The sequence below is a fragment of the Gracilinanus agilis genome, chromosome 2 (genome assembly GCF_016433145.1).
Source record: "Gracilinanus agilis isolate LMUSP501 chromosome 2, AgileGrace, whole genome shotgun sequence".
Classification (NCBI taxonomy): Eukaryota; Metazoa; Chordata; class Mammalia; order Didelphimorphia; family Didelphidae; genus Gracilinanus; species Gracilinanus agilis.
The window spans coordinates 272,421,133-272,493,221 of NC_058131.1; the positions used below are offsets into that span (position 1 = coordinate 272,421,133).

The 72,089-nt window shown below is 40.2% G+C and overlaps 1 protein-coding gene across 1 annotated transcript; it reads right to left on the reverse strand.

Annotated features, from left to right (window-relative positions):
* Window positions 1-9,765: 9,765 nt before the first annotated feature.
* Window positions 9,766-44,846, reverse strand: NACC2 (NACC family member 2). The gene is made up of 5 exons (XM_044663933.1): window positions 43,973-44,846; window positions 18,043-18,207; window positions 13,912-14,017; window positions 12,950-13,047; window positions 9,766-10,272 (listed from the first exon to the last, which is right to left on the reverse strand). The coding sequence occupies exons 1-5, from the start codon at window positions 44,844-44,846 to the stop codon at window positions 9,773-9,775; spliced, it is 1,743 nt and encodes a 580-aa protein (XP_044519868.1). The 3' UTR covers window positions 9,766-9,772.
* Window positions 44,847-72,089: the final 27,243 nt, after the last annotated feature.

The following is a 72,089-nucleotide window of genomic DNA, read 5'->3' on the forward strand; positions in this document are numbered from 1 at the left end:
TTTAGAACACTAGGAGTGAGGGAATAGGGGCTACCTTGGGATCTGGCTCATAAGGTCTCTTTAAAAATCCAACCTACATGCAAGGATTTGGGGGAAAAGAGTACATTTCCTTTTGTGAATGGACATTAACTACTCAGGGAAGCTGCTTTGACTTCGGAAGATGAAAGAGTCTATAAGTTGGGGGCAACTGGGTGACTTCATGGATTGAGAGTCAAGCCTAGAGATGGGAAGTCCTAGATTCAAATCTGGCCTCAGACACTTCCCAGCTGTGTGACCCTGGGCAAGTCACTTACTCCCATTGCCTGGCTCTTACCACTCTTCTGCCTTGGAACCAATACATAGGATTGATTCTAAGACAGAAGGTAAGGGTTTAACAAAAGAGAGACTAGAAGTTAAGAGAAAGAAACAGGGGTTTCTGTCCAATTGATTTCAGTGGTTCTGAAACCTAGTGTTGCCCAAAAAGGTGGTCTAGTGAACAAGAGAGTCAGAGTAGGTGAAAAGAAATGGAGTCTGATATTTATCTACCTGGAATTCCCACCCTGCCCCCAACCCAGCACGATGATGCAAAATACATGTGGCCATTACGAAAAGAACTATCAAGCTTACTCCAAACAAGGTCAACCAGGACTTCAAACCTTGCTGGCACAAATATAGCATATAGACAAACACACATGACAAACACCCACAATCGGTGTTACCTCCCACCCTCAAGGTAAAATGATTTTAGTACTAGTCTTATCACTGAGGCAATCACCCGTGTGATTTGGGAGACTCAACTTTCCTCACTGGCAAAATGGTTTAATAGTACCTAATGTTCCTTAACATACAGGGTTACAGTGAAGATCAAACGAGACATCCATAGCAGTATCCTTCCAAAAAAGTACAAAATAAAATAAAAAAATATCCCATGTGCCCAATCATTAGATATATGAAAATAGAAGAATGGTTATCTTGATGTAAACAATGACAAATTACCACCTCCTCCCCCCACCCCCACCAAAAAAACAGAAAGGGGAGGCAGTGGGGGAGGACACAAAATTACTCCCTTCCCCAGTAAAATACGCAGAAGAAAAAAATGATCAGTAGGGTATGGAAGCAAATAAGTCGTAAACTCCTGGTATATTTCATTTAATGTTTGCTAGTTCCAACTAGCATGTTAAAATTTCTAAGCGGATTGAAAAGTTTACCATTTCAGGAATAATTAACTTTCTATTCTATTTCTAATAATTCTAGAATAACTATTCTATTGAATGTCTGTTCATGATGGTCACTACCACACAATTAAGTGTGCTGAAAAAGTAAAAGCACAGGATACAATAGTGGTCCATGATTCCAAGATCTACAGCTATAGAGTAAATGGGATAGTGGCTCAGGGACCATTTAAGCTATTGGTGTTCCTAAAGGTTACCCAAAACTGCAAAACAATGGTCACAAAAGGTGAGGTTCGACATCATTTAAGAACTTTGCTATTCTGTACATCTTGATTTGAAAAGATTATTTAGCCAAAATATGTGTAGATACAAAGACCAGGATTGATGAGCAAAACTCCAGACTCCCACTTTCAAAGAGGTCAAAGCCCTCTCCTGTCCGAAGAAGGTCTCATTTGATCTTCAACATCCCAGAGAAGCAGATGGAGCAGGATTATTTTCATTATGATGGTGCAGTATGTAAAGGAAGCCCAAAAAGTGACCTCTCCAAGATCACACGGAATCATTGGCAGTTCACTATAGAATCTAGCTAAGTCATTGCTAGGAGTAATGCTTATTTCTAAGGAGTAATTGCTAGGAGTGGCTTATTTTCTGTAGGTCGATGGTTCTTAAGAGTCCACTGAACAGATTGAATTTGGGTATGGAAAAATTGATCTTTTTTTTTCGTTACCCTATGAACGGAAATTTAGCATTCCAATTATGAATTTAAAAAAACCTCAATATATGCAGCAGTCTAGAAGCTTCACTAAACTACAAAGGGGTCCCTGAGGGGAAAAAAGGTATGTGTTTAGGGGTTGGGGGAGGGGTTTAAGTGCCCAGTTGTAGGATTAGTTTCATTTTCTGCACAAAACTAAATTTTTCTAGATTACAGATACTAAGATTGTTATTTTTTCCTCCAAGACGCTCTCTCAACACTTCCAAATGGTCCATGGTCCAGGATGCCTATGAATGGCAAAAATGGACAGCAAAGAACAATGTAGAAAAATCGCTGGTACCAAATTTTGAAAGGGATACATGAGTTACAAGTGCCCCCAACTCCCCAGCCCCCTATAGGAGTTGCTTAATGAGGTGATGGCAGCATCCCATTGTCCCTTTACTGTCTGTGCATTTCTCCATATGGCTCTGCTCCTGGCAGTATCTTCCTTTCTTTCTGTCTTGAACCTGAACTTGCAAGAATATTCAGGAAGTAGTATTTCCCACTTTGTTGCTTCTAGTTACTTCTTTGCCTCATGTGAACACTGTCTTTCCCCCCACCCCAAATCTGTCAAAATATAATAATAGACTTGGGATCAGGACTCAAAGAATTTTGAGGTTGGGGGGCAGATGTTTTGGGGACTGAAAGTGTATTCTCCAACAAAGGATACTCTTGAGGCCATGGATTTCTCTCCATCAGCCCCCCAGGAACAAAATAAAACCAACAACAGGGGCCTATAACCCCAGAGGGAAGCTTGAATTGGAATCGACTTTATTATTTTGTAAATGTGAATTTTACAAAGCGTTTTACAATTAATGATCATATCCTCCTTCATGGATTTTGCATCTGATGGAGACAGCTATGAGCACACTTCAAACTCTCGGGGTTTCCTTGGTCGGCTGTTCAATGTCGTTTTAGTTACCGATATAATGTGTCAGCCATGGGTAAAAAGTAACAGTCTTAACTATACAGAGTAACAACACATAAATACTTGTGAAGAAACAAAACTTTTTTTTTTCTGTTCTTAAAAACAAAAGAAACTACCATCTCTTGTGGCTGAAATGTAACTCCGTGGCACTGTGAAACTGCCCGTCCAGAGTAGGAACGATTTATTTCACTCAATTGTTTATTTTTTTAACAGTCATGAATTACAGTACTACTTTACTACCCCAAACAGACTAATTTTTTTTAAATTTTAAAAACAACCATCTACTTTTTAAAGTCTCTTATTTCCAAACATTCTGTCCAAAGGATTAATGTTCTATTTGAGTCAAGTGCCATCCAAATCTTCAAGTCAAAAATATTTATACATTTATACTTAAGTTTTCTCTTTTTTTTTTTTTTATCTGCTAAAAATAGTATTGCAAGTTTTGGCCTTTTTTTGACATAAAAATCACAATTATGTGCAAAATGCTGACAATGGAAGCGACTGATCAGAACATGAGAAGGTTTTCCAATTTGAGTGCTTTAGATTTCTGCATAATATTTTTCCTTTTTTATTAAAAAAAAAGAAAAAGAAAAAACCTTTTCAATTTTAGAAGCATCTTGTACCCAGCCCTGAATATCTCTGGTATGGTAATACACACATTTGGGGCCTGCTCACTGACATAATGACAAATTTATACAGCAGGGACATTTTGAAACAGTAGTTAAAGCCCAAGACAGCTATGAACTCTCAATTCTGTGTTTAGAATTTACTGCCAGTGGAAGCAAACAGAGGTTGTCTCTGCGTTTTCAGTTGGTTAATGGGCCATAGGCCCTTCCCCACTTGCAGCAAGTGATTTCCATAAAAATAATCCATCTGAACAGAACCCGAACGATAAAATGACTGGGGAGAGGCAGCGGGGCCTCACAGAGTAACCTATCTAGAAGGCTATGGTCCTTTAAACATGGGTTAAATGGGGAAGCAATTCCAAATATGATGGGCTGTCAAAAAGCCTGAGCCCCATCACAGCTCACCTTTAATGCTCCCCTGAATGGATTGATAAGCCCAGGACTAAGAGCATCTGCCTTGCTTAAGCCCCAGAGGGTAAGAAATACTTGGTCTCAGTGGGTCAATGGAATCAGTATCAAGGCTGCCAATGCAAGGTTCTCAAAACCCATAGCGGGATTAAGAGAGGAGGGTTCTGTCACTGTCCTTCTCTTACCTTCCCCCAGCCTCCTTGAACTCAGAATTTTTACCCAGCACCTTCATCACAGCACTAATACGAATACTGAAGAAAGCAAATCCAGGAAAGAAAAACAAAATAAACATATATTTAATAAGTTATGACACAACAAGCCAGTCTTTTTTTTTTTGTCCCAAACCAGGCCCATGACACTATAACACAGGGAATTAGAAAAGTGGGTATGGACTGATGGAAAAGATTTCCATAGTATACATTTAAGAGAGAACAGATGGGGAAGGGCCAGCGTCCTCCCCCTATATCACTCCCTCACTCACACGCATAGTCACTCACACACAATTAAACAGGGCCCCAAAGTTCCTCCCCTTTTTTTTCACAGATCCTACACCATATTAGAGAAGGGGAAAGGAAAAATAAAAACAAAAAACGGAGAACAAACACAAACAGACCACTCGGGCAAGACCAGAGACAGGGCAGAAAACAATACAGAGAATTCAAGTTCAGAGAGGACCTCAACACAAAGCCAGTAGTATCTGCTGTATTTAATGGACAATTGTGATTTAGTGTTTGCTCACCACTGGCCCAGCTGCTCCCTCTGTGGTCTTTTACAACCTTGTGTTCAACCAAGAATTGCACAGGGGGTCCAGCACATGGTGGGCTGCAGTGAGCAATATCCTGACACCCTGGTGTCAATGCCCTAGTGACTTTGGGACTGACTTTGGAATCCTCAGTCACATCAACTAGGACAAGAGCAGATGTCTGGCCTACTATGGCAACTGCACGGAACTTTAGCTCAAACTCTGTTCAGTCTTTCTTTTTAAAAATTTTATTCCTCAAAAAGGTGCTTGATATAATTTAGATATATAATAGAATATATAGATATATTATACGCATATTGCTAATAGTCAAGCGTAAGAATAAAGGTGCAGACATATCATAAATACTGAGGGATTTTTCTCCTCTTTTGTTCTAGCGGACCTAGATGAATGCAGTTTCATATTCACATGACAAAGCAGCCCCCGATTCTGGAATTGATAGTGTTGTAAACAAAGGAGAGGGAAACATGGTCTGATTTTTTAAATATGTTTTCCTTGGGAAAAATGATCCAAAAAATTCTAAGGCACTCTGGAAAGCCCCATGAAAGCCAAGGACTGCTTCGGTTTCACTTTACATTCAGTATCTTCAGGGATTGGTTTTCCTCAAAGGATACAATCATCATCCCATATACATTTTCAAACATATCATTAATCCTCTACACACAGGAAACATTAGTGCAAAACACTCACCCTCACCCAGAGAAAAAGGGAGAGCTCAAAACCCATTCACATTTTTAAAGTTTTAACAAATTCTGTCTTCTTAACCCAGAACCAAAAAAAAAAATAGAAAATAAAAAAAAAAAGAAAAATGAAAAAAAGAAAAACTAGGAAGTTGTGCTAGGTATAAAAAAATAAATTTTATCTGTGCAACCTACCATCTTGTCTGATATATCTACCACCCCTTTCACCTTTTCTGCTCAAATGAGCCACTTCATAACTACACAGTTTATCCATCCTTGGATGGCTTGACCGTGACCACCACATTGGATTTTCTCATGGTGATTTCTTGATGGATAGTGCCCTTTTTCATCCACCAATGATGTCACATCTCTGTTCTGAGTTTCTCAAGCAAATTCAAATTAAAAGTGCCATTGTGGCAGGGAATGAAGTGAAAAAGCCTTAATTTACTTTAAAAAAAAAAAAAGGGAACACTGGGTAGTTTTAATACACAAGGGATACTACAGACCAAAGATGCTCCTTAGACTTCCACCCTAGAGGCGAAGAAAGCTTTGGTAACTCATTTCCTCTGATCTCAAAATGCATGCCAGCCCAATGCAAAAGGGCTGAAACTTTCATTTTACCTCTCTGTCTGTATGCTGAGACATTACACACATCACATCTCATCTCTTAAGACCCTTGACTCTCTCTCCACCCTCAAGTCTCAGAATCCTTCAAACAGCCTCAAGAAGCATGGCCACAATAACCAAACATCTCCCATACATGTTCAACAGTAGGATTTTGCATTTCCTGCCTATTCAAGACTAAATCAGAGCTAAGCCACAGTTTTATGCCCGTGCCTGGAAGAGTCCTCTAGGACTCTTTGAAATAATTTGTATACTTAAAGGCTAGGGCATGGAAGAAGAATGATAACCCAAGTTCTTAACAGTGTAAGCAAGGTGAATGCGAAGAACATGAGCTAAAGCTCACTGTTAAGTACAGAGCCGAGGAGTTCACAGAATATATCCATAGGCTACGATGCCTGGGGCATTAGATCTGAAAGGGGATGCTCTTGCCACCCCTTATGTGTCCCAAATGACTTCCTATAACCCTACAACTCCACTCATGATGAAAGCCACGAGTATCATCTATCTCTCCTGAAAAGAAATCCAGACTTTCTGGACAAGTCAAGAAGACAGGCACGGCATAGGAGACTTCAGAACAAGTATGGGACAACATAAAGGATGCCATCTTTGATGAGGGTGATTTAAACTAGTTTCATGACCTCTGCCATGCAAAGTAGGTAGTGGCGATAATGTTGTTCAAGGGTTTGAAATGGAAATAGGAATCCTGTTAAAAATCCACCAAATGTTATTATGGCCATGATAGGATGAAGTTACTTCTTGAGCTGAGAAGATGCTCTACATTGATATACTAACTAACCTTGCTTCATGTTTGGAGGTGTAGAATCTGCAAAGTAGACTACAGGTTCAATGAGAATATCAGAGAAGCTGACACCTTGGACCCCAGGTTACAAAGGCACAAAGGTGTCATCTATCAGAATACCCTCTTCCCCCTCAAAAACTCTTGACAGAATCCACTTTGGAGACTGTGGAAATGGAAATGCATAACTGCCTAGGATGGGAGTTAAACTACAAACCCAAGTGTAGGGGTTGATTTTGTTTAAATACCAAGGGGTATCAAGTAGAGGAAGGAGTTTTAGGGCAGGCAGGAAGCAAGCAAGCATTTCTATGAAAGATACAAACAGTTTCAAGTATCTGGCTAAATAAACAATAACCCAAGATGGGAGAGCTGCCATTTGGAGCCCCCTTTCACTGGGGTATGGAGGAGGGGACTCCCTCCCCACCCAAAACCAAAGTGCTGTGACCCACAAACACACACACAAAAAAGTCACTCTGACCAGTGACTATTTGCGTGGATTTTGCACTGGTTGTTTTTTTTTCTTTTTCCTTTGCTTTGAAAAATTAAATTGCAAAGTAAGCATATTTCAATCTCAGAAAATTAAAAACAAAAAAAGGAAAACAATAATCTCTTACACATTGGCCTTTCATAACATTCTGCCCATCCCACCCTTACCTTAAATTCTAAAAGCACCCCCAATGCTACAGTATTAAGCACCAGTTTCATACCAGTGAAACTGCCTGGTATTATTTCTTGTTTACAAACACCATGGACTCAATGTTGGCCACAACACAGGTATACACACCAATCAGAAATCCAACTTCTGCTCATGTCCTCTTTCCACATTTCTGAATCTCACACACTTGGACACAAACTATTCCTATCCAGACACATAGCCTTAAACCAAAGACTATGATGGAGAAGAAATATTGGCACATTGTTGAGCATTGGATTCAGTCAAAGCCATGGTGTTCCTCAGGATCCACTGTCCAATGGTGATGGGAGATGGGGAGGAGGAAGGAAAAAAGTGGCACCCAGAAGAAGTCATAGGAGTGGGGATTTTGTTCTCCCATATCCACCAGGACTCATGGATCTCTCCATTGAACACAAGCCCCAATTCACTGTCACTACTTGCACAAGCACCTACACACATTCCAGATCCCCCTTTACCTAGGGAGTCTACACAGGAAAAGGATCGCCTGATTCCTTGACCAGACACTCCCAGGGGGCAAGCCCTCTGCCTTCTAGAGGGAGAGCTAGCAATAGAAAATTCACTCCAAATGGAAAAGGAGACAAGGATAAATCACTGAACAGCGAAAATGGCAGAGACACATTTTGCTTCAACCCAAAACTAACTTTCCCCATCCCCAGCCTCTGTCCCCAAGTCATCTTCCTACAGCAGAGATCATGGAAAGCCACGTGGTTTAGCTTTCACCAATGACTGATACTTTGGGAAAAGCTCTCTGCCTGTCAAAGCTAAACTGTCACTTCTAAAGAGGGCAACGGTCACGCTTCAACAAAAAAGGATGGACAAGTCCTTGCCTCATTCCCCCCCAAAAAAATCTATTTAGGGCAGGAGGAAAGGAAGACAAAGAAATTAGAAAATGAGGTTTTTTATCACAGAATATAAGCTCCTTCAGAACTCAAAAGGTTCCAGGAGAGTCACAAAACAATTCTACATAAGCAAGAAAACAAAGACAAGGACAATCCCTTCCCCCCTGCTCTTACTTAACAGGAGTTGAAAAAGGAGATTCTCTGGAGTCCATCCCCTCACATTAAACTCACTCCTGAAGAGATCATGGGAGCTCAAAGGTGACCCTAAGCAGGGTCAAACCTGTGACCATAACTCTACCACCCAGCTAATTCCTACAGACTCATCATGGCTCCCCCCCAACTCCTCCAGGGTGACCACCACTGGGTTAAGTGGTCCCTCAGATTCATGAAAATGGGGTTTCACACAAGGGATGGGGAAGAGATGAAAAATGCCGTTTGGGTAGGGGATAGGAGTTAAAGCCAACTCAAGAGAACAAACTCATTGAGAGATAATATTAAGTGGTACCTCATTCAGTAGGAAGAGACACAGGGCTCTGATGGGGGAGGGAGAAGAGATGGGGTGTTAAGGACAATGGGATATCTCCACACATTCACATACACTAAGCAGTGTCAATCAATATGTCTTGTTACCCCCATACCAATAAAACTCCATACCTCCCCCTATACCCTGCTGCTAGGACTCCCAAAAGCATATGCATCAGAAACACAAATATGGAACCATGGCTAATCCTGACACAGGAAGGAGAGTCTCAGTTAGGAGTATGGGGGTGGGGATAAGGGAACAAAGTTTAAAAAAAAAAAAAAAAAAAAAGAGTCTGAGGAGGCTTCCTGGCAAAAGCTCTCTAACCCCCTCAACCTACCCATCCCCAACCTTCATACCCCTGATGCACTCAAAGACCCTCACAAACTGAGGACCTCTACAAGCTAGGAATGGAGTGTTAAATGAAGCACCTCCTGTCAATCACCTGCCAAGTCCAGTGGGTCCTTGGATTGCCAGACTTTCTCTGACCATCCAAAAACTTTCTCCTCCTGGGTAGTGGCACCAGGTCCTATAGAGCAAGGAAGAAATAGCAATGGCTTTACTTCTGGGTAGGAAGGGGTGCAAAGGACCCGGGTGCAGGATCCATGGAAGGGGAGGTCTCAGTCCTCCTTCATCCATCCCCTTTTAAGGAAGGGGGGTGAAAAGCTACAAGAGTTTATAGAATCTAACCTCAGGAAGTATTTAAAAAAAAAAAAAAAAAAAAAAAAAAAAAAAGAGCCCAGGAACTCTCTTTTAAATAGGCCATCACTGACCTAATCATTTACAGTATAACGAATGCGATTATTTCCTTCATAAATTTTAAATACAAGCAGAATAAAAATCACATTTTTTTCAGGCAACAGTAGCAGTTCAGTAGGTAAGTGGCTTGATCACATTTTTTTTTGTATTAGTATGCATGCAAGCAGCTTTAGTATTTAGATCCCTTATAAGTCACAAAATTCTTTTTTTTTTTCCCTCCTTTTCTTTAGGTGTCTTTACAAAGTCCCTCCATAAGTACCATCTTGTCTTCTCACCGGTGTCTCTGGCCTGCTGGTGCTGGCAGGCCCTTGTTCAAAAGATTGGGGAGTGCTTTGGCTATCTGAGGGGAGGGGCTCTGGCCCAGCCACCTCCTGAATGACGGAACCAGCTCCATCTGCCTCTTCACTTGGCTCGAACGGTGGGTTGGAAGCGCTGCTCAGGTCTACGTTGACTGTGTTAGTTCTCAGAGCCACGATGGTGGCAGCATCATTCCGCCTCTCTGCGTAGATTCTCTGCTCAAATACTTGGGCTGTGGTGGCCTGAAACTCAGGCTCGAGGGGGACACTGGCAGTGGTAGAACCCATGACGGTTCGGTACATCTCCATCCCCTCAGGCAACATGGACTTGATCTTGGGTAGCCAGCGTTTGCGAACTCGACGAGCATTGGTGCACATGTCTGCAGCTATGACATTCATCTCACTCTCCTTAAAGCTTGGAGCAAAATTCTGACAATATACTGCAAAGAAAGGGAGAAAGATGGCCAACAGAGGTCAACATGGTTAGGTAGAGACTCAAGGGAAGGAAGCCACATGCACCCAACATCTCATCCATTAAGTATATTTGCTTTAGAACAATAAAAAGTTCCACCATCCCCATTGAGGGCATCCACACCACTAAATCCATTCTATTCTTAGTTATAGATGGGGATAGAGAGAAGATACTAAGAGAATCCACAAACAATGGATCTCCCAATTTGATTTAAATTAGTCCTTTTCAGAACTAGACTTTGTATGTTTAATTCATTGTGCCAATATTAAGAATCATCAATTTAGTTTATGAATCATCCAGTCCCTCAAAGGTCTTAAGGAGGTTAGGAACTCATTACTCCAAAGATCCCTTTTTAAGGATTCATTTTGTGACAGGGTTGTTCAATTGTTTCAATTTTAAGCCTGCTTATTCCCCCATTAGGGGTTCTTTTGAGGAGGGACTCTAGAGTGGTTTGACATTTCCTTCTCCAGTTAGTTCATTTTACAAATAAGGAACTAGGAGAAATAAGTGACTTGTGAAAGATTACACAGATATATAGTGTTTTAAGGACAGACAAGCAGACTAGAACACAGGAAGACTCTCTGACCCCAAGTCAACGCTCTTATCCAACTTTACTAGATAGCTAACACATTTCTGTCACAGGGAACTAGATCTGGAAAAAGGAAGTATAAATCCTGCCTCAGACATTATTAGCCATGGCTGTGTTACTGTGCAAGATATGTAATCTTTATACTTGATTTTCTTTATCTATAAAATGAGGGGGTTGGACACAATGGCCTATAAGATTTCCATCAATGATAAAAGACTATTAGCAAATGACATACATTTATCTAACTGATATGGGGATGGGGGGTGGGTGTTGTTGAAGACCCAATCCTAATTAATTGGCTCTGTCAATTTTAGTTGAGTAAACAATAGTTGAAAAGTACTGTCTTTTTCCTTCAACAGAGCATTCTTGTTCCATACTGAATGTCTTCTTCGGTAAAAATTTCACTTTATGGGAAAATATTAAGACTTACCTTTGGGGGAAATTTTTTCTGTCAATGATTAAAAGGAGACAGTTAAAACAAGGGCAGAGAAAGAAAGAAAAAGAAAAGTTCTCTGAAATTTTGTTTGGACACCAGCATGAGGTCTCAATGTGAAGAAGGCCAATGGAATTCCAACCAAGACACAACATTCCTAGACTTGACCAGAGACTTATTGTTAAACACCCTTGAAGACAGAGAGAGGTAGCTTGTTTTATCTATTTCCCTAAATATTCCATATTAGCAAGGGTTCAATAAATAATCGTTTAATTAAAGGCCCTTCATATCTCTTGGTCTCATCTCTTTTCTCATCTATCTGAGGTGGATAATAATCACCTAATTATCACTTTCATAGGTACCTTATGAAGATAAAGTGAGATAAAGGACATGAAAATAATTTTAAAATTATGAAATGCTAAATACATGAAAATATAGCATGCGTTAGACTAGATCAACAATAAGACCTTTCCTACTCCTAAAACTAAACTACAAGCTATAAAAGATGGCACATTCTGGTCCAATCCTTGAAAAGTTAATTATTTGGAAATAAGCCGCTAATTCCAAATAAAATCATTGTTAGCCTAATACAAATCTCTATTGATAACTTCTATATACCTCTGGATTCAGTTTTTAAATGATTACTCGCCAAAATTCCTGGAGTGACATCAATTTTGGATTAATTATAATCAGGCCCCATCAAAACCAAAAGTAAATAAATAAATTTTAAAAATGTTTAGAGCCATTTAAAAAAAACATTAAGGAGTGTATATTAGCTATTCTGCCTGAGAAATAGTAATGTAGGATAAATGGGGGAGGGGTGGGGGGGAAGGAGATGGAGTAAACTGGCTGATCCATATCAATTTCTCATCTCCAAGTAGGCAGGGAGGAGGGTGGGCAGAAAAGAAGGCAGTCTACCACCCAGAAAGGCCGCTCACTGCCTTTAGATTATCCCAGTCCAGGAATGAGAGAGAAGATGGCCGAGCAGATGGCAAAGACTTAAAATAACCACAAAATGTAAATAGGGGGGTTGGTTCAAAAAGGAAATTAAATCTATTTCACATATTAAAATAGTTTTGCAGCTGAAATCATCAAGCTTGGAAACCCACCAAAAAAGTTAACACCTTGAGACCTCATTCTGGAGACTGCTCCTTTATCCTGTTCCGCCCACTTGCAGAAAATGAATGCTTCACACACTCCCCGGAAAAGCCTCATTCCAGGGAACTGGATCAGCAGCTCTAACTGATCAGTCACTAGGAGGCCAGACTGAGGCATGCATACACCATTTAGAGCCCAAGAGCTCTGCAAAGCCTTCAGCTCACTATGACCAAAGGGAAGACCCCCTCCCCAATCCTACCCCCAACCAAAGAAAGGAAGACATATGTTGGAAGAGGGTCCTAAAAGCTGTTTGTTACGGGAGTGCCTTCTAAGTGGGATCTTCTTATGGAGGTTTGGAGGGGTAAATCAAATCTAAAGGAACTCAGATCAAACAGAACATATACACTGATGCATGAATTCATGACAAGGAGATATACGTTCAAGTTTTGGTTTTTTACCCTCCTTTTTTGGGTACTCATACCACCCCCCTCCCCCTAACCCCCTCCTGTGAGTCTTGGACCTTACATTTCACGGCATTAAGAACTCTACTGTCCAAAGGTTTCCGACTGGGATCACTGGTAGAAGAACGGATTCCAGTACCACAACTGTTGGCTAGTGTATTCCTGCAGGCAAGAAGAGGAAAAAGGAGAAGGTAGAAAATACTCTTAAGACTTTGGATAAAAATCCCAAGTCAACCAACTGTATTATAATCAATTCATTATTGGTTATCCTCGATAATACAAAGATGAATAAAAAGAGGGGTAGAAAAGATCACTGCCAAAGTTAGGCAAATATTTAGTGTTGGAATGCTTCCTGTGGGGATTGCTTCTCTACAGATTTACCTTCCTAATCAGAATCCACTTTGGCTAATATTAAAGTTTGGTTGGCAGTTCCCTGAGTTTACCCTGAATAAAGCTGGCAAGATGAATACAGCTGACTCACTAAGTGACAAAAGAAGCTGGTCTGGTATTAACCATGTGTTGTACATAATCTTGGGTAGTGCAGGACATAAGGACACCTGAATTCTAGTCCTAGCTTTGCCACTCACTGATGAAAATGCTCTATAATAGGAGTGTCAAACTCCTAGTCCTCCAAAACCAGATTAAATGTAATTGGGAAATGCTAAACAAAATTTTAAAACATAGATATTTTGTGGGTTCTAAGTCAATGTCTCCAACAAGCATTGGTCTCTATTTGAGAACATCACTGATAAAAGGCAAATTATTCCTTCTCTTAGGTCTCAATTCCTAGTCCTGAAAAATATATAGTTGAGGTAGGAGCATCCAGAGCCAGGATTCCGAGATTCTAAATTCTTAGATAAGCAACAGTTGACATATCTTTTTTTTTTAAAAAGGGGGAAAAAAAACATACTAAATGAAAATATAGAAGGAAAGAATTGTTCTAAAACACTGAAAACAGTGTTATAGAAAATAAGTGAGGAAAAAAGGAAACATTAAAAGAAACACTAACACTTCTCATGGACATACCGATCAAAGAAAGTAGCAAGAAGCCGCCTCAGCAAGACTTTGTGCTTCACACCGGCACAGAGGTGACAATTCATCAGCTGACCCCGTGTGATGTAGACTCCAGAGCCTGTAGCCAATCAGAACATAAGAACCCTCAGACTTAGTCCTTCAGGGCCATAAACTATTGCCCTCCACTCAAGGAAACACCACTATGACTCTAGACACGTTTAAAATATGAATTTGAGTGAGTTATAGTAAAGAGAACTTTTCCACATTAAGAGATTTATTGATATAGAGAGGCTCCTTTTGCATTGGTAAAGAACTGGAAACTATGGAAGTGTCCATCAGTTGAAATGTGGCTAGACAAAGTACAGCACTGAGAATGATGTGTTGAAAGAGAACAATTTTGAGAAATCTGAATACTTATGAACTGATGAAGAATACAGTAGGCAGCATCACAAGAGTAAGAGTTATAATTATAGCAATAATGTAAAAAAAAAATTTTTTTTTTAAGAAAAACTTAGGGAATCTAATCAATAGAACAACTGACCATTATTCCAGGACTCACAGTGAAGCATGTTGGCAAGTTACCTACATACCTCCTAATGGAAGATCTAATAGGCACTAGCTTAACAATGAAATATATGTGTTGGACACAAACAACATAGGAAAATGTTTTTGTTGACCATTCATTTGTCACAAAGTTGAGAGTGAGAGAGTGTGTGCCTGTGTGTACAAGGAGGATACTCCCTTAAGATCTTACAAAAAGAAGAAATTATTATCAATTTGAAGGAGAGAGAGAAGGGGGGGAGGAGGGAGGAAGTCCATTTCATTCACTATTAGCACCAATGCATGATGTCATATATAGGACATCAGAACAACTCATCAGATATGGTTCCTCAGGCCCTAGATTCCATGGACTTGAGCCAGATGGTTTGAGGAATGGTCCCAATAATCCTCCAAAACATTAACATAATACCTCTCAGCTGCGTTCAACCATTCTGGGTCTCTGTCATTCAAGAATCAATGATAGGGGCAGCTGGGTAGCTCAGTGGATTGAGAGTCAGGCCTAGAGACAGGAGGTCCTAGGTTCAAATCCGACCTCAGACACTTCCCAGCTGTGTGACCCTAGGCAAGTCACTTGACCCCCATTGCCTGCCCTTACCACTCTTCCACCTAGGAGCCAATACACAGACGTTAAGGGTTAAAAAAAAAAGAATAAGAATCTATGATAAACTCATTTGGAGACCATTGATATTTCTGACCTCTATCAACCAGGAGAAGAGAAATATAAGTTCTACAAATTTTTCCAGGGATCTGTCAGTGACCATGAGCAAATCTTGCAAGTAACATCTGTGATAGTGGGCTTATTACATTTGCCATCTCTGATGACTCCTTTATTTCTTGGTCTCCCTTGTCAACTTTTCTTCCTTGTCCTACCTGATCCAGATGGCCATCCCTACCAAAGCCTTGATTTGTGGATATGTTCCTTTTTTTATATCTTCTCTCCTACAAACAGACCTTTCCATGTCTGTATCTCTGTATATGCTCATATTGATATTTCCAACCTTAACCTCTTAAACTCTCTCCTGAACTTTAAATTCTATCAAAAGTTCTATTTTAGCATCAATGTGGCAAATCTGAGGGGCTCTTAACTATCCTAAATGGTCACAAACATATAAACGACCAAGACAAAGGATGCTTGCTCTTGCCATTCCTTCCACCATCCTTCCCTCTCTCCCTCCCTTCCTTTCTTTTTCTTTTCTTCCCATATATTCTGTCTTATAATCAATACAGTGTATTGGTTCTAAGGCAGAAGAGTGAATAAGGACTAGGTAACTGGGGTCCATGGTCACACAACTAGTAAGTGTCTGAGGCTAGACTTAAACTCAGGACCTCCCATCTCTAAGTCTGCCTCTCTATCCAATTGAGCCATTTGATGGCAGCTAATCTCTGCTTTCTTTAAAACTAGTGGTTGAGAAAGCTAATGGGACCGTTTTGAATATGCTCCCTCCCATCTATTATTCCTAGGCTACATATCTAGTCTCTCACTAATCATATATCAAAAGCAAAAATGAGAACCATCACTAATAGAGATGTTATATGATAAATTAATAACTAGTGGATAGTTTTAATTCATAGATATTAGTTGTGACACAACTAATAGCAGACTTTACTTTTTACGTGTTAGTAATCCCTAAATCCACCAGTACATTATCTAAGCATGTCCTTAAATCTGTCTTTGTACTCAAACAATCTGACCATCACTGGGATCATAAAGGACTAGAGCCTCAAAATCAGAAGGGGGGGAGGGGGAAGGGGGGAAGAGGAACACTTTATAGAAGATGAACACTGATTTTTTTTCTCTTTAGGAAAGAATGAGTGATAAGAATATTTAGGGTAAAGTAGGATAAAAATGGTAGGCAGTGGAACTGTTGTAAAGAGCCTTGTGATCCTAGCCTTCCAGTCTTGGCTATCTTTCTTCTACAGAACCCTTTCTACTCCATACTGGAACTTAAGAGACTTCTTCACTAATATCTAATTTAACTATGGTTATGTTAAGGGCTCCCTGAAGGAAATGACAAAGTTTTCATAATTGATTATAGTGTGAAAAATCCTAGGTGGTGAGAACACCTCTGGGATGGTGCTACTAAAAAAAAAAAAAAAAACAAAAAAAAAAACAAAAACCAAAAACCTTCTACTAGATAAACCCCGAATGTGCATCATACCCAACACCCCCCAAAAACTAGGCAGACAGCCTTGTCACTTTCATTAAAAATGAGAAGCTTGCTGTGGTTTCTTTGGTTACCAAGATCTTTCCAGCTCACACCAGCTGACCCAATCAGGTATAGCACAGAATAATCTTTACTTAAACACACAAACACAGTAAATATACATTATACATCAAGACAAAGTGCTGCTGGCCAATCAACTGTTCTTGCTGTGAAAAATCACTTGCACGAGAGTTTCCATTTCCAAGAAAAGAAATTTCACAAACTGTAAAGTAGTGCAGGATGAAAATTCCCACAGGAAAATCTGTACCTTTAATATCTACAAAACATTTGAAACGGTAGCTGGGTTGAGATATGTTGTGAATTGGCCCAAAGCTAAAAAGAAAAAATTTTCAGAGATGTAAAACCCCTCAGTATCATGGCCTGCTAGCTATGCGTCCTTGGGTAAGCTATCTGCTTTTTCAACCTTCCAGGTTTTCTTCTAACAGTACTGAGCTATTTAAGAATTGTTAATCTGGATCAAAGAAGGAAATTTCCTAACAAATCAGGAAAAATTGCAGGTCTGCCCCTGCTCCTTAAGGGAAGAAAAAAAGATTTCTTTTATTTTTTGGAGGGGGATCTTAACAGTCACCACCAGTTGACACTTCTGACAGTACAGAGGGAAAAATCATTTTAAAATGGCTTTAACACAGACAAGTTTTCAAAATGTGAAAGAGTTATATGGATGATCTTTTATTGAAAGACCATAAAGATCTAGAGGACCACTGAATCCATCATGTCTATCCAACTTAAAAAGAGAAAACTATTTCCAACACAAAAAACATGATCATTCTGGGCAAAGTGCTAATATACTTTTAGATCAAATTATTGCTAGTTTTCTTAAAAGAAATCAGATTTCTCAATCTGCCTTTGCTATTACAAAACCTAAAACCATTACCCTGAATGCAGTAATTTGACACTTAGAAGTTGGGGTAGGGGGGTGGGGGGGAAAGAATCATAAAAATACACAACATGTTTTTGTCTGCAACCTAAATTAAAATACAATTGTGATGCAGCCCGTACCAATCAGGAAGAATACAAGCCGGGGGAATTCAATTAAAATGCTAAATTAATTCAATTGAATAACTTCTCTTAATGACACATTCTTCTAAAAGGAAATTAAGGGAAATTTAAGATGTTCTATCCTTTCTTTTTTATTTTTTTTTTGACTGATTGGTGATGAGTACATTGTTCACTGCTCTGAAGAGAAAAAGAAAAAGAAAGGACATTTGCACGCAATCTCTAAAATTACAGGGAGGATTTGGTTTTCCTCCTCTGCTTAGCATTTTGAGGGTATGGGGGCTGAATGAGGGTGGGGTTTGGGGGCATGAATCTCTAAGAGAGTAGGTGGAACACAGATAGAAATCTTTCCAGGTATTACCTGCAACAAGTTCCAGCTTCTCACCAGGGTCACCCTCTGAGTAGAGCTTAGGGTGGCAACGGTACCCGATTTGGCTGATGAGGCTTGCAGGAAGAGCTACCAGGTCTCTTCTAATCAGGACACAAGAGCGGCTCTCGAGCGGAATCTGCTCTGGTTTTTCTTGCACTGGGGATGAGAAGAAATAATAAATTTTCTTGGGTTAGCCTGGTGTGCTTTCAAAATCTAATTGGGGGGGGGGGGGGGGGGGGGAGGAGGAGGAGAAGGTCTATGATGTGGTCATTTTAGCAGTTCACAAAGAGCTTTCATCCCTCTACCCTCGTGTGGTTTTTTACAACACTGTGAGGGAGGCAAAATGGGCATTAGCTCATTCCTCCTCTCCATTTCAAAAGGTTGAGAATCTAAAGTAGAGAGGCCTCTTCCAAAAGCTGATGGCAGAGCTAGAACTAGAGCTTAATTGAGAGATCTTTACACTTGGGCTCTAAAGCCAGTGGCTCAAGAAATGATAGCTAGCCCACAGAAAAGTGATCTGTCACAGGAAAAAGAGCATTATTACTGAATAAAAAATGTCCAAGTAGACATTTGGTTTGGGAGATTTTAAGGGGGTGGCTTAAACTGGAGTCAGTTGGATTCAACCTCCCATGGTCTTTCTCTTTTGTAAGCCTTTATAATATTTCTAGGCTATCTTTATCTAGACTCTCCCTTATCATATCTTGTACTGTTTTCTAATTGTATGCTATGAAAGTCTAGTCTTTCCCAACTTTGAGTTGTGGCTCCTCAATGGCAAGATCAGATCTTTCCAGAAGCAAAACAATGGCTAGCAAGTTTGAGCATTGCAGAATTTTTCAAGGCAGATACCACTAGGATATTCCTTTTCTAAATGAGCAAACTGATATATCGCGAGACACCTGCCTAGGGTCACATAGCCTCTTAAGTGTCTGAGACAGGAATATGAACAGAGACCTTCCTAACTACAAGTCTAGCATTCTATTTACTACACCATTTAGCTACCTAATCATTATGTCCATCCACACAATGCCCATGCAAAGATCTGAATTCATTGTAAATGCTCAATAAAGACAGCTTTGGGGGGGTATATATTTGTTAAAAGCAAGTCTGAGAAAAATGAAAGTTTATCATCATTAATATTGCCATTTTTAATACAGACTTATTATTTTAATACAGACTGATTGAATTTAACTATGGCAAATTAAATCAACCAATGAATGTTCAACTAGCTTGAGGTTACCATTCCTCTCAGCTTCTAGGCCAGGCAAACATGCCTGCAGCCCCACTCTTCCTTCCTTCCTCTACCAAACACATATCCACCTACTTCTGCTTCAACCCATCTCTCTAAGGGCAAGACTGGATATAACCCAGCCAGTCTGGGAAAAAAAGCTGTCATAACAATCTCTTCCAAGGTGCTAGTGATGGTATGACACTGAAGCAAGACAGGTTAAGTAACCCAAGAGATGAAACGCTCTCCCCCACCCTCACTTTTGCTCCTCAGAATATTGTCACATTACATACCATCTTTCTTAACAAATATGAACCAATAAACAAAAGGCTGAGAATATAAAACTCCAAATACAAGTGACTGAATTAGTTCCTCTTGCATTATTTGAAAAGAGAAAATGCCAAAAGTTTAACAGAAGAACAGCAATGGCATCTTTGCCCTGAGTCCCTCTGCCCTTATCTTTTCTGGATAATCACAAGTTTTTTTCTTGGCCATTCAAAAATACAAATATATTAAAACATTAAAAAAGCAAAATGCCAATAAATTTAACAAATAATCTTAATCCCAAAGAACAGATGAAGAATTAGTCCCATCTAGAAGGGTAACGCTTCAAGAATTGGAGAATCCAAGACCAAATCTCTGTTCTGCATCATATAAAGAAATACTGGCTTCCATCTCATTATCTATAAAACAAAACACTTGACTAGATGACCTACCTATGAGGTCTCTTCTAGCTTTAGAATTATGAGCTGGCAGGCTAGATGGAGTAAGGGTTGGGGAGAGGGGTGTTACTTTGGTGGGGAATGATGGTTTCACCTTTAAAGGTCACCTGATGTCTCAACTGTTTTTCTTTGTTACCATGAAGGGCTCAAAGGGTTGTTAGGGTGGCAGAGTGCTATGTTGAAGAAAGACAAAACGGTAAAAAGCCAAAAGGTAATTAAATAATAAATGAAGGATATACAAATAGTCATTGTCAATAAATATTTCTGCTATTTTTACTTTGTATCATCTTGAAGAAGATAACAGATAAATTTTGGAAAGGAAGCAGCAGAAAATATCAAGACAAAGCCTGCCTTCAACTAGTCTATGGTCCCTAGTTTTAAGCCTCAAGAGAAAGTTTTGGATATCTCTTCTAAGCCTACAGCATATTTTTCTCCTACCTACACCACACTGAAATGTCCTTCTCTCTGCCTACTTTGCCATATGACCAAGATCTCTTTGAGGACTTAACATGGTCCTCCTGCTCCCTGGCCAGAGGTGCCAGTTGATTCACTGCATATTCCATTTTCTCTACCAGGGCTGGGTGTATCCTGCCCCAGTATCTCCTAATCTGCTCATTTCTACCTTTCTAACTTAGTTTATAAGATTTATTCTCATCTCCTGTAAATAATCATCCTTTTCCTTAACCTCTACTATTATTTAATGAATTGATAAGTGCCTAAGTTTTGAGAGAGAAGACCTAGACTTAAGTCCTGGTTTTGACATTTTACTATGTTGTGGTCTTAATCAAATACAATTTTTTCACTCTCAGTTTTCTCATCTATAAAATGGGAAAGGAGGGGGGCAACTAAGTGGCACAGTGGATTAAAACCCAGGCCTGGAGATAGGAGATCCTGGGTTCAAATATGGCCTCACATACTTCCTGGCTGTGTGATCTTGGGAAAGTCCCTCAATCTCCACTGCCTAGCCCTTAGCACTCCTACCTTGGAACAAATACATAGTATTGATTCTTAGATGGAAAGTAAGGGTTTAAAAAAAATAGTAAGGTTAGTCAAACTAGATGACCATTAATAAGTTTCTTGCAGCTATAAATTTATGATGCTATCCAAACTAGAGATAAGAACACTTATAAGAAATCTACTTTTGGGGGCAGCTGGGTAGCTCAGTAGATTGAGAGCCAGGCCTAGAGATGGGAGGTCTTAGGTTCAAATCTGACCTCAGACACTTTTCAGTTGTGTGACCCTGGGCAAGTCAGTTGACCCTCATTGCCCACCCTTACCACTCTTCTGCCTTGACTCCAAGACGGAAGGTAAGGGTTTAAAAAAAATAAAAAGAAAGACAAGAAATCTACTTTTGTAGGGCTACTGTAAGGAAAGTGTTCTGTAAACTTGTACATTATTGTATAAATATAATGAGTATTATTATTTATCCCTCAAGACCCAGCTCAACCACTTCATCCTCCAAAAATCCTCCCCTGAGCACCTTCAAGCCCTAGACACCACTCCAATCTCCAATACTCTTTGCCATTTGTTGTCTACATGGCAGAGGCTGGAGATAGTACGGTGCAGTAGATAGAAAACTGGCCTTTCAAAGCCAGGAGCACCAGGATTCAAATCCTGCTTCTGACACAGTGACTATATGACTCTGGGCAAGTTAATTGAGTCCCTTGGTCCTCAAGGAAGAAGCTTTTCAGTCCCAGAAAAGTGGCAGCCTTGCCATCAGAACAAAGTTCCCCTATATAAGCCTTATACATTGCATAAGTCTAAATAAAATAAGTTGTTTGCCTTATTTTGATTATTGTCCCTCAACTTTTGCCATAGGCTGAATTCATTCTAGCACTAGTTTTTATCTTCTTTGCATAAACTAGGGTGTAGAACAATAAACAGCCTAATCTTACCTAAAGACAGTAGATTTCACTACCTGATGCCTTGATCTTATTGACAGACTGAGCCCTTCCCCTGGCAAACATCTTGGTTAGGTCTGTCATTGGGTCATAAGGAACCAAAGGATAAGGATGTGGATGGTTTGGTAGAGTTCATCCACAATTCAAGATGCATGATTTGGTTTATCAAGCTACCACATTCATAGGAAGGAAAAAAAAAAAGCAGGAGTATAATGGATGTTAGTAAAAGCTTGCCAATAATTATAGCTGGCGGGTTGTCCTTCACTAGAAACCTACAAGAAAGTTGTCATATTATGGAAAGGATTCCTGATTAGTTATGAGAAAATGGAGAATGGAGATTCCTAGCACACAGTGTAAGGAAACATCTGGAGCATCTGGCCAGGGAGCTAAAGGACCGTGATAAGTCATGATGCAGATCTTGGTCCTGTGACAAAATAAGGAAAGAGAAGGAAACTAGACTGTGGTATAGATAGAAGGGGAAAAATTTGCCTCAGGATAACAATGGTTATCTAAAACTTCCTCTGAGGTTTAAAGGTTAATGACTATAGACTTGGATTTAGTTGTTGGAAGAGGGAAGTGGCTTCAGATTTTTTGCCAAATGCTTACTTTTCAGCATTTACCTGTCATCTCACAATTAAGTGATTCATAAATTCAATGATTCTACAAGTCAGACAAATCAGGAGGAGGTAGTGATAATTAACCTGGTAAGCCCTACAACCAAGTATATAAATCTGTGAGCCTGAGACAATCAAATGCAATGAGCATTTGTTATTGTTGAGTACTATTTATTTATCTGTAAGAGACTGAAGCAGAAAGACCTAGGTTCAAATCTCAGATGTTATCATGGATCAATCACTTAAACTCTTTTCAACATGATCCATCAAACATTTATAAAGTGCCTATTATAAGCAAAACAACTGTTTTAAGACTCTGGGTTATAAGGTAAAGGAAGAATGAATGTAAAATGAAAAAAGGCAAACCAAGAAAACAATATGCACAATGGCTAAAGATCAGGTAAATGAAACAAAGAAAACATGTCAATTCTAGTCTCAAAGAAGAGATATCAAAACGGTCAGCCCCCTTTTCTTTATTTTTTGATATGTCTGTCACTTCATTTCACAGAACTCGTTTTTCTCTCCATTTTTAATTCTTTGTTATAAGGAATGATTCTTTGGAAGAAAGAGCTACAAAATGACATTTACATACAATTGGGAGGAACGGGATACAGTGAGAAATGCCGATGGTTTAAAAATTAAAAATGTAGTAACAAAAATTCGTATTGGTCAGGAATGAGTGAAAATTGAAATTGATCTGTGTAATTTTGATGACAACCAAACTTGGCCACAAAAAAGAAATAATAAAAGGCATCTCCCTTCCTTTTTCAGAAGGAACTACAGATGTGGAATATTGTGTATCTTAAGAGAACTAATTAATATACACATAACCTGCAACAAACCCAAGCCACAAACCCAATTAAAATGTATGTGGGAAATATTTAACAACAACAACAAAAATACAACAGAATATGGATAATGTTAATATGTAGTTTTCTAGGTCAATAAGCTACCAGTAGGTATTCTTAAATAGTTTAATGACCAAGTGACAATATTTGTGTTGGACACCATTATTCTACATCAATTAAATCATACAGCGCAAGGCACTGAACTAGAAGGGTCTAGGTTTAGACCCTACCTATGTGCAAGGCACAAGACAAAAGGAAAAAACAGATCTTGCTATGAAGAATCTTATATTCTATTGGGTGGGGGAAAAGATGAGGAATTGACATGTAAACATAAAAATGAAGAGAAAAGAGAGGAAAGGAGAGGGGTGTTTCGAATTTAATGAAGAAGAGAGCCCTAATAACTAGGGAGGGCGAGAGAAATAGAGATTAGGACAGGCTTTCTACAGAAAAGGGCAAGAGAAGCATTTAGGTAGTACAGTGGACAGCTTGCTAGACCTATTGTCAGAAAGACCTTGGCTAAAATCCGACCGTGTACACTAGTTGTGAAATTGGGATTGAAGGAAAGACTTCTGCCTGTTTCAGTTTCTTCATCTGTAAAATGGAGATAATAATAGTAGTACCTACCTCCCCAAGTTGTTAGGTGAGATAACATGCATTATAGGGGCAGTTAGGTGGCTCAGTGGACAGAGTTAGGTTTGGAGATGGGAGGTCCTGGGTTCAAATGTGGATTCAAGATACTTCCAAGCTGTGTAACCATAGACAAGTCACTTACATCTAATAGGCTTAGCCTTCTGCCTTAGAACCAATACTTAATATATCTTTATTCTAAGACAGAAGAACGTTAGGGTTTGTTTTTTTTTAATGTTATTACAAATATTATTATGAGGGCAGCTAGATAGTACAGTGGATAGACTGTTGGGTCCAGAATAATCAGAAAGACTATTTTTCTGAGTTCAAACATGGGCTCAGACTCTTACTAACGATGTGACTCTGGACAATGCCCTTAACGCTATTTAGCTCATTTTCCTCAACTGTGAACCAGAGAAGGTAAACTTCTCCAGTATCTTGGCCAAAAAAACACCAAATGGGATGGCAAGGAATGGGACATGACTGAAAAGAATGAACAATGACAAAATACTGTTAATTATTATCATTTTCTTACTTGTTGTCAGTCTATCTACAGGGAAAGGATGAGCTCCAAAACCATGCCCAAGGTCATTCCATTTTCCTTTGAGTATTTGGACATCAGATCACTAACGGTAAGCAGAGGAATGATCTTTCCCTCTATCAGGGAATGGTCCTCTTCACTTCTGTTGTTTTCCCTGTTGCTCATTCAGAAAAAGAACATCTTCCTACGTCAGGTCTTCTAAATCTCTCAACTATTACTTCTAGAATAGCAATAGCTTCCTATTTTATCTCTGTTTCCAGTCTCCCCATTTCTCCAAATCATTCTTCATGATGTTGTTTTAGTAATTTTTCGGTTGTGTCTGACTCTTCACAATTCCTTTTAGGGTTTTCTTGGCAAAAGACTAGACTGGCATATCATTTCTTCTCCAGCTCATTTTACAGATGAAGAAACTGAAGCTAACATAGTCAAAGGAGTTACCCAAGGTCACACCGACTAAATGTCTGAGGTCAAATTTGATCTCAGAAAGATGAGTCTTCTTGACTCCAGGCCTGAAACTCTACCTATTGCATATCACCTAGCTATCTTAATCCTTCTTCCTATAGTTATCAAAATGTTAAGAAATAAGATCTAACCATGTCACTGTCCTCAAATTTCAGGTTTCCTTTTGATTCTAGGAATACCAATAATTAAGCAAATATTCTAAAGAGGTTTGCCTGTTTTTCTTACTTTACTTAGCATTTCTTGCCATGCCTTCAATGTTACCAAAAAACTGTTTTCAGACATGTTACCCATCTCCTACCACACCTCCCATAATCACATAATGATCCCCTATGTCCAAAATACATTGCCTCCTCTCCTCCCCCATTACTAACTTTTTACACACACACACACACACACACACACACACACACACACACACACACACACACACAATTATTTTTCAAACTGCCCCACCCAGGAAAATGTTTTAATATATATGTGTGTTCAATCAAGCCAAAATTCCTGGACATTCATCAGCCTTCAATATGAGCATCAGTTAAAGGTATGCCTGGATGAAGTTCAGGGTAGAGGAGACTATGGTCCAATTCTGAAGTTCTTGATGATAGAGCTGATCTTCATTTGTGTCTATATTCCTAGTGCCCAAGTAGTAGGAACTTAATAAATATCTATTATTTAAATTACTGAGACCCCAAGGCTTACATGGGAAGCTCTTTGGAAATTAAATTCCCGGGTTTCCGCCCTTAATCTCCTTTGCATAAACTAGAGCACAGAACAATAGGCTATCCCTAGACCAGACAGCAGATTTCCTGAATGTCAGACAAATCAGTGTTTCTGGTGAATATCTTTCATGAGGATATCACTGTATTGATTCTCCCATTTCATAGCCTAGGATGACATAGAAAGAATAATTTCTCTGTGTTCTATAAACAGTTGTTTGCACGTAGTCTCCCCTCCTCCCCCCATTACAATGCCCTCTATGAGGACAAGGGCTGCTTTTGCCCTTTGTTGATAGTTTTTCACATTGTACCTAGTACACAGTAAGTGTTTAATAAATGTTTGTTGCCTTAGTATTATATTTCTGTTGAATCCCTAGTGCTATGGATTCTCTTTCCCATTTCAAAAAACAACAAATGTCTCTTTGCAAATACCAAATCAAAGCCTTTTATGAAGTGTATTCCTGAACAAAAGATATGATTATTGATTAACATAAAAGGAGTGATGAATACATCCATCCATGCATTCATCTATCTATCCATCTATGTGTCCATTTTAAGTATAGGCTTGCAGATTACCTTAGAAAACATACTCCAATTCACATTTATTTTCAAGGAGCAAAATCCCTGCTTCTGATCACACCATCCAAACTGGGAAGAACCAACTGGGACATTTCCCGACTTCAGTGGCATTTACTATATTAATTATGTCTACTTAAGCAAAGGGACAGGGACTAATCAGCAACTAAAAGAGGGATACAGGATCTTTAAAACCAAAGCATTACCAAGCCTGCACAGAGAAGAAAAACAATCAAGATGATATTTTAAAACATAATTACCCCTCCCCCCTTCACTCCCCTGTACAGCATGACATGATTATATATGCAAACGAGAAGTACTTTGTAATGCTGATACGCAGTGACATTTACATAAAGAATTTTCACCAACAGAAATAATTCCCAATTTACAACGATGTACATCAGGATGATTTTTTAAACAGCAGAAGTTGTTTGCTTCCCACATGCTCTTTTTTTTTTCCTCTTTCTTACCCCTACCCCAAAACCCTGGGTTTTTTTTTTCCTAAAGCAAAACCAAAGACTGTCAGATCCAGTAGAGCAACAACAACAAAAATCCACATTCTATTTCTGCTTTTACCATGTGCTGAATACAGCCAGTGGCTAAAAATACTCTAAAATCGAGTTGTAGCTCATCTGGAAAGGTGCTCCATATTTCTTGCATCCTCCTTCCCCTTTTCCCTTTTCCTTCTTCCTACCCCTCTTAATTCTTGGGGCTTCAAAAATAGATTCCAAAGCACCTACAGTTTTAAAAACAAAACACCACCACCACTGTGCATTCCTAACCTGCCCTGGTGGGTGGTCACATCTATGGGAACTAGGAAACATTCAAGTGATTGATATGGAGGTTGAGGTCAGACAGAAGGGAAGACAACATCTTCTCAGAGTGGATAAATCTGCCTCAACAATAATGGATATGAAGAAATGCTTCCAGGACCCTTACATAATTCAAACTCCCTTCCCCATCATCACAATAAAGACTTCTGGAGTAAGTTTATATTCTGAGCAAAAGACCCCAAACTTCAAGTGCATCTCACATAGGGACAGTAGGATCCCCACCCACACACCTCTGCTGGCTTCATGTGTTACACTAGGATAGTTAGCAGAACTCAAACAGTAAAGGAGGAGACTTTGCCTCAGGAACAATGGTGGTACTTCAGATTTGGGGCTTTTTGAAACATATGATCATCATCTTCTTTAGATCCTGGTGCTATCTCTTGGGTACCTTTCTGTGTCCTAGGCACTGTAGGGGATGCACAGAGTATGCCCACTTCCTTTAAATAAGTATTGATTAAGAACCACCTTGTTGGGGGCAGCTAGGTGGCTCAGTGGACTGAAAACCAGATATGGAGATGGGAGGTCCTGGGTTCATTCAAGTGCAGTCTCAGTCATTTCCTAGCTGTGTGACTGGGCAAATCATTTAACCTCCCACTGCCTACCCCTTAACACTCTTTTGTCTTAAAATCAACAAGGGGTGTGTGTGGGGTGTGGGGGGGGGGGGGTTTCTATGAGAGAAAGCAAGAGGTTTGCTTTCTTTTTTTTTTTTTTTTTTTTTTTTTTTTTTTTTTTTTTTTTTAAAGAACCAACTTGTGCCATGGACTGGAGATAACACAAAAATGAAATGGTTCTTGTCAAGAAGATTACATTCTATTTGGGGAGAAAAAAACATGTAATAAGAAAAACGAACTCAAATTTATTTCATTATGGTGGCAAAGAAAGGTGCACTGGCAACTGAGGAATTCAGGATAGGACTCTCAACTAAAAGGAAACCACTCCTCATAATCTAATCTCCTTTACCTTTTCCCTATTCTCCATTCTCCTCATTTGTGCCAGGGACCACTCCTTCCTCTTGAGAATTCCCTTCCTAACTTCCAATGCAACTGCTCTAGGCTTTCTAATCTTGATCCTACTTCAATCTCTGTAACCATTCATCTCTCTTCATTAAGTCATCTTCATCTCAAACCCAAAACTAGAACACCTAAACCATTTACTCTGTGTCCTTCAATAATTTCATTTTTATTTCTAATTCCAAATTCTTTTTCGAAGTTAGTTACCCATTTTTCAACTACAAGTTGAAATTTTCCTAAGGAGTGTTCTGCCATATCAAGTTGATTATATTAAGTAATTTGAGGGGAGCAATTGAATAGCTCATTGGATAAAGAGCTAGGTCTGGAGATGGGAGGCGATCGTGGGCTCAAATCTGGCTTCACACTCTTCCTAGATGTGGGACCCTGGGCATGTCATTTAATCCCCATTTCGTAGCCCTTGCTGTTCTTCTGTATTGGAATCCATATTTATCAGTTTTAATATAGAAGGTAAAGTTTTTTTTAAAAGCTATTTGAGGGTAAAAGAGGTACAGACAGCCTAGACAAAGGCACAAAGACAAATATGGCTGTGATGGGTTAAGGAGATTGTCAGGAAATAGTACACTGAAAGATGTCTCAATATGAGCCATGAATCTAAAGTATTTTAATTCAGTGGTCATAAGAAAACCCCAAATTTTCAGAAGAGCATAATCTTTTAAGTCCTTTAACATTAAAGGACAACAGCAACGTAATTAAAAAAAAAAACCCAATAAACTAAACTCATGCTCTGAATTATGACACAGAGAAGGTACTTCCCCCAGAAACAAGGATCATAAGCTACCTTTAATAAATGGACTTTTAAGGATTGCTGCAACCAAAAATTCATCACTCTGTAACCAATCTGGTGATGAATATCTCTCAAATAAGTCCGGTCCCCAAATGACAGGCATGCAGTTTACTGCACAGCCTGTATTCAAAGTCCTTCCAGCTTGAAAAGACCTGCCAGAATGGTTCCACTGGCAAAAGATTCCAAGACTCCAAAGTCACCTCTGTGGTATGATGAGGTATTATGGCTAAGACCACATATGCACCAAAATTGTTTTGATCTTTTACTTACTTGGGAGGAGAACAGTAAAGACAGGAAGAGGAAAGAGAGGAAAGAGGAAGCTAGAAGAGATAAGAAAGAGGTTTATATTTCCAGGCTCATGGTCCTAATGGCTTCTCCTTTTTTTCTTTCTTTCATTAACAACTTGCCAATTTTACAGAGTAATTCCTTCAAGTGGAGGCTCAAGATATCTAGACCTATATTTGGAATTTATGCACTGAACCATTTGCCAATGAAGAAAGGGGTGCCTCCACATCCCTGAGAGTCTATAAATATGTATGCACATGTAACATCATATTACTCACAAGGAAGTACTTCCTTAGAAACAAAACACCAACTCTTAATTAAATAAAGGATCCTTCCTTTTCCTCCACTTAATGACTATAAATCAAGGCATCCAGAGACAAATAACTTCTCTCTTCTTAGCAGTGGTTTCCCTATAGGTTTGAAACCAACATGGAAACACTCCCACCACCCCCCTGAAAAAAAAAAACAATTTAGGATTAGAGCAAAAAAGGAATATAGTCCATATTCCAGGGATTCTTAATCTCAGGGCTATGTGTTTTAACATTTTTTTCTAATGATGTTGCTTCTATAATTGGTTCCCTGTGTAGTCCTTTGTCTTCCATTTCATGCAAATAAAAATATTCCTAGAAGGGATGTTAAACACTTTATCACTGTCTACAAGTTCATGGCAAAAAGGCATGGCACTCCTAACCTAATTCAAGGTTCTTATTGTAAACAATGGGAAATTTCAGGTACAGGGGAATAAAGATTTCCAAATTTCCAAACTAGTATTCTGTACACTCTCACCATACCATCATATTGTTATGCAATTATGACTAGCCATTTCTAACCCTAGTTTTTCTTCCCACTTCGTATCAAATGCATCAAACAAAAGAGGCTAGGAAATTTTCCAAAATAAATCTAAGTTTTATTTTATATTTTTAAAATATAAATATTTTCGAAATGCTTACCTACAACAATAAAATATTCAAAAGAATAGAAATAAAAATAATAAATTTTAAAATTTAGAAAAGGAAAAACTATTTTCAAGAGTACAATTACAAACTATAAATGACCATCAGAAGCTAGGTAATACATCAAAAGAATAAGAGAAAGCAATTTAAAGTAACTTGGAGCTTTCATTTTAAATTAGGAAAATTTCCAAAGATGTCCAAAGAAATGGGATGAGTTGATGTTGGGGGAAAAGCTGGTGTGACAATAAGTAAATATGGTCCAAAAACTCCAGGTATCAATTTGGACTTTTACATGAAATCACTAAACTGGCCATAACTTGTATCTGAGCATTCCACAATGAGACATACCAAAGGTAGAAACCAAAGTCTAAAATACACCCAAAAAAGTTGTAGACTACTTGATAGTAGAAAATATCTGAAAATAAAGTAGTTACCTATCAATAGAAAAATGCCTTTCATTGAAAAAAGTTAGAAACCATTTTTACAAGTAATTGGGAAAAAATAAAATTAAAAAAAAAATTTAAATGCTTAGAAAATTTATGGTATTTAGTTAGCATTTAAGATCACTAAAAGAAAAAGAGCCAGATGAAAAATCCATTCTCCTCATATCACACCAGAGACAAAGGAACAGTAGGACAGATTATTGCATTACATTGTTAGATGTGGTGACTATCAGGTGTCTATATATGTATAAGCTTTTCTCCCCCACCCCCACCCCAATCATCCTCACACAGTACAATATTTTTTAGTGAGAGTAGAAGGAAAGGGTCTGTTACGAAACTTAGGGGTGTTAATGTCTGAATGGTCTTTGGGGAATCACTACTTAGACTTCATTGAGCAACCCTCCCCACAACCTCCAGATACAGGTTCAAGATGGAATAAATGACCTTTGTTGTGGCAATTTGGGAAAAGATCAAAAGCATACACACTAGGAGGCAATTGTATTTGAAGCTTTTGCTCCACTGTGGAGGACAGGATAAAGGGCCTTGGGTAATCTGTTCTAAGGAAACTTTTGTTGAACAAATCCCTCTTTTTCATTCAGGAGGGGTTTCAGAACTACTTTCATCCAATGTCTCAATGGCACGGACACTAACATAGCATCCACAAGATAACATCTTGATGCTAATTTGGAAGTCTTTTCATTTTTCTGGTCATTTCCCAAAACATAAAAAAATTAAAAAAATAAAAAATCAGAATTTGTCTTGATTAAAATTACTGGTAATAGTAAAAGAGCAGGAACTACCTGAAGAATCACTGTATCTTCTTTATACTAGTTGGTCTTTATATGCAATGACAGCCTCTTGCCTAGAATATGTATTATATATTTTAAAAACAGAAATAGGGGGACCAGAGTAGACCTCATGCCCTGGGGGAATCACAGAAATCCTTCATTGTTCCTGCTGATGTTATATTTTTGCAATAAAAATCATTCGCCTGTGACCAATTCTCAAACTCCATCTTCCTTTTCAACTAAGGCAAACACTTGGGAATACTGTTCACCATGGCAAGGGAGAGACTCAAGGGCAAAGATAGCAGGATGATAAGAGAGGGAAGGAAGAGACCTATTTTTCACCATAAAGTGTATGCTAAGCAAAGCATTAAGGAAAAATGAACATAGGGCTAAAACTAATCCTTTGCATTCACACAGGAAATGAAGACAGAGACCAATAAGAAAAATATGGTTGCCAATGGAACTAGGTATTCCTTGCCTAATAGGGAAGCTACAGCAAAAGGGGACTACAAGGTCATTGACTTAGTCCAGATAAGGTTCTCACTAATAGTGTGAGAAAATTTGATGAACAAGAATAATTAAAATCAATGAAACATTTATTAAGAGGTTGCTGTATACATGGACAAATATATTTACATCTGTACTCTTTGCAAAAAAATTGGAAAATGAAAGGGGGGGGGGGGGTGTCCCTTGATTGGAGAATGGCTGAACAAATTGTTCTGATAGTGATGTAATATTATTGTGCTGAAAGGAATGATGAACTGGAGGAATTCCATGTGAACTGGAATGACCTTCAGGAATTGATGCAAAGCAAAAGGAGCAGAAGAGGAGAACATTGTACACAGAGACCGATACACTGTGGCACAATCGAATGTAATGGACTTCTCTAATAGCAGCAATGCAATGATCTAGGACAATTCTGAGGGACTTATGAGAAAGAACACTATCCACATTCAGAGGAAGAACTGTGGAAATAAAACGCAGAAGAAAAACATGACTGATCACATGGTTTTGATGGGTATGATTGGGGATTTTAACTTTATTGCAAATATTAGTAATATGGAAATAGGTTTTGAACAATGATACATGTATAACCCAGTGGAATTGCTCATCAGCTCAGGGAGGGAGGGGGGAAGAAAGGAGGAAAAGAACATGAATCATGGAATCATGGGAAAATATTCTAAATTAAATTATTTTTAAGGGGTGTGAGGGTGCCATGGGTATGCTGCTGTGTGCGAAGTACACAGGTATGTATCAATATCTACAAGGTGCAAAATAGATGTTAGTCTGCATTGGCAAAATGAATTACCACAGTGGGAATGCCCTAAATCAATAAGATCACAGTTCCAATTTTTAAAGGAACTCTGCTAGGCATTGGGCAATACAAAGACACAAAGAACAGTCCTTGTCCTCAAGGGTCTTTATATGTTATCAAGATAGGAACAATATTACACAAATATCTAAATAAAGAATGAAAAAGCACTAACAGGAGAACAAGAAAAAATTCACTTAGGCCAAATCGAAGACAAGGATTCTAGATGCAGAAGTGAAGTTAAGAAGGCTATTCCAGGTAGGTACACTTTGAGCAAATGTTCATTAAGGAGAAAGAAGGGAAGGAATATTTATTAAGCTCCTACTATGTGTCAGGTACTGTACTAAGTGCTGAACAAATATCTCATTTGATCTTGAGGCAACTCTATGAGGTAGGTGCTATTTTTATTCTTATTTCATTGTTGTGAATTGAGGAAGACACAGAGGTTAAGTGACTAGCCTTGAATCATAGTTAGTAAGTGTACAAGGCCAAATTTGAACTCAGTTCTTCCTAATCCTAGGCCCAGGGCTCTTAACTGGTGTGTCCTGTACCACTTAGTTGGCTCGAAATATAGAAATAAAAAGTGCTATAGAAAGGCCAGTTAAGGCTTTACAGAAAGCTAATTTTATCCTCACAACAACCAACTATTAGTTGCTATTATTATATATATTATATACACTATAATAATTAGTACTATTATTAACCTCATTTTTACAAATGAGGAAACTGAGGCATAAAGATTTACATGGCTTAAGAGTCACTATACACAGTAAATATCTGAGTTCTCCAGACCCAACATTATGTCCTTTTTATCACCTACTACTAAATTTTGATGAATGTTATTGGTCTTATTTGGTTGGATCATAGAATTCATTCTTTTTCTCAAAAGACTAGTAGGAAAAAAAATCTGGAAGACAAATCAGATAAGGCCTTAAATGCCAGGTTAAGGAGTTTCCTATCCTATAGCCACAATTAGAATTCCATGGAAGTCACACCTATACCTTAAGAGGTATTTTTTTTGGTGCTCCTGTGAAGGATGGATTAGAGAAGGATGAGAGAAAGAACTGTTAGAAATTAGCTTGAAAGGCAAATAAGGAAAATGAAACAAATTTCCTGTCTTCAGAACTCATGAAGCCCTTTGTGACACTATTTCATATTTGATAGATTTAGCATTACGTTTATTTTCAAATGTGTCTTTATCTTCCCTGATGGACTATAAGCTCCATGAGGAAGGACTAGGATTTGTAAACAGGGAATGCTAAATAAATGTCTGTTGAACAGAACTATAAAGTGGAAAAGCAAACACATTCATGGTAAACAGAATAAAAGCCCAAAATATGGAGGTAAAGTTGGTTAGTTTTATTGCAATCAGTTAAGGCAAAAAATCTCTGAAAAGAGGGCACAACATGAAAGGACATTTCAGGACAGGGAAAATAAATTCAACACTGTATTAAAGTGAAAGGAATAGTCTTTCTACTCTAGCATTGGGGCAAAGTTAATGGCTCAATAATGCTGCATCAGTTAAAAAAAAATTCATGTCAAACAAAATAGGTGCACCAGAAATAAATTTAATGGCACCCATATTTTAGCAACCCTCATCTCCCACCTACTGCCCAACTGGGGAATAAGTACCTAGAGGCAGAAGAGAAAAAGTCATGGAATGAAAAAGACAGCAGAGCCACACCCTAAAATCCACATCAATCAAGAACTCCCAGTTGTCTCCTATTGACTACAAGACCAAAGTTGTAACCCCCTAGCCTGACATTCAATTGTTTAGTCCAACTGCCCAATCAATACTGTTTAAAAAAAAAAATTATATATATTATATATGTATGTATGTATGTATATGTGTGTGTGTGTGTCTCCCTTCTCATCTTCCCATATAGGTTTACAAATTCTCTCTAACCAGCCTCATTTCCTTACACTTCTATACACATACCATGCACAAATCACTACCTCTAAAGCCTAGGCTGTTATTGTATTCAATAACTAGAAAACCTTCTTTTGTCCCTATCCAAAAATTCTACCTACTTTTAAGGTCCCAAATCAAGTCCCTTTGAAGTCTTCCCATTTTTCACCCTCTCCATTCTCTAAATTCTGATTGCCTTACTGAACACAGTTTAGATTTTTAAGCAGTCTCTAATGGTGTTGTGTGTTTTATCTCAATTAAACTGTAAGGTCCTGTGGGCAGAAACCATGCGTATCTTTCTCATTCCATATGCCCTAGCACAAAGCTGAGAAAGACTTGTAGTAGGTGAAACCCTAGTATGTGATTCTTGGCTTTGACGGCTCTATGACTTGGGCATAGTTGAGAAGAAAAGACTGATAGTCCCATTAGCCATAATACTAACTACATAAAGACCTACTGAGGCTAGATGTGAGGGAGCTGGGAAGATATCTCCTATAGATCCACCTGCCATGCACATAAGCAGCAGAATCTGGAACTACTACACTCTTTCCTGCAAACCACCCTCAACAGCTGAGATGACAAACAATGGCTCCCATCAACTTGGTCAGCAAGCTCTCAAAGCTAAGTCTCCAAGTGTGCACCTGCCACCTAGCCTTTCCTACCACATTCTGGCTGTCAAGTTCTTAGGTGGGGTCAGGGAGTGGTTGGCTGGGCATTAGGCAAGCTTCTTGCCTTATCTCCTTTCTTCATCTGGTGATGATTAAGATCTTCACTCCCTATAAGGAGGTCAAAGATGAATTAAATGACATGAAAATTAATTCTAGCTAATAAGAGTGAGATCTAAAAGAAATTAGTGAGAGGGCAAAATAAAAAGGGTTGAGCAATTCAGATTTGTTGATTCATTCTCTCACTGAACATCTTGAACACTTACTTTGGATCTTTGGTTAGGTCTGGTGGGAAAAACAAGTGTGCCCTCTCAAGGATCTCATATGCTTGTTGAAGAGATAGGAAATATTTACTATAAAGACAATTAACTTAAAGAAGTACTTTAATGATAGCAAAAAAAGTGGGATTCTATTGGGCAACAAATGAATTATAATATGTTAAAATAATGGAATAGTAATGTGCCACAGTGAGCAGCCAATGTGAAGAACTTGAGAAACCTGGGAAGACATAAAAATCAGCAGAATTAAGACTGATTTAAGTAATAACTGCAATAAAGAGAAGGGGCACTGAAAGACAACAGCACTCTGGCCAATGTAATGATTAAGCTTAACTTGAATAAACTAATGGTGAAACATCTTCCTCTTAGTAGGAAGATAACATACTATATAGAAAGGAAATCAGACTTATGATCATTAGACATGAACAATATATTGGTTTCCTTTTTTTTTCCCCTCCAACTCTCTGTATCTTTTTCACGACAGTGGGTTCTACTTTTTTTAAGGGAGGGTGGATCATTGGAAAATGCCAACAACTTTTTAAGATTTATATAAAAGAAGATGATGTTACTAGATAAACTGCATATACCTATGCAATGTCTTCACTGGATGCAAAGAAATGATAAACACTTCACTTTTCAATAAGTGTGGACCCAAGTTGAATGGCTGTGCACAAATACTTTTTCCTTCATTGCACAGAAGAAGGCTCTAAGGGTAATAAGAAATAAAGAAATGATATATAGAAGAAAAAGAAAAAAGAAACATTTCAGTAAAATTTAAGAAAGAAAAATAAGGGTAGTGTGATCGTGGAGCCAAATTTGAGTATTTAAGTGCAAATTCAGGGATCACTGTGGAACAGGGTGGATCACGAAAGCTTCAGAAAGGAGAAGAAGATGAGAACTTGAAGGTTGAATAGGATTTGGATAGACTAAAAGGTTATTAGTTTGGGGTTATAAGACGAGTTTTTTTGGTGAAACAGCCACACTTGAGCATCACTATACATATATATTAAATCAACTAACCTACAAGCGTCAACTTATCTGTCCCCAGAGGAACTCTCTCTCCCCCACTCTGGCTTTCCTCCTTCTCTAGCCTGTCTGCTTATAGCAGGTGCAGCAGCCGCTGCTTCAATGCAAGAGAAACAAACTCCCAGTGATCTCCCGCCTGCCTGCCTCTTTCCCCCACCCCCTGGCCTGCCACAGTGCTTAGCTTGCAAATCTATTGCCATGTCATTCTAAAAGCACCCAAGATTTGATTTGTGCATTCCATAGAAAGAGTTAATTCCAAGTGAGTTCAGGCGCAGAGCTGCTGGTTTATAAATACCCATATCTTGCCTTTGTTTCAGATCTCAGCAAAGAGCAAAACATCTGCCAGTCTAAAATTAAACATCTGTGCCTTCATGGGGAAGGAAATGGGGGCTGCAGTTTTATATGTAAAGAGGTCTAGCCCCAGAGTGAGGGGCATGGGTATATGATGGTGGCCCCAGGGTGTACTACGAATATGAGAAGAGCAATCTTCTCTTGGTAAACTAACACTTGGCAGAGGACTCTGATAAGACCAAAGGTAGAGCTGACAGAGCCAAGCAAGATCAGTAAACCTGGAAGCCATCTGAGAAATAGCCTGGGCTTTGGGAGAATTGATGTGGCTATGGCACTAGCTCACCTGTAATGTGGTCAATATTATATCAACAGTCAGTGAAACCTGGAAAATCCAGTTCTGAAGCAAATGTCAAATATCCAACCAACTCCCTTCCTCCTGAAGAGCTGACCAAGGATAGAGGGTTCACCAGTAGGTAATTTGGGCACACTGAACTGAATACCTGCCATAAGCTTATTCCTAGGGCAGGCAAAGCAACAAGAACACAGGAAAAGAGCCAGCCTGCCTCTTGCACATGCCATCATTTCTTTGCAGTGGCACCATGCAGGGTGGCCTCAGGGGAAAAAATCTTTTAGACTGATTTTTATAGGTACTATGGATTTGAATGCAGCTGCCTTTAAAATGGGACACAAGTTAGAAAAGTCACACAGATGCACTTTCTCCTGGGACAGCAGACAGTGAATTGGAGGCAGGCCTTCCTCATCCGTGTCCATTTCTTGAAATTTATTTCACCAGCAGGTTCGAGGAGAGAAATACTCAAAGCCTTTTTACCCCCTCTCCACCCAGTCTTTTTAAAAACCATTTCTTCCTTCCTTACATTTCTTCTGGCATGCGTGGCCCAGTCCCATTCTCTTCCTCTCAATAAACTTTTATTAAAGGGCTATACGATACACATGGCCGAGGTGGCTAGATGGCACAATGCTGGGCCTGAAGTCAGGAAGACTCTTCTGTCTTCAAGTTTAAATCTGGCCTCAGACACTTACTAGCTGTGTGACGTGGGCAAGTCACTTCACTTTGTTTGCCTCCATTTCCTCATTTATAAAAATGAACTGGCGAAGGAAATGGCAAACCACTCAGATATCTTTGCCAAGAAAACTCCAAATGGGGTCACAAAGACTAAAACAACATGTATAAGGTATTGTGTAATAGTACAAAGTACTCCAATGCCCATCATCCTTGGTGACAAAAATGCCCTTGCCCATCGTCCATATGGTGTAGAGTGCTCCTTCTTTAGACTCACAGAACTAGAAGGGAACAACACTGAAATCATCCTTGAGCTACTTTACAGGGGAGAAATCCAAGGGCCAGAGAGAAAAAACACTGAGGAAAGAGCACTAGATGTAGACTAAGGGGAGCTGGGTTCAAACACCAAAGAGCTTTGCTACTTTCTACCTGTGCACTCTTAGATCAGTTTTAACAGTCCTGTTTTATTTCTTTCTTTGTAGTCCAGAACTGAACATAATGCTTTGTATATAGGAGATACTTAAAAATGTTATTAATCTCTCTAGGTTCTCATTTGTAAAATGAAAGATTTGGAGTATATTATGACCAGTAACATGAGGTCCCTTTCCAGATTTGTATAAAGGAATTGAAGGGGAAGAAATGTAATATTTGTGGCTGTGTATTTGTATCACAGAATTTACAGCAAGGGTTCTTAACCCTTTTATTGAGTCCTAAACCCCTTTCCCAATCTAATGAACCCTGTGGATTTCTCAGGATGTTTTTTAAATGCATAAAATGCAAAGGAAACTATTAAATTGACATATACTTATCAAAATATTTGAAAAAACCATGAGGCTGTAGAATCTACATGTTATCTGGTCAAAACTAGAATTTTATAATTTAATTTATAATTTAAAAAATGAAATTAAAGAGATGTCAAGGCCAAAGCCACACGTTATAAAGTAGCAGGGTCAGGTGTTTTTGACTCCAAATTCAGGGCCTTTTTGTCAGACATTTACATCAGGGTTCTTCCTGTTAGGCCACCTTTCCTTTAAAAGGATTCCAAATGTGCCCAAGAAAGTTAATTAACTGGAATTTGTCATTCAGATCTCAGGATCCAGAAACATTTTGAATGTGAACTAATGAGGAGAAATGAGGAAGGGGCTTGAGAAAGTTACTGATACTTAACTTAAAGTTAACAGATACTATTAGCATGTTTTATAACTGTATTATCTTTCACCAAGTGAAATCAAAATTGGCAATTCCAAATAACTGAATAATGTAGCACAGGATATAAAAGGAGGAGAGGGCAACTTGTATTTCTATATAGCAGCTGAAAGTCAACCATTTTCATTCTTAAATATGAAAAATGTGTGGAATCATAACTGATTAGGGAGGAGTAAAGAGACCTTCAGGATATATCTAATCTAATCTCATTTTTACATATGAGGAAACTGAGGCCCAGAGGTTTAAGTGACTAGTCCAATGACACACAGGGACTCTTTAATATGCAAAGGCTGTTTTTGAGAATAAAAAAGCCTGTGGATTCTACTGGCTCAAAGGGAGAGAGAAACATGCCTTCCAGAAAATGTTTTTTCCCCACCAGCCACCATCTATCCCAGACTCCAAAAAGGTTGGTAATGGCTCAGGTCTATTTAGTAAGGTGATTGCTATTGTAACCAGTGAGGTGGTAAATACAAACAAAACAAATTCCAAAGGGCCCATTTGTGTCAAAAGCCCATTCTACTATTCCTAAGGAGGTTTTGTGTCTGAATCCCTGAAGCCAAGTGGTCAAGAGAAGGAATTAGGCTGAAAATAAGAGATTTCATTTCATGTTAACTCTTGAGAGAAGGCAATGAATGAATACTTTTCCCAAGAGCTAAAAGGACAAAATTCCCAACATTCTAATCCAAGGAGGCATTTAAAACATGAGCCTCAAAGCCTTTTTAGAAAGACAGAACACAGTAGTATAAAGAGCAACAGGGTTAGACTCAGGAAGACTGAGACAAACTTTGAGCCTCATTTTCAGGGCTTATTAAAGTGGGTGATCATGAGCAAATCATTTTATTCTCTATATCAGGTACCCTGTTTGTGAAGACTGGGTCATATTTGTTTTGTGTACTTATTTTACAGGATATCACAGGATTATGATGAGGCTCAAACTAGATCATATATGTAAAGTACAAATTTGAAAGTACTATATAAATGCAATTTAATTAATTTTGTTATTAAGCTGACTGGTTTTTTTGTGCTAGCCAAAAATTAGAAACTCAGTGCATGTCCAATCAGAGAATGGCTAAACTATGATATAGGGATAATAAAGGAGCATTATTTTGCCAGGTTTAAGTGGACAGTTAAGAAAACTGAGAAGAAATCTACATACTGATGCAGACATAGGAAAATAATCCACACTAGGGCAACATTTTGGGTTTTAGAACTCTTATCAATAGTAGTGACCAAAAGTTGAAACATGATACTTACCTCTTGACAAAGATATGATGAATTTAAAATGGAGAAAGAGACATACAATTTTCAGACACGACCAATATGGGAATTTCTCTTGCCAAAATATAAGACCTCTGAGGACTTCCTTTTTGTTTTTTTTCAATGAGACAACTAAATAAATGTTTTGGAGAGAAGACACCTTTTTTTGTATACCTACTGTGTTACAAAGCACTGTGCAAACCACTAAGATAAAAATCCCCAGAAAACTATTTACTGACTTAAAACATCATCAATGGCTTTTAGCAGAGTTATTTCTGGGAGGCTAGACTAGTCTTCACAACAGAGACAGCAATGTCAACAGCACTATTTCAAATAACCTAGATTTTAACCAAGAAAAATATACACACACCACATTTCCTTGACCCAGTTATGGGTTGGTGAGACACTTTAAAACATAATCACAGCCTTAGAGAAATGGTACCTTGCAATAGCTGGAAACAATGGTATGAAGGATGCAATGGAGGAAGGAGGCTGTCTCTCACAAGGTCAGAATTTGCAATGATGGGATTCAAGTAAGAATATAAATAATAACTAAATCAATGAAACGGCCCCATGGACCAGTATGATTAACAGCTTTATGGCAATTCATATTTTGCAAAGTGAGTTAACATCTACTTTACTGGATCCTTCAAAAAACCCCACAGAAATAGTTCTCCCATTCTTATAGGTAAAGGAAACTGTGGTGCAGAGAGAATAAACAGCATATACTATTTTGGAAAGAGCTGAACTAGGCATCATAACCTGAGTTTTATTCTTGGCTTTAGCACTAAGGAATACCAATCACTCTTATTTCTTTAACCATATAAGTTTCACCAATGCCCTTACTTCATATCAACCCTCAGAAATCAGGAGTACAAGTCTCTCCCTTTTAAGGATAAGGAGGTTGAAGAAATAGAAGTTAAGTGATTATTTCAGGATCACACAAAAAACAACTAAGGGTCTAAGTCAGCATTCAAACGTGGATCTCCCAACATCAAGTCAAGCATTCGTTCTACTACCTATCCCGCTTCTGTGACTTGGAATGAGCCACATAATTAATATCTATTGGCCTAACCTTCTTTACTTATCACTGCTCAAAATATATGGTGATGCCCATTGCACATCACAAAGTATGCCTCAGACAGCAGAACAAGCTAGTGGCCAAGTGAAGGCAGAATTCAGGTCTCTTGATTTCTAGTTTGTTTTGTTTTGTTTTGTTTTGTTTTGTTTTAATTCAGGAAGTACCTGAAATCAGGAGCTCAATGTTCATACAAGGAGAACTACAAATTTCATTAAAACTAGATGCCTGGGCAGTAAGCCATCTGATTTTGGCCTGCTTCAGAAGAGATATTGCTGTTCCAAAGTTAGTCGAGGCCCCTGTACCCCCAAAGCCTACTGCCAACTCACTCTACTGGATGCCAACCCCTGCTTGACACCACTCTGGGAAAAAGCCATAGTGGTGTCCCCTCTCTCCTCTAAAAAGACTGTATTTTTCTGGTGGAACTACTCCTCCCCCCTGATACTAGCAGAGCCTCCCCCAACCCAAAGTTGTGTGACATGAGCTTCCTCTGTTAAAATGGTAGGCAGAGAAAACTGCACCGATGGACAGATTTCTCTTCTCCCGCAGGCCAAATGGGCCTTGTTGTCAGAAGGCATTTGCACGCGCAAGCACACATACATAAATGCACACACAGAGTTTGTTTTCAGGAGGGGCAGTGAGAAATTCTCTGAATTATTGAGGCCAAACTACAAACAATACTGTTTGCTGACTCAAATCCCCAGCTAAATCCAACATGCTGCCCCTGTACTTTAAAAAAACAGGGCACCCTCCACAAAATGGAATTTTACATCCATAGAGCCAGATCTCTGGGCCCACATCCCTAAGGGAGATGCTGATTTGCTCAAAGGTTTCTTTGCAGTAAAGGTAGCAAGTTCTAATCCTCTGACAGTTGCTCCCCTGGCCAATGGGGAGTTTTGAATCTATGAGATAAGAAATTTCCCCTGAAAGTCCCATCAAAAAAAAAGAACCCTATTTTTTTCCAAGGGAAATATGGGTGCTTAGATGTTGAATTGTCTTCATCTTCCTCCAACCCTTTTAAATTTCAAGTGGAAACAGAAAGATCCCCTAGAGACAAGTGACCTGGGTTTGCATCCGCAGTATGCCTAAACCAGACCAACAATGTTCTGGGATCCTGAATACATGGAACTACGTTCTCCACAGCTTGCCTACCCATTATTACTAGATTCAAAAAAGGAAAACATATCAGCAACTATTCTCTCTGAAATCGACCCAGCATAGCTTTATGTAGAAAGAAAATATCACAAAAAAAAATAAACTGGAACAAAAGGAAACTGGTTGCTGAAACTTGTATTGTTGTTAACCAAATCAATCCTAGGAGCTGGCAAGAGGATGTGGGGAAGAGAGGTAGACCAGAAGGAATGACAGGCATCTCTTCTATGGACATTAGCCCTGATCCCAACCCCCACAACACCCCCAAATCATCACTTTCAGACCAAGGCATACACAGCAAGACTACAGACACTGGCAAATTCTTCCCCCTTCCAATCTGATCATTGTGTAAAACTCAAGAGAATGCAAACCAGTGAGTGTAACATCTCCAGGCCCTGCATATCAATTAGGTAGATACCTCCCAATTGCTTATTGGAGCTAAAACAGCCATTCTTCTCATTCTGGGGATCAAACCTTAACAAAAAACAAACAAAAACAAAACCAAAAAAAAAAAAAAAAAGCCACCTCTCTTCTCCAAAGGGGAGAAACAGGAAGAACTGAGTAAGGCAAACCCATCAAGTCTGGGTTATTTTGTGAGCCAATGTCCACACTGTCAGAGAAAGAATATAAATGAGTTAAAAGTCTCAAACAGGAAAAGGCAGAATAGATACCAGGGGAAACTCCTGCCCTTCCAGGACCAGATGCCAAGCAGCATCACACCACCAAATCCAAACAAGCTCAGGCTCTACAGCTCTTGACTCCGACACCTACCTTCTTTAGGCTAAGCACCATGACGAATACCCTCAGCTACCCACATCTTGCACCTACAAGTCACTTAGGTAAAATAAGATTAAGGGAGCAGAGATGACAAGAAAAGAGATCAACCCATCTCCTAGTGGAGCAACCATAGCCCATTTTGGCCTCTTGAAAACTGCTTGGAAAAGTGAAATGAATACAGCATGAGGAACATGGGAAAAGGGGATGTGTGAGGTCCTACTAAGTCTTACCTGTCTCCTTTCCAACTGAGAGAAACTTTAGAGACCAAGTAGAAAGGAAGGGAGAAAATTAGGGAGATTTAAAACAGTCACAAAAAAAAAAAAAAAAAAAAAAAAAAAAAAAAAAAAAAAAAGCCGTGGAACCTAGGTTTCTACTCTTAATGCTTTAAAGCATTTTGTAAACTTCAGTGAACTATGGAACCTTTTTGAGTCTGATCTTCTCCACCTGAAAAAAATAGGAAAACTAATCCAAGTCACGGAGAAGCTCATGGCGTGTAGCGGCCAGGGCGTCTGGATGTACAAGTCACCCTCCCCCTGCCCACCCCAAGACTTCTAGAAAGCAGAAAAACACAAGCGATTGCCCTCTTGTCTCCGACATTACCTGAGTAGCTGCCTGTGGACTTGATGTACATCTGGCCGTACTGCTCCTCCACCATTGTGTCATAGGCCTCGTCATCCTCCTCGTCCTCTTCATTGTGGTAGGAGGTGGGACTGTCAGTGGTGGGGAGGCTGCTGGCCCCGGGGCTGGTCCTCTCACCCTGGGAGTACTGTACCTGCTGGATGTTGGGGATGAGAGTGGCCAGGCTGGGCATCCCGTAGTACGAGACTCGAGAGAGCTTCAGAGGTGCCGCCCCGCCCACTGCCGCCCCGCCGCCCCCCGAGCCATCCCGGGCCCCAGCTTCCAGGGGCCGCTTGGCGGCCAGGCCTGGGCCTGCCGCCGGCTGGAGCTCCAGGTTCTCATGCTTCACACGGGTGAGAAGCGGGATGGGCACAGAGGGGGACATGACATAGGGTGCAGGGCCTGGCTGCAGCTGGTTGCAGGGGCTCTGGGGCTCCGAGCTGGTGTCCTCGATCATGGCGGTCTGCGAGTCACAGTGGGGCGAGCTCACCTTGAACATCAAGTCTGTGCCCCGCTCCACAATGTGCTGGATCTGCAGGAAGCCGGCCGTGTACATCACCACGAGCTGCTCGCTGGCCGCCATCCTGAGCTTCCCAGTGTAGCAGAAGGAGAGGATCTGCTGGAAGCAGGCAGGGGGCACTGTGCCGGGAAGCTCAAAGGCGCTCTTACTATTCCCACTGAACAAGTCCCGGAAGTAGAGGCTGCTGGCCGCCAGGACGGCGCGGTGAGCCTTGAAGGCTTGCCCCTTGACGACTATGGAGACATCGCAGTAGAGCCCCAGCAGGCGCTGTTCATTCAGACAACCCAGGACAGTGTTCCCAAAATTGGGGATCTCTATGTGCAACATCTGGGACATGGCTGAGCAAGGAGCCAGGATACCTTAGACATTCAACACAGCTGGTTCCAAAGAAGGGCACATCTGCAAAGAAGGACAGGGGAGGTTCAGGATGATGGGGAGAGATGGAGAGGAGACAAGTTTGGGTCAGTTTCTTATCTGGGGAAATGAAAATGCTCAGTTCAAGAAACTTCTAGAGTGGTGGAGGGAATAACCTCCATGGCCCAACCATTAAGAGCTAAATGGATGTTCTGCTTTGAAAAGAGAAGAGACGAAGGGGTTACTCTTAAGCCGCTCCCCCACTCCATTTCCAATATGACTATATCTCCCTACTTCCATAGTCTTTCTTCCCTGACCATGATTCTGAATGATGGAGCTTTCTAGAGATTCTAAAGCAACAGCTTTGTTTTTTACTCTGGGATTCAGCTTTGGAAGAAGGACCAGGAAAATCAAGAGTAGGTGGGAGGAAAAAAAAAAAAAAAAAAAAAAAAAGGACCAAGACTAGTTCCAAATATGTGCTTGATCCCTGAATTATTCTTCTTCTAAACCATCTCCAAGTATACAATGCTGTTCTGTTTTTTAAAGGGGGGGGGAGGAGAGAGAAGAGAAGGATCCCAGTCAAAGGAATGGAGCTTTTGAAGGGAGAATTAAACACCTCCTACTGCCAGCCTTCTCTCCCTACCTCCCCCACCAGACACCTAAGGCAGACAAGAGACTGCAGATCAGCAATCTGATGTGGCCCAGACAAGAAACCTCTGGTTTCAGAAAGGGCCCAGGGATTGTTGCCAACACTGATGGTATTCTTTTCTTCTCCTGCGACATTTCTAGAAGTTAGCACTCTTCCTGAATAGCAGCAACCCAATCCTCACCTACCCATGGGCAGGAGACATGTATGTGCCCATCTGAGAGGGGAGACAGAGGGAAAGGAGGAGGAGGAAGGCACAGAGAGACGGAGATATTCACTAGTGTAGCGCAGTAGTAAATCAGGGCAAGAGGTTTTAAGTTTTGATTTCTTTATCTTTCCAGACTTTAACACCAACAGGAAAAGACCCAATAATCTATTTTTTCCTTGTCTTTCTTGATTTTTATGGAAAGAGAAAAATAGGAAGAAAGGAAAATGAGAAAAAAAGGAAAAAGTTAGGAGTTTTGGAGGAGAAAAGTCCAGCTCTTGGAATTACTAGTCAACTCCCTCCTGACAACCTCTTCCCCATCCCCATCCCCCCAATAACACTCCAACACCTATAGCCTTTTGCAATCTTGGCCTCTAATCTATTTTAAGGGACATAGAACCTTTCCACCCTAAGCAGCCTTCTAGCTTCCCTATACCCCTTCCCTGACCCCCCCCCACAACCATCAAGCATTCAAACAATTAATTCTCCAAACCCGAACTAGTTGGTCTGAGCTGCGCCAGCAAATGAGTTACAAACTAACTAGAAGATGCACAGACACACATACTGTCCAGACTTAAGAGACCCCAACCCACCTAATATCCCAGGCAGCTAATTGCTACAGGGGAAATTCCAACCCCAGCCTGCCAGAAAGAGAAAGGTACTGAAAATGGGGGTGGGGAACAATGCTGGACCAAGATCAGACCGGTCCTGGATAACCCTGAAAACCCAGCAGAGGGACTCAAGAGATGTTTACCTGATAATAAATTCCAAAGGGGGGAGGTGAAAATTAGAGGGGAAAATAAATAAATAAAAACAGCCAACTCAGAAAAGGCCAGAAGTCCTGCACAAAGGGATGCTCTGTTCTGAAAAATATAAGTCCAGTCCTATCTGCAGAGCTGAGGAGCAGGAAGGAAGGAAGGAAGGAAGGAAGGAAGGAAAGAAGGAAAGAAAGAGCGAGGCAGAGAGACGAGCCGCCAGACAGGCAATCTCACTGTGCTGCTGGTCCAAGAGAAGCCAGAACACTCTGGAGAAAGAACTTTACTGGCTCCCAGTCTCCTGGCTGGCGAACCTACCTTAGGATACCGCGGGACTGTAGGTTGTCACCGCCAAAGGCTGGCTAAGTGACTTGTGCCTCTACGGGAACTGCAGCAAACGGAGGAGAGCGTGCACTCAGGGCGGAGGGGTAGCAGGGGGAGGGAGGGGGGGAAAGTCTCCAGCCCTCCGTTTGTATCTACTGGAGCTGAGGCTATATTAGCCAGTCCAATCTCCCAGGCAGCGAACGGCATCTAAATGAACAGGCCGGATGCAGATGAACATTCAGGCTGCTCTGGGGAATGAATAGCCGTCTTTGATTAGGGACCCGGAGTAAATGCCAACTTCAAACTGAAGCTTTAAAAACAGCGAAATCTCAGAGCCAGAGGAATGCACGGCTCCGAGTGTTGGTACAAGACAGACTTTTGATGACTCACTGCAATGCAAACAAAGATGGCAGAAATACTGTACTGTACGCTGATGAAATGCTTAGTGGTGCCACGGCAACTGAGACAGGCTTTAAATTTATAGTGCAGTTTTGCATATGAATTACCCAGTAAACTGCCTCCCCTGCCATCTAGTACATCCAGAGTGTCAAAGCATTTAAACTATTCCAAACAGTCTGCAGGGTTGGCATCGCCCCTGCTTAACTCCTCCAGGGAGAGCAGGAAATGAGTCGGAGAAGAGCAAAAGGAGGCAAAAAGAGGCAGAAAAGGATGTTGCGGGGAGAAGGGTAGGAGAAATAGAAAACATAGGGATGAAGAGACGCTATCAAAGAGACAAGAGAAAAAGAAACACAGGAATAAGCTAGTGAAAAAAAGAAGGAAAAAGTCCATACACCAACTGTCTCCACAAACACCTCAAAAATTAAAAAACCAACATCCTACTCCCAATTGTGTATTTTTTGGTCAGCTGACCTCTGTTCCTTCAATTCAAGTTTGGCAGTTTATTTTTAATTCCTCTTTGTGAAATCTCCCCAACCTTATTCCTTCTTTCAAAAGGCAACTTTCTGAAATGTGATGGAACAACAGACCTGAGCCAAAATGTTTCCACCTGGCCAAAAAAATTTCCAAGTCTCCCATCTCTTCCACTCACTAAAAACCTTCACCACCTTTTCTTAACACACTGGAAAAACATTTTCAGCTGCAGGAACCCCGATGACTGCCCCACGGGAACAGCTCTCAGGCTGCGGCTCCATCCACTAAAAGCAAATCCATTTGCGTAAGTAATGAAATCCTAGTCACATTGTCTCCTCGCTGCAGATTCAAAAAGTATTTAACATGTATTGAGCGGAGTTTGGGCCTTTTTCTGGGAAAGGGTCTGTCCCCTGCCTGTCTATTCTACACCTATAGAGCCCTCCTAGGGCTAGAGATAAAATTCTTGACTTTTGTTTGTTTGTTTTTTAATCTTCTAATCAGCTTCTATTGCCAGAAATGCCTCAAGTACCTGGATTCCAAAGCTGCTCAAAAACCATGCATGGAGATAGATACCCTGGACCCCAGCCCAACCACTTCCTAGTTACGAGAAGTGTACGTGCACTGGGTATTTTCCTGTTCAATGGACCTCCAATACATTAACTTCAGGACTGCAGATGTAATGGAGGAAAAAGAAGAAACTGCAGGGGGGTTCCTGGGGGGAAACAAGGAGCTGGGTTTATAAAGCAAGAATTCTAACTAAGGTTTTTCCTATTCGAGTCCATCATACCAGAATCCTCTTGGCATTTTGAACCAATGTTGTCCATAGTGTGTTGAACTATCTTCAATGACCCTCTCACTCCTTTCTGGAGTCTCCCACCAGGCACTACCAACTGCCACAATTTCCTGGTCAATCTGCATCTGACTCTGCTCTCAGTATACAACAAATGGTTGGATTTCCTAGGAGTCAGGAGACTTAAGATTCTAGAGCTGCCTCTCCAGGTGACTTCCTATGTGACCTTGGGCAAGTCCTTCACTGCTTCAGGCTCCAGTTGTATTCTTGTATTGTGGTGTGTGTGTGTGTGTGTATTTAAGTAACATTCTGGGGCATCAAATGGAGATAATATCATTGATCTTCATTCTCTAACAAGTTTCTTATGAAGATAAAATTTATAACAAGACATGTAATCTCTCTTAATGATTAGGTTACTTACTGCCCCCACAAAACCAAATCCCTGAAACCTTAAACATTTAAAACATGAAAGGGAGGAATCAGAAGGCAAAGAAGGGGTGTTTCCCTGAGAGAAAACCCCTGGAGAATACAACATGTGTCTGAGAAACTGATCGTGGGACAGGAACATTCTCGCTGTTTTTTCTCCTCCTCCTCCCCCATTCTGCCTAAGAACTCCTTTCAGAGGAGATGGGAGACTAAAGAATGAGCCAGCTGGTGCCTCCCTATTCACTCACAGGCCCTGGCTTCCGAAAACTAGATAAAAACAAGATGAATAGAGAGCTTGAAGAAATCCAGGTGTGTGGAAGGAACTCTGAGCAGGGAGCTGTCCAAGTGAAGGTACTTGGAAGGGGAGATTATGCGTGGTCTTTCTTCACCACCAATATTAAGCTGATGACAACCATCAGGGGCAAGTATGGAGACAAGTGGTATGATTGGGGAAAAGAGAAAGAAAAAAAAAAAAAAATGGCTGAGCTCAGCAGCATCAGAGAATGAATGTCTCCAGAGCGTAGGGAGGAGTATGGTGTTTCCCAATGCCTCTGTCTGGAACATAGACAAAATTTCTGGGGTACATGGAGTAGGAGGAGGGAATAAGTTTTCCTAACCATTCTAGCTACACACCCATACCATATTAAATTTCTAGAGCTGACACACAAAGACAATAGAACCAACACTTTTTCTCCCTACCTCCAAGTGGTCTCTAAAAGGTAACTCAACTTTTTCCTTGTATATCAGGATAAAGACCAAACTCTTCAGGTTGGCATCCAAGAGCTATACTTAATAGTAAGATTTCAACTTAGCTCTCCATATTCTAAGTGGGTCTCTTTATTCTTATTCTTCCTGAATGGTACGTAACTAACCCTTTCCATATTTTGGTCATGGTAGTCTTGTCTCCTTTCCATCTAACTAAAATTAGAATCATCTTTAAAGGTCAATCTACCATGGAGCCTCCCCTAAAAACAATCAGCTTTCACTATGGAGTTTTCTCTTATTCTGAGAGTTCACAGACCTTTGGAGCCTGCACTATGCACTTTATCAAATAGTAAAGGCTCTTCCTAATGAGACTATGAACTTCTATCCCATCTACCTCACAATTCACCTTAACCCAAGGCTAGAAATGGAGGAAGCATCATTGTAGGTTGTTGGGTGAGATGATAGAATCCACAGCTCTCTAGGATTCCCTTTTTTGAGACAGTTCAGAGAAAAACTTTTTTCACAGAACCCTATGGCATTGCTCTCTTCCAGCAACCCAAGTAGCTCACATGAATAATCAGAACAACTTTGCAGTGGTTACAGATACACGCTAGAGAATGCCCTGCTCTAAATGGAAAAGATATATGAGAAGTCAATGTTGGAGGGATTATGGTAAGATAGGCACACAACTGGCACTATCCCTAGTAGAACTATGAATGGTCTGACCATTCTAGAATGCAATTTGGAAGTACCTAAAGAAATTGACTAAAATAGCCAGAGATTCTACCACTAGTCATAGCCTCCTAAAGAAGTCAAGGATAAAGTCAAGGTTCCATAGACATAAAAATATTGATACCAGTATTTTTTTTTTCCTGGTAGTAACAAAAACCTGGAAACACAAAAGTTGATGACCAGTGATTGGAGAAGAGCTAAACTAATAACTGGAGTACACAAACAGAATGGAATATTACTGTACTGTAAGAAATAACAAATATGAATATAGAAAGCATGGGAAAGCCAGGAAGGGAAGAGAACTGAGCAGCATCAGAAATATATAAGACTATGACAATATGAACACAAAGATCAACAAAACAACTGAAACTAATTTAGTCTTCAAAAGGATAATGACCTTTTATAGGTTTAGTCTAAAAGAAGGAATGAGATTTAGAACACATCCTTTTTTTTTTTTTTTAAATATATTTTAAAAAAACCCCTTACTTTCTGCCTTAGAATCAATGTATTGGTTCTAAGGCAGAAGAGTGGTATGGGCTAGGCAATGGGGGTTAGGTGACTTGCCCAAGGTCACAATAGCTAGGAAGTGTCTGAGGCAAGATTTGAACCTGGGACTCCCCATCTCTGGACCTGCCTCTCAATCTACTGAGCTACCCAGCTGCCCCCTCCTTTTTTAAAGTAAGCAACTATGGGGTGTGGAATACTCCATATGTCAAGACTTTCTTAATGTGGTTTATTTTAGCATAACTAATTTGTTTTCTTTTTTCTTCTTGTTATAATGGATGGCTCTCTGGGAAGGGAGAGGGAGAATACATTGGGAAAGTAGGTAACATAAAAGATGCTCTTCTATCTTTTAAAGAAATTAACAACAGAAGGTCTGCAATGAAGCAAATTTTGGATCAGAGAGAACAAATCACATTCTTCAGTCCATCCATAATCTCTCATCCATGTAGGTACTGTTTAGTGGTGTAGATTGCAATCCATCCACACACCTTGTCTTCTTACAGGACAGGACTCAAATCTATGGCCTTTAGTAAATAGTGCACAGAAGTTTTCTCTGGATCTCCTGAAACAGGTGTGTTTATCCTTCAGTGTCACTAGGTGACTGCCTCCCTTTTTATTCTTACTTCTCTCTGATATTCTGCATCCATGGATAAAATGAGGGTCATTGTGACAGTGGGCAGAGAGGACTGGCTTTATAGTGGGAAAAATCAAGTTGAGTCTTGAACATACCCCAGGCTGTGTGACCAAGAGCTGGGCAGTTTTCTAAGATCAAATTAAAAACATGCATTGATGGAGGGAGTTTTCACATAGGGAGATCCCTGCTCTAATTGTGATTTCAGTTCTAAGTCCAAACCAAAATATAGGATAAAGCCAATAAAAAGGACCCTTCCAGCAAGTGATTCACTCCACACCAGGCATTTCCCCATCTAAGCTTTAATCTTTTCTAGAGGGATATTATATATTCCACAATATCACTTCCTAGTCTAAACTCCTACAATTACCCTTGGAACTAAGGAAGTGAGACTCCCAGGAAATTTTTGATCTGCAAGGTTATTTTCCAAGTCCTTTTTAAACACACAAGCCTAATGCCCATCCATCAGTGAGGAAAACAAGTAGGTATATCATCTGATTGCACAGGAGCTCCCTTCAAAGAGGAAAAACCACAGACCTTCTCATCACAAATTCAGGAAAGCCAGCCAAACTCTCACCATTCCAGGGTTTTTTCCTCTCCTCTTCTCCTTCCCACTCTCCCCCCCCCCCCCACTTTCTACTTAAATACCCTAGTGTTCAGGGCCAGACAAACTTCCCCTGAGAAGTAAAGATTATTCACCTAGAAAACGATGCGACTGTCACATTCCCCAGGGGACCACAAGACAATTAGGCAGTTTTGCTGCCTTGTCCTTAAGCAACCTGTGAAGCATGGAGGCTTAACTACAACCCACCAATGTTCAACAGCGCGTTTATTCACAGAGAGGGAGAGGAAAGAAAGGCGCTGGTTTTAAATTGCATTCTTAGAAGCCTTGGCAGGGACTGAAACAAAGCTGAACTTTAGAAGGGGGAAAAAAAAAGGTTTTGCTTACCCTTTGAGGGCTGCAAAAAAAAAAAAAAAAAAAAAATCAGGACACAGAATTGACAGCTCTCTCTGACCCAAACATTCAATAAGAGAGGGGGAAAAATGGGGGAAAAAAAAGAGTAATGAGATGGTACCTCCCTCTCAGTTTCTTTGAAGAGGTGGAAGACTATAGTTATAGAATACTGCATATGCCAGATTTTTAGAATGAGCTGGTTAATTCTGTTGAACTGCTTTCCCCCGCCTTTCATTCTTTATTATAAGTAATGGTTCTCTAGGAGGCAGAGGAGGAAGCATGTTAAGAAACAAGATACAATAAGAACAAGTTATTAATATGAAATTATCTTCTAACATAAAAATAGGAAAAGAGAAGGGGCTAAGAATGAGAGCCTCTTACCCCATAGATCCAGATACAGAAAAGAGATGGAAATAGCCCAGACCTCCTTGATCCCCCTTGGTGCTCTCTTGAACGGGTATGAGCAGGAATCTTATTTAAGTATATTGATCATCAAACCTGGAGTCCTGGAATAGTGAGAAAAGGTAAGACATTCCTTATTCAAAGGAAAAGCTGGAAAGGTATTTTTGAATTTGGAAGAGGCTATACTAGATATTTCTAAGATCATTTCTAACTGATGGTACTGGTGGGGCGAAGGGGAATCAAGGGGGGGGGGCGGTCAGGGGGTAGGAAATAAAGAGTTAAAACTAATTTGTTTATTTTTTAAACTTACTTTGTCTTAGTAACAACTCTAAGACAGAAGGGGAAGAGCTAGGAAAATGGGATTAAGTGACTGCCAAGGGTCACAAAGTGAGGAAATGTCTTAGCCATATTTGACTCCAAGCCTGGTGCTTTCCCAACTGTACCACCTCATTGCCCCTAGAGTTTAATCTTAAAGATGTTCCATTCACTTTCCCCAAAGCTGAACCCTCAGCTTCCCCTCACTTTTAGATTTATTCACTGAAAGCTTGAGCCTTCATCTCTCTGAGCATCAGACTCCTTTGCCTGTGAAAGGAAAAATCATTGGTCTACCTATAGATCAGCTGGGCTGCAGTGAGGAGAAGCAGGCTGTTATCAAAAGAATGTCAAACTTGGGAGACACATGGGTTGAAATGCTGCCTCTGACATCTACTAGCTATGTGACCACAAGTCACTCTTTCGAGTCAAGCTTTCCTATCTGTAAAATGGGAACAATTCCAGTAACACCTACTTCATTCAGTTGTTGTGAGTATCAAGTAAAAATATGTGTAAAGTGCTTTGCAAATCATTAAACACTGTTATCAGTTGTTATTCTAACCACAATAAAGACTAACATTTATATAGTTCTTACTATGTGCTGAACATTATTCTATACATTTTACAAGTATCATCTCATTTGGTCCTCACAACAACCTTGGGAGTAAGGTGCTATTTATTAACTGTATTTTACAAATGAGAAAACTGAGGCAAATTTAGTTTAAGTGACTTGTTAAGGGTCACACAGCTAGGAAGAGGGTAGATTTGAACTCAGGTCTCCATGCCTGACTGTCCAATCTATCCCTTCTATCCACCAGATCCAAGAGCACTCTGAAACTTTCTTATACTAGTCAAGAAGGGAATAGGACAATATATGAGTAGGTCCAGGCTATCAGATTTCTCTTCATGAAACTTGGGGGTCCATGAGACCAAAGCTTCCCCTAGGCCAAATAGAGACCACTTATGGGGTGAAATCTAAGAAGACATAAAATGGCCAAACTCCATATCTTGTCCTGGAGCTTGAAATTTTCATCATTCAAGTCCTTCCTTTGCTTTAAAATATAGGCTCTAGGAAGTATCTTATACAACACACAAAGGTCTTATATCTTCAAGAGGAGACACATTTGGCCATTAATAGCCAGAGAGAAACCTTGAGAGAAACATGGGTCCCACCTCCCCTCTGAAGGGAATGGAAACCTGCACAAAGCAGTTTTGAAGGAAGAATAGTGGCAGGGAAAGTCATACAGATACTCAATGATATTTGTTGAAATGGATATTGATTTCTTCCTGTTAACCTAAGTTCAACAATCAAAGAGGGAAATAAAGAATAGAAATACACAGGTTTCAATTAGGCTCCATTTCAATTCTCTGTATCCCCACCCCAAAATAGTTCTCATTCCCACCCTTTAACGAATGGTATAATATTTCCATTCAAATCAAGTTTGAAGGCAAAAGGGTCTGAATCCAGGCTTTGATGCTGGTCATTTCTATATCTCAGTTTTCCTCATCTGTAAAATGAAGATACTTGACTAGATGCCCTCTTTTTTTAAGGTCCCTTTTTAACTCTCCAATCTTCTCCTACTCTCTGCTTCCCCCTTTTCTCCCTCTCTCCCTCCTCATTTTCTTTCTCTGAAAACCTACTAGAGCTATGCAACCTAATCAATTTTTTAAACCCTTAACTTCTGTGTATTGACTTATAGGTGGAAGATTGGTAAGGGTAGGCAATGGGGGTCAAGTGACTTGCCCAGGGTCACACAGCTGGGAAGTGTCTGAGGCCGGATTTGAACCTAGGACCTCCTGTCTCTAGGCCTGGCTCTCAATCCACTGAGCTACCCAGCTGCCCCTAATCAAGTTTTATATGGCAATTAAGTCATAGTCAAGTCCTATTCTCAAGGAACCCAGAGTCTGGGAGGATGGGATGGAAAAGGAAAGGGCAAGTTAAAAGAGTGGGTATGTATAGTGACAACTTCTTCTCTGCAGAACTTGTTCTGGGGAAGCCAGAGATCAAATTCTAGGCAATGCGAAGGTCTATTTCAGCCTTCCCTAGAGACTCACTTCAATCCCTAGCCAAACCACTCGCCTGACCAGACTCAGGAAGCAGAAGCTCTTCTTTTTGGAGGGAAAGGAGAGTCTGGTGGGCAGACTATAAGGCTACCAGCTGTAGGTGGAGAGTAGTGGGGTATGGCAACTCCCAAGGAGAATCACCTGGGAAAGGCGAAGTTTGGGCTCAGTTCCATCTATGACCTTGTACTACTGCAGTTTAGGCTTCTAACTCAATCTACCTCTATCTCAGCTGAAATATCCAGCTCTTAGGACAAGAGGCAGTTTGATACTGCATACAGGACACTGGACTTGGAATCAAAAGGGCTAGTGTTCAAATCTTCAGGAAATTAACTTTGCAGCTCTGGGCAAATCAAGTTTTCTCACCTATAAAATGGGGATAAGAAGCCTGTCATCTTCATGGGGTTGTTGATGCTGACTCCTGTAAAGTTCCTTCCAAATCTTAAAGGCTAGTATAAATGTATACTACTATAATGAAGATGATGAAATAATTTGGGATTCTCCAAGGAATGGGGAGAACAGAGATGGTAATGGGATGAAGGAGATAAGAATCAAGAGTAACAGAAAACATTTGCTCCTATCCTATAAAACCCAAGCTGAGGAAGGACTCCCCCAAGCCAAGCCACACAAAGAACTCCTAGACCAGAAATGAACTATTATAACACTCACTCAGGAACCAGTGGTCCTTGGGAAGGTAAGTTGGTTCTTACAGAGCCTTCAAGAAACACTTAAAATACTTGCACTTAGAAGTCATAAACTTAGATAGAGTTCCATCACCAAAAGTGCAGTAATTCAATCATGGAAGTACACATGAGTCCCATTATTTTTTAATTAAATTCCATCCACCCCACCCCACCCCCAGCTTTCCCCTCATCCACCACAGATTCTAAAGAAGCTTGCAAAGCACACTGGAAGAATGCAACATTTAATCTTTCCAGATTACTACCAGGGAGGGAACGGGAGGCGAGAGAAATTAAATTATTTTGCAGGATTTAATTTTAAGAATCTAATAAGAGCTTTCTGGACCCAGGCAAACTCACAAGCATTAAAACACACGCACCTTTTGGGGTGGCAGAAGGGGGGGAGGGGAAGGAGAGTCTTGAAAATTAACTCCATCAAGATAAGAGGGACAGAAATTATCTTCTCTCCCTTCTACTACAATTGTCCCCACCCCAAAGCCCCCCCCACCCCAAACATATAACTGTCAGATTATACATTTTATAACCTTTGTTTCTCCTGTGGCTTTGCATAGACATCTCCTCTTCCTCCCCACCCCAACAACAGTTTTAAGGTACCGTGCCGCACCCCACACCCTCTCCCCAGCCTCAGCAAATATGACAGGGTCCTCTCAGCAAATATGACAGAGTCCTAGCCATCAAAAATAAGGAAGCATCTTAAAAGGTCAATTAGAAGAGCTTACGGAACCTCAGCCTCTGCTCCCTGCTCCGGCTCATTACCTAGTATGGTGGAGATGCCTGGAATTTTTTTTTTTCTCCTTGTGCAAGTTAGTCTATGAGTCAGCATTAACACATATGAGAACATCAGGGCATCAGGAATACTGCCTAGTTCTGATGCAATGGAGGTTGTAAAAAAAAAAAAGAAAGAAAGAAAAAAAGTGCATTCAGTTTGGACAGCAGCCTGTAATTCAATTGCCTTCACTTTTCAATTACTGCCTGAGAGGTCTACAGTTACCCAGGCTGCATAAAAGAAGGGAACTTTGCTTACATCTCAGGCTCAAATTAATGACTTCTTACTTTTGGCTACTGCCTGTTCCCCCTGTGAAGAGACAGCCAGGCTGTAGCGCAGTTAACCCTTCGAGGGTGGCTCACTTGTTCTGAGGCTCTTTGGATGGAGCTCAGCTTGGTACCACTTCCTGGGGAGCAAGCAGATGCTGCCTGAAAGTTTTGGCCAGAGGATCCAGTTAGGCATTAAACTTTCAAGCTTCTCCAAAGTGAGGCCACAGCTGCAACAGGGCTTTCTTGTTAATGGAAACACTAGCTTCCCTATAGGGACCCAGGTGAGCAGAAAGAGCCTTCTGCGGGAGCTGAGCTATGAAGGCTGGTTCTCTCCCAGGGCCAAATAAAACAATAAACTCTTGTATTTTAAATCTGCTGGATACTTTTCTTAATTGATTATATATCCATTATCTTATATGATGTTGATAACAGGCCTGTGGAATTGAAAAGGCAAGAGTGATCAGCCCAGTTGAGGGCTGGGGAAAATTGAGGCCATGAGAAAAGAGGACTTGCCCAAGGTCACACAGCAAGTTGTTGAAGTTAGAGCTGAGTAGAGCCCAGAGTTCCTGATTTTTGTGACCCAGGGCACACTTCCATGCAAGCTCCCACTCATTTAGAGAATAACTGCTTAGAAAAATATCCAGCAGCAGGATGGCATCAGACCATCAGAAAGAAACCTGCTCTAAAGGCATGAATTATAACATCATTTTACACATGTCCAAACAGTTGCCCTGAAGGATGGTATTTTTTCATGGAAAAGGACAAGCCAGAATCCTCAAAAGTTCATTCTCCCTCTTTTCTTTTTCCCTCAGCCCCCAAATAAAAGAGACTCATCCACTAACAAACCCTCTATGGCAGAAAAATGTTACTGTAACAGCAAATAAATTTTAGATTTTCTTGATTTTTGCCCATTAAGGCTCCCCCACGGATTCCAGTTACCTATTGTAATTATGCTGTTACAAAGAAGAGGGTCCTGATGGTATGATAAATTAGGGTGCAGGCAGTTGAAGGTGGGAACCCTATCAGGTCCTTTCTGCAACATGAACTTTCAATTTCCGGAACAGCTCTAGTCCATATTACAAGCTTCTTCTGACCCAAAGCACCCAGGATTTATGTGCCTGAAACAGAAGGGTTGGGTCCTCACCTGAATCTAATAAACAAGTCCTCCTTTGTTTCGGAGGGCTGGCTTAGCAGCCAAGCAGAATAATGCTGACGCACCCAAGGAGAGGGAAAAGGGACAGAAGGGCACAGAGAGGGGTAGAGGAAAGATGTTCTCAGTCCACCATACTAACCAGCTTAGCCATTTGACTTTGGGCAAGGCACTTCCCTCTCTGAGCTCCAGCTTCTTAACATGTAAAAAGGCACATGGTCAATTGGAGGCTAGTTAGACTAGCTCATGACTAAGGTCCTTTTCAGCTTTTGATATGGGAATGATACGAAGGAAAGATGTTCCTCATCTAAATTCTACCTGTAGGGTGAGATTCATTAATGAACTTGGGACCCGAGTCCAATTGCATTCAGTTTACAAATGGATCACATGATTAGGGATCCAAAGGATCCCTGCCAATCCAAGCATTTTAAGTTCCTGGATTTATTTGGGGAGGGAAAGGGGGGAAGGGAAGCCACCTAACCTAAACAGGAGGCCCAGGCTTTTGTGAGTGAAAGTTTACCATAAATATGTCCTTACCTGCATATTTAAAATCTCAATATTGTGACTTTCACATTGGGGGAAGGAATACAACAAAACAGCAACAAACAAAAAATAAATAAATAAAAGCACCAGCAGCAATTAGACCAGCAGGCAGAGGAAAAGAATTGGGTGGGTTTCCCAGCCCTTTGATGTCAGAGGCCGTGGACCTCACTTAATATAGGAGGAGGAAAAAGAAACTCACTCCCCCTCTACCCCCCCATCCTCCTCAATCATCCCTGCAGTATGACTTTCCTTCTAAGGAGCGACCTAGTTCCTGCCTGTCCCCCACCAAAAGCAAACCCAGCCCCCAATTTGGCTGCCTGGGGAGAGGCTCTGAAAGCTATTTGCACAAACCAAGGGCCAAGTCCTTTGGAGTGTGTGAATCTCTTCACTGTTACAAAATGGTTCTAGAATGTTTCAAAAGAATTTAAACAGTGTTTTGAATAGAGCTGACAATCTCTCTCACCCATATTTGTAATTTAAATAACTTAAGCTTAAAGACTGCCTCCCTTGGGCACAGTTTAATAACTTAAAAACCTTTCCCTTGCTCTGTATGAAAACCAGGCTTGTCTCTCTTCCATTCCTCCATGCCCCCTCCCAACTCTAGTCCTTCACCAAATCACCCCAGATATTTATTTCCCCGTTCTCCCCAAAACTGGGCTCCCGTGATGCTCCGGGAGATCTGAAAGTGCTAAGTAGAGGGGCATGAAAAATTCAGTGTCTCCATCTGCCTTTTCCTGGTTTGGACTGGTCTTGAGTATGGGAGTTAGGAAGACAGGCGTGCATTCTCTCCTGTTTCCCCCCCACCCCATCACTTAATTCTTTTCCTGCCTCCATAGCAAGCTTCTTAAAAGGACATTGAATGAAATTCTCCTTCCTCCATCTTCAACCGCTGCTGAAGGAGAAATGGATCGACCTATAGAAAAGCCCCAAGAATTCATCCAACTACACAGATCTCTAATTCCTTCGGAGGAGTAAAGGGATAGGGTTCTAATCGTTTCTGAAAACAACCCAGTTTGCTTAGAAGGTTCTGGGTGCGGAAGATCCAAACGTTAGAAAAAGAGACAGGATTTGGCCTAACCACCTCCCCCTACCCATCCAACTCAGTAAAATGCCTGCACAGCCCTGTACCTATTACTGAACTCATTAAAGACAGTGATACTTTGTAACATACTCCAATCTTTAATATTCATAGTTCTCCTCATTTGCATCGCCTGCCATAAATAGTTGAAGCAGAGAGGTAAGACACAAAGCCTTCCTTGCATTTCTAATTATGCTTAAAAATCAAATGTAAATCACAACACATCCAAGATACAGACAATATTAAATCGACTGCCAGCACAGTGAAAATCGCTTTGTGGGAAAAGAAAGCCAGTTAACAGTAAGAGGAAGAATCAAAGCATGTTCCCCAGAGCCACATGCATGTGTTTTCAGAAAGGCTGGGTAGCAAAAGGAGGAGAAAAAGCAGCTCGGGGCCAGAGAACCAGACTCCCAGGCACCCGCCTGGGCCAGGGCGAGGGAAGTGGTGGCTGCCGCAGTTAAGTCCTGCTCATATGGCTCCCTGGCCACTAACCTTTGGCCTGACTTTGCTCTGCTGTGAGGAACGCAGAGAGAAGGGGCTGCTGGCCACGCTGAGCTGTCAACAAGCAACCCAGGCTGGTGCCAACTCTGTGGTCAACGGGGAGCTGCTGGGGCTGATCCTCCAGGACAGATCACAAAGGATGATCTGCAAGGCTGAGGCTTGCCTGTGCTGATCCCCACCATCCAACCCCCTTTGCCTTACCCTTCATCCCCCCAGTGCTCTCGGGCAGCCACTGACATCTGCTGGCAGAGGCAAGAAGTGACCAGTCCCATCTGCAGAAGAACAGGAGGAAGGGGTTTTTCACTGGCTGTGCAGATTTGTTAACAGGATTTTTATTTTTCTTATCAGAGGGTGGGGAAAGAATAAGTGCTCCCAAACTGAGAACAATTAATTTTTAAAAATCAAAGGTTATGTTGAAGGTAAGGATTAGTGTTCTTCCTTCACTGAGCCCACAAAGCTGAACCCATGGACAGCCTCCCAAACTCTCCTTCTATGGAAGGCCAACCCTCTCCTAGCACTGGGCTCTCTGTGTAGGGTGGGGAGAACTGTCAAACCTATTTCCTACAGACTTGCAAGAACCCAGAAGTAGGAGAGCAGGGAGAGGAGAAAGGAAGAGGGTTTGCTGGAGCTTCAAGTAGCTATTGAGAAAAGCAACAACATGGGACAGGCTAATCACGAAGATGAAGTCACAGGAAAATCTCTCCTGCTCCCAAACCATTACTATTGATCCAGGGGGGAAAGAGAGGCATCAAGTGCTTACTACTTATGTGGGTGTCCTTGGACAATCTCTCGGGCCCTCTGTCTTCTATAAAATGAGAGTCCAGATTACCTTTGACTAGATTAACTTCTGAGCTGGAGGTCCTATTCCCTGGCTAACCCAATACCTGATGAAGATGAGGATGAGGACATTGATAATACAGTAAACCCTAGTGTGGAATAATGGAAAGGTTTCATATACTTTAAACAAAAAATTGATCCTCACAATGACCCTCTGGGGCAAATATTCTCTCTATAGATGATGTGACTTTGTTTGTGGTTACTAGTAACTATGGACCTGCTGCTTCCTAACCAGTATTTCTGATATTTCAGAAAACTACTTCGAGATGCTAGTTTTGGGGTGGGGGGGTGGGGTGGGGGGTGTGGGGAGAGAAGAGAGGAGAGAAATATATTACATATAATATACATAATTTTTTGGGGGGGGGAAGATTATGTGAAAGCCTTGGGTGAATAGGATCAACTTGGGCACAAACAGGACAATTTCATTGAAGGGCCCCAAGGGGATGGGGTAGACACAAGACACCCTACACCCAACAAGGAAATAAGTTTCTGGGAAGATCAACTGTACTGAGGATGGGGTGGAGCAGATTGGGAGGAAACACTCCTTTTTGTAGTTTCCTACTTTTAGCTAAGCTCAGTTGGTTTCAACATTGCAGAAGTACAAGTCCAGTTTACTCCTTTTATATTTCAGTGCCCAGGGGGCAAAGCCCTACAAGAAGGCTTAATTCAAGACACCTCAGGGCGGATGACCTTCTGGAGGCTGTCCTTCCCCTCCCTCCCCAAATCACTCCTTATACAGGCTGCTCCCTTCTCCTCTAGAAAATAAGCTTCCAGAGGGAAGGAACCCTTCTCTTTTGTTTGTTCTATGTGTGTACAGCCAGTCAACCACTTAAAAGATACTTTTGAATTGAATTAAAAATCCCTGTCACCTTATTCTAGTTACAGCTCAAATCAGGGCAAGAAGGTGCTGAAATTGGCCATAGTACATTTACATAGTACTTACTTACTAGCTGTTGGGCACTATGAGATAAGCACTAGACATTTCTGATTAATAGGTGCTGTTATTATCTCCATTTTACAGAAGAAACTGGGTTATACCCCTCAGTAATGTCCAAGTTTTCATCATATGTGAACTGAGGCCTTCCAGACTCCAGGCCCAGCACTCCTAGCACTGAGCCACCTGGCTGCCTTGAGGCAGACAAGACTAGCCCCAAGCAATGAGGACAGAAGAATTTCAGCCAGTCCTTTGGCAATGCCACCCACCAGCATCCCTAAAGGGCCTCAATTCCATTCAGGTCTCTAAAGGATTTTCTCCAGAAACCACACAGCTCATCCACAGACAAGGGTTCCCTCAGCTAGACCTGTTCTGTCCCACCCCCTTTGTTTGTAGGGAAGGTTCCATGGTTCCACCTTCATTAATAACAACAATATAATAGCTTAAAGCACTCCACATTTTATCTTGATGGATCCTCACCACCATCCCAAGAAGCCTTTTGATTTTATCTCCAAAGTACAAATGAAAAAAGTGAGTGAAGAAAACAAAGTTGTACAAAAATCTTTGCCAGTCCTTTTAATACCAGCGTCCTCCTTTTGTTAATTATCATATTATATGAATAAAAAACTTATTTACACATAACTATTTACATGTATTCTCTTTCCCAATAAATCATAAGCTCCCTGAAAACAGGGACTCTCTTCTGCCTTTTTTTTATCCCCAGAGCTTACCCACAGTGTCTAAGACATTATTGTTGAGCTTCAGTGGTGTCTTGACTCTTGGTGATCCCATTTGGGGTTTTCTTGAGAGAGATAACAGTTTGCCATTTCCTTCTCCAGCTCATTTTACAGATGAGGAACAAGTGACTTGCCCAGGGGCGTACAACTAAAGAAGTGTCTGAGATTTTAACTCAGAAAGATGAATCTGCTGCTTCCAAGCCCACTAGGCCAACAAGCTGCCTAACTAGGCCAGGATAGGCACTTTTGTGAATGTTAGTAGATTGACTTGGCCAGGGTAATAAAACTAGGAAAGAGTCTGAAACAGGATTTGAACCCAGATCTACTATAATAGATATCAAATATGTGGCCTTCATTAGGCCTTCAGTAGTCTCAACTATTTAATTAATTTAAATTATCAATTTAATTTAAATGGATAGATTTGATATGGAGCAATGCTATAACAATTATTTGGGGAATAGAGAGGCTTGGTGGCACAATGCATAGGAAGAGGGACAGGTTTCTAATTACTAACTGATTGGACTCCTGTTCCTTTCGATTTTCTCTTTTGAACTAAATTCAGCAAAAAAGAATTTTAATCAATTTAATTTAATCAATTTAGAAGATCAATTTAAATGTAAGTGGAAAATATTTAACAAAATAAATTAAAACCACATAATGTTACATTTATAACTACGTCAATATGCAGCTAGCAAGAATCCTTTATGTCCAGTTCAGTGACCCCATTTCTATTTGAGTCTGACACCATGGCATACTATACAGCACCTACCCACACAGAAGAGCAAGCATGTACCCATAGCCACTGGTGAAAATAGCCTGCACTATTTCTTCCAATGACTTTGCAAAATTCAAACCAACCTGAAATGAGTGAGCCTGAGGTGTTTTTACAAGTAATGATGCATTCCTAGGAATTGCACTTCTGACACACAGTTGGAATAATACTAGATCAATTAAGTCATCCTGTATAGTCCTGGCACTATTACCATTGCTCTGATTTGGTCGGGTCACTTTTCCACTATGGACCTCAATTTCCCCATCTGTAAAATGAGGAGTTTTTGACTAGATGGTGACTCCAGAAGAGACTTTCAGCTAAGATATTTTATTCTGTGATGAAGAAAACAAAGGGATTTAGGATCCTGGATTTTATGGCCTTAGATAGCAACTAGTCCAGAGATTCTTAATCTTGGTTTGGTAAACTTTATTTTTATTTTTTTTTTATATTTTTCCATGTTTACATGATTCATTCTTTCCCTCCCCTCCTCCCAGAGCTGACTAGCAATTCCACTGGTTTGTACAAATGTCATCACTTGACACCTATTTCCATATTATTCATTTTTGCTGTAGAGCAATCTTTTAAAGCCTGAACCCCAAATCACATACCCATAGATACATGTGATAAGTGATGTCATATGTTTTGCTTTTGCATTTCTACTCCCATAGTTCTTTCTCTCAATGTGGTTAGCATTCTTTCGGTTTGGTGAACTTTAAAAAATATAACTGCATTTCAACATAATTGGTTTCTTCTGCAATCCTACATATTTTATGCATTTAAAAACATTATTATCATAGACTTCACCAGATTGTCAAAGGGACACATGACACAAAAATGCCTGGTCTATTCTAATACTCTCATTTTACAGGTCAGAAAACTGTGGCCAGAAAAAAAAAAGGGGGGGGGGAGGGGGTTGGCTTGTTTAAGGAAATAATAAAACTGAGATTGAAATCAGATCCTTTGACAACAAATCCAAATTCGCCAATATACACTATGAGAAAATAATTAAAAACAAAAACCCCAAAAATGCAAGAACAGAGCTGAGGCAGGCTGATTTCTTAAGAAGTTCCTGGTTTAGAAAGCAAGCCTTCAGCTTTCATACCAACCACAAAAGGTAGTGGTGGTGATTTTAATAACCACGTTTTTTTGTGAGCTACTCAGAGGCACTTAAAGATTGTTGTTTATTTGTGTTTTTTTAAAGTCTCCTAGATTTTAAATAAATAATAAGTTTCTTCTCCAGCACGAAAGTTTCAGGTTACATACAAGAAAACACCCACAACATCAAAACCAAATTCATTTAACCACTGGGCAAGGCCTTTCCCAACCAGCCATTTAAACCGTTCAAGCTTTCTGCTGTTCTTCTTAAGCTTTTCTAGGAGTATCTTGGAGGTATCATCCTGCCCTCTCTCCCCCATGCTGGCACAGTGTCTATCGAGTATCAGATCTGAAGTATGGGAGTCCCAAGTTCAAATCCAGACTCACTGTGTAACCCCCTAGGCAAGTGATTTAACCTCTTTGCCTCGGTTTTCTCAACTATAAAAATGGAAATAACAGTATCTACTCTCCAGGATTAAGATAATATCTGTAAAGTGCTTAACATTGTGCGTGGTACATAGTTGGTTCTATATAGTCTTCCCCCTGATTTGGCAAGGAAACATGAAAACAAAAACTGGTTTGAATTTAATTAATTTAACCCACTGCCCTGGCATGAAATCCCTGTGCATACAGGTGAAGGGGTCTAAGCACTTGAACCAGGAGAAATGGGTCTCAGCTATGCTGCTAGTGATGATGAACTAAGCAGCCATGAGGAACAGAGAAATTATTTTGATGGACTGGAAAGAACACTGCCTAGAATGGAGACAAAAGAGCCGAGTTCAAAATCTACTTGGCAAAGCTTAAGTCTCAGAACTTCAGGTTCTTTTTCTATAAAATAAAAATAACCAGCAGCAGCTATCTCAAAGGCTTGTTAGGAGGATCAAATAAAGCAATGTGGACCCAGAGCCTTATAAATTTTGAAGTCTAAGGTACATGTCAACTATTATAAGAGGAACAACTCTTAAACTATAAAGGCATACCAGGAATATACAAGTCATAGGGAGGGATGAATCCTTACTACAAAAGGACAGGGATAAGAGTAAGTATAAGCAATTGGAAAGACAGAATTGAATGACAGAAGACAGTGTTGAACTCAAAGAGTCATAAAACTCAAATTCAAATATGAACTCAGATAATTAATAGCTGTTTGACCCGAATTGCAAGTTGCTTAAAATTTTTGCCCATTTCCGCCTCTACAAAATGAGGATATTATAATAAGAGCACCCCCTTCTCAGTATGGTGAGGATAAAAATAAGATACTAGGTATAAAGTGGTTTGCAAACATAAAGCATTATGTTTTTTCAATTCATATCCCATACTTTTGGGCCTCACAGACCATCCCATGGGGTTTTCTTGTCAAGGATACTGGAATGGTTTACCAGTTCCTTTTTCGTCAGACAACCAGAGGCTAAGTGACTGGCCCAGGGTCACACAGCTGGGAAGTATCTTGAGGCCAGATTTGAACTCAAGCCTTCATGACTATCTAGCTGCCTTCTTTAGAGCATTATTAAAATGCTATTGTTGATGCCACTGTAAATAGCTCTATGTGGTTTGATTTGTGCAAAACTAGGACCACTGGGTGGGCATATGACAACTTTCTAACAAATCACAAAAGTCTGTTGATAGATTGAGGTCTTTCTCCTCCAACAAATTCTCTAATCACTGGAACTGTTTGGAAGTGGGTGTCCACTTCAAAAGGATGGTGGATCCTGACTGTCTCAAGGATAGCCTAGCATTGATTTCAAGCATTCTTCAATTTTGAAACTACCTTCCTAGACTCATGTCTTATGACACGTATTCATACAAGCTCTCACAGACCTAGAATTCACTGACCCTACCTCTCTGGAATCCCTAGATTTCTTGAAGTCTCATCTCAAGTGCCACCAGCTATAGAGGAGTCTTTTCTATTGTCATCTTGTTATTAGGGATAGTCTTTTCCAAAAGTAGCTTCTTATTATTTATCTGCGTATGTAAGTTGTAGCATTTTGCTCTGAAGGCAAGTATTTGATTTCATTTTTGTCTTTGTATCCCCAGCTTCTAGTATATTGTGAGGGAAAAGAGAGAAGCGTTGATTATGTGCCTACTATGTGTCAGACAATATTTGCTTATCTCCAAAGCTATGCACATAGGAAACACTCAAACTTTGGTAAAAGAATGAATGTTCTAGGCATTCTTATATCTTCTGTCCTAACAATTCTCATAACATCCTAAAGGCTAGCAACTTTCTAGTTTGAAAGGACTGCTCTTTAGTCAATATCCCATTCCCATTGAAGAGTCCTCCATTTTTATTTCTAGCATTTTGGGGGCTTGGGGGTGCCATGAAGAAGAGGTGATCCTCCCATATTACAAGTCATTACGTGAGATCTACTCACTATCCAAACATCCACCAAGAACTTTCGGCCCTCATTCCACAGCCCTGATATGTAGGCTGGTGAGAGGTTGACCTCAACATGAATAACATTTTTCTCTTCTGACACAAAGTTGGCCACCACCACCACAATTTTTCTAGAGCTTAGGAAGGGATGGGGATGGGGATGGGGGTTTAGCTTGCCAATGATCATGGTTAGCACAGCCATCCTGCCAAATGGGGTGAAGAGGAAGCTATTTGGAAAATACGAAAAGAGACCAAAAATGACCTATGATGGGCACAGATTTTGCTAAGCTTCTGAGATCTGGGGAAACCTCAAAATGTCAGCAAACTCTTTCTGATCCAGGAGAAGCAGTACTTTCCCACCAGCCTGGTAAACAAAATTCAAACTCACTATTAGAACCCACTATAAACAACTATTTTCATAGTCAGGTTTTCACCCTCTACTATCACGTGTTTACCACTTCCTTTTCAGGCCACCTCAACTCTGTCAGGGCTCCACAGAACAAAACTAAGTATCACTAGAAGGGCAGCAGTGGAGATGCCTTCTGGTTAGATCACCAGGAAGAGCTCATGCAGCAGGCTGAAGCCAGCCTGCAACTTGGCCACAGAGACAAAGAAATAATCATCATTTAACCGCATTCCTCTCCCTAGCTTTCCTTCTGAAGTAGCAATTCCAGACCCCCAGATCTCATCAGCTGGGTGGCCAAAGGGACTAACTGCACATTGTTCAGCCCACAGCCTTCTCCATTTGCTTTCCTCCTCTCCCCACTGCTCTCAACATCCTTCTCCCCCCCCACCCCACCCCCTTCCCTTCTCAATGCAGCGAAGATTCAAAATCGGTTCCCTTTTTATACAGAACAGAAGCAAGTTTCTGGCAGCTGCTTGTCCTCTCTTAACTTTTGAAGCTGTCAGGGAGAACTGACCTGGAATCACATTTCCCTCCTGGGGGCAGCAAGGACCAGGTGGGCTTGCTCCCTGTACCCCAACTCTGGTTAATAGAATCTGCATTTAAGGCCAAGTGAAAGCAAACTGCTCCAGGGAAATGCAGGGCTTTTTCTGCTGTCCGTATGTACCCTGGCATCTCGCCCAGACCTATTTTTAAGCCCATTTACTAGAAATCCCACAAATTAAAGGAAATACGGATAATGTAGTAAGAATCCTTTGGGCCAAATAAAAGCTACACATAATTTTCCTTGTGCTTCAGTGTAAGATTCTTAACCACAAAACCCAGATTTCCCCAAAGCTCTTTTGCAACACGGAGAGAATCTTGTTTTGTAAAAGGATTTTTTTCTTTTCCTTTCCTCTTTTTTTAAAGAAAAAAGTTGCTTTGATTCACTTCTGGATTACAAGGACTGACTGCAGACAGGCTGGGAATCAGGGCTTGCATTTGAGCCAAAGACCATAAAAGGTAATTACCAATATGAAAAATACAGACGTAAATACAAATACAAAAATTTTATGGCTCTTGATTGCATATTATTAACGGCATCGGGAGACGGGTAAAATGTGTTTGTATAAAGCAGGCCTATAACATGCTTAGGGGAACATCATTCTTCCCATAGCAGTCAGTGATCTATTCTTATTTCCCTTGGTCTTTGTAAAAGGTGGGATAATTCTGGGCTCTTAAAAGGATGAATGGCACTTTTAGCCTCAAGACAAGGTAAGCTATTCTTTACCTCACCCAATTTGGGGCCACGGGTGTATATATATGTATATATACACACACACATACACATTAAAGAAATCACATACTTTCCCAGTTCTGAGGAGTCATCTAGAACCATTCCTTGTTTCCTAGGCCAATTCTTACACCAGACCAGGAATGAAAGGTGAGCATCAACTAGTAAGCTTCAAAAAGGAAATGAACTGACCAGTCAAACCCCAACCATAAAGACTGCACTATTGTAGGTACTATTGGGAAAAATAAGATATGGGTTCTGCCCTCAAAAACATTTTTAAATAGTAAGATCAAGATACATAGGAGACAAAACAAGAAATACAAGAGCTGGGGATGCTCAACAAAGGTGAGTTTTCAAAATCTCAAGAGTGATTTTCTCAGAGGTTGAGAAGCCCTAATCACAGCAAACAAGAATCTCATTTAGCATCTCTGAAAAATGGTCAAATTTAGGCTTACAGATATGGAATGATACACACAAAGCATCCCATTTCACTTTGGGATAATTCAAATGGAGGTTTTCCTTATATGAAATCTGAATCTCTCTCTCTCAAATTTCCACCCACTGCACCCAATTCTGCCTTCTAATTCTTCCACATGAAGCCCCTATGCCCACCTCTAAAGACTTTTCTCCAAACTAACCATTCCCACTTCATCCAAGTGATCCTCATAATAATGCATGATCTCTAGGATTAACAAAGGAACAATCATCACAGACATGCTCCGGAAGAGATGGGACTTAGGCTTGGAGTGAAAAGAGAGCAAAAGTCTGAGGTGACTTCGAAAGGAAGAAGATGAACAGCAGAGGACTGAGAATTTTGGACAACTCTGCTCCTGTGGTTTTCGAAGGAACAGGTCTGGGCAATGAATCCTAACCTTGAAGATAAAAGCAACAGAGGCCTTCTAAGGTTGTTCCAACTTTAAAAAAAAAAAAAAAAAAAAGGAAGACAAGTCAAAGATGAGAGAAAGGCATAAAGAACAAAATAAAACTCTTCAGCTAGACAATTTTAAAGCTTTCTACTTAATAACATCAAAGGATTTCTCACAGAGGTCGAACTTTTCTGATGTTTCAGAAGAAAACAAGGCAGCTTAATTCCTAGATCAGCAAAATTACCCAAAATACAAAATGAACTCAAGATCAGAGTCTATGTGGAGGTTGTCATGTATATGGCACTTAGCCAAATACTATATAAAATCACAAATATTTTGCTAAAATAAAATCTTAAAGCCAGAAACTTTTTTAAAAATTTGTTTTTAATTATGAGCAAACCTGTCTGGATGAATGTTTGGAGGACCTTGAGATGCTCAAGTCATAAAACACAGAACAGTAAAACTTTCTAGATAGAAGGAACTTCAGAGCTTTTCCATTCCAACTACATTATTAAACAGGCAAAAATTAAGGCTGTCCGGAGAGGATACGTATGATATTGTAGGACAGTAAAAAGAACATTGGCCTTGAAATCAGAAGGCATAAATTCAAAATCTTAATTCTATCACTTAATATCCCCATGTAGTCAAGTAAGGCCCATCATTGTTCGATGCCTTTGTTCATCTATAAAATGGAGATAAATGTATTGTCAATCTCACAAAGTTGCTATAAGGATAATGCCAGCTAAACATGAAAATGCAAGATTAGTTATCTTCATATTTATCTTTTTGTCATTTGTACCAGAGTCACACAGCGAGGTAGTTGATCAAATTTGGTCAAAAACAAGGATTTTATTAATTTCAACCCAATGCTTGATTTTATTGCACCCGGGAGATTACCAGCTCATTTCTACCTGTGACCATGGTACAATGGAGAAAGAAATCTCAGCATCTGGAGTCATAGGATCTGGGTTTAAACTCTAATTAATATTATAAACATTAACTTAATATTTAAATTAAAGTGACTTTGGATAAGTCACAAGCTTTCTGAGTTTATTTCCTCATTGATAAAATGAAACAGTTTGACTCAATGATTTTTGAAGGACTTCCAGCTCAAAATCTGTGACACTCAGGACAAGTTGTAAACATGATACTGGAGACTGAACTTGATGATTTGTCAGGTTCCTTTCAGCACTGATATTCCATAATCAAATTTCCCTGTACTAAGGTTCCTTCCAACCATAAAGTTCTAGGATTCTAAGAATTTTTCAAGGGCCCTCTTCTCTCTAGATAGCCTCTCTCAGGGTACATGTTTATGAGAATATCATCCTAGATATTACAGATCTCTAATTTAACAGATGAAGAAAATGAAAACCCAGAGAGGTTAAGGAATTCATCCAAAGTCACACAAATAAGTGAGAGGGATTATTAGTGCAATATGTGGACTCCAGCCTTTGAGGATAGTGCTTTTTCCACTGCTTCCCAGCAATAGAGAGAAAGGAGTGGAAGATAAAAAAAAAAAAAAAAAAAAAAAAAGGGGGGGGGGGGGGGGGGTGTTTGCCCACATCACTAAATTGTCTCCCCAGCCTCCCACCTATGTATATGTACCAAATACCATGACAACTACAACAAAAATCAAGGGGAAGAAAGTTATCATCTAACATATTATCCTTTTAGGCTAATTCTAAAGTAGTTGGGAGAAGATAGTGAAACAGTAGTTAGGAAATGAGTCTAGCCAGAGCAGAGGGTATTTATCAGGAATCCATTCTTGGTGAGCACATAAGACAGGCTAGTTCTGTGTTGGCGAATCTATGGCATGCATGCTGGAGTGGCTGCCATGCTAAGTTTGCCATCACTAGGCTAGGTGGTCCTAGAATGAGAGATAGAAAGAGGGAGAGACAGACAGTGACAGAGACTGTTTTTGATGGTTTGTTTTGTCCTTTTCTGGGACAAAAAGCAAGTTCAATGTCATTAAGCAATTTAAACAGCACATCTCAACCAACCCTCAGCAAGGTGACCCAGAGAGGTACAAGAAGAAGAGTGGGAAGTGACACCTGAATTGGTTCCAGCAAATACACTCACTCGTGCCACTTCAGAGCTCTCTTAGGACGCCCATGCCCCAAGAGTAGGGCCAGCTTGATAGTCAAAATCCTGGTCAGTCACTAAATTTCTAAATTTCCTAGTCACTGTAGGAGAGATACTAAAATCTGCCCAACCAACAGTTTCTAAAGGAGTATCATGGAACGTGACAATGTAGAAGGCACAGTTAAACATATAAGGGCATTGATTTTCCACGTTCCTCTCATTGCTAAGGAGAATGTTTCTTTTTTATATGATCTAGACTCCTAGAATGCAGAAAAAGAAGAACGTTCCAGGCATGGTATCAGAACCAACAAGCAATTTTATTGGGAAAATCACAGGTTCCTAGGGTGGAGAAGACTTTGAACAAAGGAAGAATCACATTAAGAAGAGAGACTCTTAGAAAGCTGGTCCCAACCCTGTCATTTTACAAATGAGGGAAGAAAGGTATAAAGTGATGTGAAGAGAGTCTCATCTCTAATAAATGATGGAACTGGGGCTCAAATTCAGTTCCTCTAACTTCCAAGTCATT

What these genes read in the sequence shown, in the direction of transcription:
- NACC2 (XM_044663933.1), bottom strand. Translation starts at nt 44,846, where the DNA reads ATGTCCCAGATGTTGCACATAGAGATCCCCAATTTTGGGAACACTGTC. An exon ending in GAAGCTGGAACTTGTTGCAG is followed by an intron (nt 14,018 to 18,042) that starts GTAATACCTGGA and finishes GATTGGCTACAG; the next exon opens with GCTCTGGAGTCTACATCACA. An exon ending in CTTGCTACTTTCTTTGATCG is followed by an intron (nt 13,048 to 13,911) that starts GTATGTCCATGA and finishes TCTTGCCTGCAG; the next exon opens with GAATACACTAGCCAACAGTT.